The sequence below is a fragment of the Pongo pygmaeus genome, chromosome 23 (assembly GCF_028885625.2).
Source record: "Pongo pygmaeus isolate AG05252 chromosome 23, NHGRI_mPonPyg2-v2.0_pri, whole genome shotgun sequence".
Lineage (NCBI taxonomy): Eukaryota > Metazoa > Chordata > Mammalia > Primates > Hominidae > Pongo > Pongo pygmaeus.
This window is the reverse complement of record NC_085931.1, coordinates 59,216,828-59,288,916: the sequence shown is the minus strand read 5'-3', so window position 1 is coordinate 59,288,916 and position 72,089 is coordinate 59,216,828.

Here is a 72,089-nt window from a genome sequence, read left to right as displayed (position 1 = left end):
CTCCCTCCCAGGCTTCAGAAGAAGCCGACCTTGTGGACACCTTGATTTGGGGCTTCCACCTCCATAACTGTGAGGCAAGAAAGCCACCCAGGCTGTGGTGTTTCCTTACGGCAGCTCTAATGAACTCATACATACCCTTCCTAGAAGCAGAATCGACATGGCGAAGGGCCTGGAGTCCTCCACTCAGTGGGCCCTTGAGTGATTCTTCTGGAGCCCACTGGGCACGGTGCCAGGGATGGGACGCAAGCCTCTGAAGCTTCAGCGTGGATGACCCGGGGATGCTGCTCACATGTGGAGCCTGACTTGGCAGGGCCGGGCGGGCGCTGAGATGCCGCAAATGTAACGGCTCCCAGGGGACCCTGACACTTCGGGGCCCTGGGCCTTGCTTTGGATAGGAAGTGTCCAGAGTTAGATGGTGCCTGGCCCAACCAAGGTGGGGCCCCCAGTGTTAGAGTGGAGGGGTCCTCGGGGACTGCATGCCCACTCTCCTCACACTGCACATGATGGAAGAATGGAGGTGAGGAACGGAGGAGGAAGGGGCTTGTCATGATCACATGACTACGGACAGGCAGTGCTGGAATCAGAAAGGCTTTCTCCAGTTCTGGCTCAGTTATCTTTGTGCACACACTGCATGCCTGACCCCAAGCTAAATGGTGCATGGAATACAAGCAGGAAATGCATTTCTCTTTTAAAGAGTTCACAATCCAATTTGGAAGACTCATAAACTAGCTAAAGAGAAAAGGAGGAGAGAGGGCAATTAGGCACTCAGTGGAATTGAATTATCACGAGATGATTTGTGGGGGGTGGCCCGGGCCCCCTTGCTTCCCCCGTAGATGGATCCATCATGCAGCAGCTAGGCCTGCGCTGTTGAGGGGGTGCTGGAAAGGTCACATGGCGAGGAGATTGCACAGTTAGGCCAGTGGCACAGAATGGACGTCTGGGGTGACCTCGCCAAGGTGTGAGTGAAGCTCTGAGCTCCGGTGCAGTGTACTGAGAAGGAGCGAGGCCTGGTTTGCTCTGCGCCTGTGCCTCCCAGCACCCAGGCACCTTGCCGCTTCCTCTTCACGTCTCACCCCGACACCCCTAGGTGCTCTCAGTGGCAGTGCCCATTCCCATTCTTCCCTAGGTGGCCCTGCTGCACCATGCCCCACCTGCCAGTCCCAGAACATGCAGTGAGGTATCCAGTGCTGATGGGCATCTTAATTTGGCACATGGAGGTGCCGCAGGCTCCCCAGCATAACTGACAGGCTGAACGGGCCCCTCTGCAGGCTTCAGGGTCCCGCCTTCCTGACAGAGGTACCTGAGAGAGTACATTGGCTCACGGGCAGGCCCCAACTTGCCATCACCTGAAGCCAAGTGGTGAGTCCCTGGGCTTCAACACGGGGAGAAAGTTCTGCTGGAGGATGTAGTTTATCTGGGGTGGACAGAATGATGACCCCCAGATGCCCAAGTCCTAATCCCTAGCACTGTTTACTACTCTCAACAGCAAAAGAAAAAGGGAAGTGAGTATTCAGATGGGATGAACTTTGCTAATCAGCTGCCTTTAAGACACGGAAATTCACCTGATGTGCCCAATGGACTCACAAGCTTTTTAACAGTGGAAGAGGGAGGTAGAAGAAAGTTTCAGAGGCATGCTCGGTGAGAAGGACTTGATTGTCTTTGCCAGCTTTGAAGACGAAGGAAGAAGTCAGGAGCCAAGGACAGGGTGCTGCTATTAATAGAAGCTGGAGACAGATCTTCCCCTGGAGCCTCCAGAAAGAACGCAGCTCTGCAGGTGCCTGGATCGGATAACCCTGGCTGCACCTTTGGCTGCAGAACTGCAACTGTCAGGCGTCTGCCTTTGCACTCAGGTGGCCTCTGGCTCCTGAGGAGTGGGTGTTGGCCCCTTTCCTGTGACCTTCTCAGAATCAGCACAGGGCTGGCTAATTTCACGGCCGTGTCCTCCAAGCTGGCCCCTAGCCTCAGCTGGTGTCAGCACCAGCATGTTTTATTTTAGATGGACATGGGATACTGTAGTAGCCGCACCAAGGCTGGTTCTAGCTGGTGCCTCACTTTTCTGATCTGTGAAATGGGAATAGCAGCACTATCTCCCTCCTAGGGACCTTGTGAAGACAAGAAAAGCCCCAACACAGAGAAGGGGCACCAGAAATATTAGCTACAATTGGCTGGGCATGATGGCTCATGCCTGTAATCTCAGCACTTTGGGAAGACGAGGCAGGCAGATCATGAGGTAAGGAGTTTGAGACCAGCCTGGCCAACATAGTGAAACCCCGTCTCTATTAAAAATACAAAAATTAGCCGGGCATGGTGGCAGGTGCCTGTAGTCCCCACTACTTGGGAGGCTGAGGCAGAAAAATTGCTTGAACTCAGGAGGTGGAGACTGTGGTGAGCTGAGATCGTGCCACTGCAATCCAGCCTGGGCAACAGAGTGAGACTCCGTCTCAAAAAAAAAAAAAAAAAGAAAAAAAAGAAAAAGAAATATTAGCTACTATTAAGCATTTGTCTCATTTGTGATTAGTTTGTTTTTATTACATAGTTGTACATGAGTCCCATTAAAAAGCTACATTGATATATGTGCACAAGCAATGTATCTGGTGAAGGTATAATAAAACAGATATTAATGCACCTGCCATCAAGGTGAAGAGACCGAAGGTCACTGTGTCAACCCCACTCCCTCCATTCTGCCCCTCTGGAAGTCTATTTAGGGTAAACCCCACTGTGAATTTTGTGTTCATCAGGAACCCCTTTTTTATTGCATTTTAGTTATTTGGGTTTATCCCTAAAAGATACATTGTAACATTTTCAATGATGAGTTTTATTTACTTGGTATCATATGCCTATATGTTATTTTCCTTCTCACTCAATGTTGCTTTTGAGATCTACCTGGGTTTGTATTCCTCCTCACTGACATATGCAATGAAGCTTCAAACGTCTCGAGACACCTCTCCCAGCAGTCCCGGCCTGACATTCATATACAGACACTTCCTCAGGGATGTACCCAAGCATGGAATTACTAACCACATGGAACGGACATCTTCAGCACACCCTTTCAAAGGCTTACACGTTTCCAATGTGATTTTATCAATTCTCATGTCCCACCAGGAGTGGGTGAAAGTTCCCATTACTCACATTCTCACCAACACTTGGTATTGTCTGCCTGTTTAATTTGTATCAGTCTGGTGGGTGGAAATACTTTTAATGTGATTTTAATTTGCATTTCTTCGTAAACAAAGAATTTGGCCATTATTTTAAATTTTTGTTAGCTATTAATGTATCCTATTGTGTAGAATATGTTTTTATGTATTATCCCCATTTTTCATTGTTTGGCATGTCTCTTTCTTGTGGATTTATAGGAGGAAATTACTATTCTGGATACTAACTCTTCCTCGATTAGATTTATTCTAAAAATCTTTTTGTATTTTATGGTTTTTCTCTATTTTTAATGATGTAATTTCATAAACATAGGTTTTTATTTTTAAAATGCTTTATAGTTAGTGCTTTTGTGTATTTAAGCAATCCAAGTATTTCTGTTTAATTTTAAAATATTTATAGCTTTGTTTCTGTTAATTCTTATTTTTTTCTTTTTTTGGAGACAGGGTCTCACTTTTTTACCCAGGCTGGAGTACAGTGGCACAAACATGGCTCACTGCAGCCTCAACTTCCTGGGTTGAAGTGATCCTCCCATCTCAGCCTCCCAAGTAGTAGCTGGGACTACAGGCATGCGCCACCATACCCAGCTAATTTTTTGTATTTTTTGTAGAGATGGGGTTTCACCATGTTGCCCAGGCTGGTCTTGAACTCCTGGGCTCAAGCGATCCACTTGCCTCAGCCTCCCAAAGTGCTGGGATTGCAGGTGTGAGCCACTGTGCCTGGCCTCTTTTAATTATTCAAATAATCTATAACTGATGTTTTTAACATTGTAAAGTAGGGATGCAGAAATGCATCTTTTCTTTTTACTTTTCTTTTTGGTCCACATGGACAAGTAGAATTCCTGAAGCACACACTGAATGCTTCTTCCTCCCCTGCTGAGTCACAGTGCCGTCCTGTTCTGGTTCTTTCTCTGGGTTCTCTGTTTTGGTCCATCAGGCTCTTTCTCTGTCCTTGTGCCAGCACCATCCCTGGTTCCTGAACGTAGATCCGAGAGCCTAGAGGTCATCCTCTGGAGAGTTATGGCCTCTGTTGGTCCTTCTTCTTCCGTGTAACTGTTAGAATCATTTTGCCAATTTCTACAAAGACCTGTATGGAGATTTTCATTGAATCTATGACTCAATCTAGGGAGATTTGACATCATTCTGTATTGAATCTCTCTCACTTTAAATATGGAATGTATTTCAATATATTTCTGTTTTTCAAAATAAATGTATAATTTTCTAGTGAGGTTGTGCACATATTTTGTTAGATTTCTTCCTATGTATCTTACATTGTTATTATCTTAAATATTGCTGATTTAGAGAAAAGAGACCATTAGTTTTTATATGTATTGATCTTATGTCCAGTGCTATACTAAATGCATACTAACTTTAATATTTTTTGTAGAATGCATCTGGGGTTCTATTTAGATGATTATTATACCTCCAAATAGTTACAGTATTTCCCTTTACATTATATATATTATGTATTATATATAAAATGTAAAGGGAAATATTTCCTTTTATATATACAATGTAGAAGGAAGTATTGTATATCTATTTATATATCATATGTGCTTTTATATATATAAAAAACCCTATTTTATCATACTGTCTAAACCTCTCATATAAAAGGTGTGATATTAGACTTATTCCTTTTTATTTATGATATTTTTTAGGTTCCCTGCTTTGTTATTAGGTGGGGGCTATCCTGAAGGCTCCTGATGGAGACCTGGGTGTTTACCTGTTCATCTCAACTAAGAGCCTCCCACTCCATACCCTGCTCGGGGATGCCAGGGCTGAGCTCCTGTAAATTAAATTTCCCAGACTCCTTTGCTGGCTGGCTTCCAGTTGGGCCCTGCTACTGGGAGGATCTGCTGGGAGCACGGAAAGCAGGAGGAGGAGAAAAGAGGCTTTTTTCTGTTGGTCCTTGTTTTCCGTGTAACTGTTAGAATCATTTCGTCAATTTCTACAAAGACCTGTAAGGAGATTTTCATTGAATCTACGACTCAATTTAAGGAGACTTGACATCATTCTGTATTGAATCTCTCTCACTTTAAATATGGAATGTATTTCAACATATTTCAGTTTTTCAAAATAAATGTATAATTTTCTAGTGAGGTTGTGCACATGTCTCGTTAGATTTCTTCCTGTGTAACTTACATTGTTGTTACAAATATTTTCAATAGTTATGTCTTCAATATTGCTGATTTACAGAAAAGAGACCATTAGACGTTTTTCTGGCTGCAGCCACTGTCAGCACCTGTCCTGCAGCAGAGGAAGCTGGAGCCCAAAGCACCGCATCCGACTTCTGCGTGCTCCCAGCGCCAAGACCAGTGCAAGGCGCCATCAGCCATCTCTCGAAAATCGCCACATACCACATCACACACATACAGGGACCCCAGCCCGAGCTCTGAGCACCCATCATTTGCGGCGTGTGTGGGGTGGAGGGAGGCTCTCTGAGCCACCCCCATTGGTGAGTTAGCATCTATTCGCCATATGCATTAAATTTTGGTCCACGTTAAAATTTCAGTAACTTCAGCCCAGTGGTGACAACTGCTTCTGTAATTTATTACATATGAACTACCTCATTAAAAAATTTTTCTTTATGCCTTCCAATACATGAATAAATCATCTCTGTGTTAAATTCCCTTCATTTGAAATACCTAGGATAATTTCTATATTTTCTGAGGATCCTAACTGATATAATCACATTTACTTCGGTAAAAGATATTTTTGGTTTTACTTTTGATCAGGGTGATTTCGAATTATATTAACTCATTTATATGCATGCTTTTATTTAAATAATTACATGGGTTTTCTACTTTAACATGGTAATGTGGTAAATTAGACTGATGCAATTTAAAATATTAAACCAAGTAATTCTTGGAATAAACTGTATGTGGTCTTGGAGAAAGACAGAGGAGGACAAGAAGAGAAAATAAAAGAAAAAGAAAGGAAGCAAAGAGGAGAAAAAGGAGGGATAATGAATGGGAGGGGAGAGGAGAGAGGGAAGAACGAAGAAGAGAAAAGACCCTGGCCAACATGGTGAAACCTTGTCTCTCCTAAAAACACACACACACACAAAATTGTCGGGTGTGGTGGTGGGCGCCTGTAAATCCCAGCTACTTGGGAGAATAGCTTGAACCCAGGAGGCGGAGGTTGCAGTGAGCTGAGATCACACCATTGGACTCCAGCCTGGGCAACAAGAGTGAGACTCTGTCAAAAAAAAGAAAAGAAAAGAAAGGAGGGAAGGGAGAGGAGGCTGCATGTGAATGTCAGGATTGGGATTTTTTTTTTTCCCATGTAATTGCATGCAGGAGCCTCTCTATCATTTTCTTTGCTCATGCTAGCTTTGTCCGGTTTGAGTATCAAGATTAGAATAGGCTTGTAGGATGAGTTGGAGATATTGCCTCTTTTCCTCGTGTCTGACAAATGTGTATGGGTTTGTAAACATCTCGTCTTTGGAAGTTTGCCAGTGTTTCCCTCTTAAACAAGTCTTTTTCTTAGTGTATTTAAACTACTGATTCAACTTCATTTATGCATTAGAGACCTGGAAAGGAGAGCAAAATATGGAGTATATATGTATTATTTTTTAACTTTTATTAAGTTCAGGGGTACATGTGTTTGTTATATAGGTATACTTGTGCCACGGAGGTTTGTGGTACAGAGTATTTCATCACCCACATATTAAGCCTAGTGCCCATTAGTTATTTTTCCAGTATGGAATATATTTTAAGAGACCAGGGGCATGTGTGGTCTAGAGAACTGTAGTAGCAGGTAAGATCTGCATGAACTGAATGATCAAGGTAGCTGAGGGTTCTTCTCCAGACCCACTCTCCTCCGCATCACACTCAGAATAATACACTTACTGGAAATCTATAGTGACTGTTTTATGGACTTGCAAGTGGCCCATTTTTGTAAACTTTCCACGTGTGGGTAAAAAGGCTGTGCAGTGTCCAGCAGACTCATGTGGGGTCTGGGTCTCCCCCCACTGCGGTGAGCTTATCTGGTGCCTTCACTCTTCTGCATCTTGGCTTCTTTTCTGTCCACTGACTCACCACATTCCTGCAGGACTTGTGTTGCTGTCTCCAACAACGATGGTGGATTCGGCAATTCCTCCTTGCAGTTCTGTCAGTGTTCCTAAATATTGAGGCTACTTCATTAGGTGCCTGCAAGTTAGAACTACTGCACCTTCCTTACTGATGGAAGAAGTGCCATTGGGACCTTCTTTATTTCTGTACATATTCTCAGACGTATGTTTTTCTGCTATTAATAGTTGAGCTCCCCCAACTTACTTTCAGCAAGTGTTTGTTGAGCATATATAAATTTTCTGTCTTTTCATCTTCACCAGTCCTGCTACTTTTTGTTTTCATTGTGTATCTGGTTTTAAGCATGTAAATTGGATGCGATTGTTTATTTTGTCATGTATTTTAAGCATTTAATTTTCTCCATTTATATTTATTGTTATGCCATCTTATCATGGATTTCCCATTTGTCCAAACTTTCTGTCTCTTAGTTTCCCATTTTTTATTTCAGTTTCTTTTAGATTGGTTTGGGTTTTTCTCCTTTCATCATTTTCCCACTTACACTTTTTAAATTATAATTAAAATTTTGCCATGCTCACTTTTCATTGGCAATGCTAAATGTAATGAATAACTCAATCCTTTCTGAGTAACACAGACATCTGAGCACACTAACCTCAGCTTTTATTCCCCAATAAAGTCTAAAATCTATTGTTTTTCAGTATTTTAATTAGACTGTGTATTATTATTCTTAAATTTTATAAATTATGTATGATTACTAGCCAATATTTATTCACATTTGCCCACATTTTACCAATGTGGTCAGCATTTATTCTTTAGTCTCATATTTTTTATTTTTCATCAGTGTTTTAGCCAACATTTCTTTTTTTTCTTTTTCTTTCTTTTTTTTTTTTTTTTTGAGACAGAGTCTCACTCTATCACCCAGGCTGGAGTGCAATGGCCTGATCTTGGCTCACTGCAACCTCCGCCTCCTGGGTTCAAGCGATTCTCCTGCCTCAGCCTCCCGAGTAGCTGGGACTATAGGCATGCACCACCACACCCGACTAATTTTTGTATTTTTGGTAGAGGCAGGATTTTGCCATGTTGGCCAGGCTGGTCTGGAACTCCTGACCTCAAATGATCCAACCTCCTTGGCCTCCCAAAGTGCTGGGATTACAGGTGTCAGCTACCACGCCCAGCTCATTTCTTCTTACATTTCGTGGTTTTATCTGGGATCATTTTCCTTCTTTCTGACTTGTCTTTAGGAAGTTCTTTTGGTAAAAGTTGTTGATAATTTTCTTCTAAAACGTTTCAATTTTACCTTTGTACTTTTACTGGACACAGAATTATCAGCCAACCATGATTTTTCCTTATACTTTGAAAATGTTGTTACACAATTATTTTGGCTTCCGTTATTGCTATTTAGGAATCTGCTGTCAATCTAATTGTTAATCTTTTCTGAGCAATCTCTCTCTTCTCTATAAGGCTTTTCAAGATCTTTTATGTTTTGTAAAATTTTACTGCGATGGATCAAAATGTTATTTTGATGTATCCTTTTATGTATCCTTCTGATTGTATTTGCCAGTGTGTTCGTATCTGTAAATTCATGCCTTTCTTCTGAAAAAAGATTAATTAGTCCTGAAAAGAAACATCAGCCATTATCATTTCAATTTTTCTTTTTTCCTGTTCTCTAGGCTTTTTTATTGAAACTCCGATGTACGGATGTGAGACATTCTGGTTTTACTGTGTGTGTTGCACTCCTTTTCACATGCCTCATGTCATCTTTGTTTCTGCCACATTATGGTAATTTTATCTAATCTATCTTCCATTTCTTTGATTTTATTTTTAGCTGTATCCACTTTGCTATTTAACCTATTCATTAACCCATCATTTTGGTCACTGTATTTTTAATTTCCAGAAGTTTTATTAATTCCTTAAGAAATCTGGTCATTTATGTAGTTTATTCCTTCTTACTCATTTTGCTAACATCACATTTATTTTAAATTTTTTCTTACTGTGTTATTTTGTATTCTGCTACTAACAGTTTAATATCTAAAGTCTACTGAGGGGAGTGCTGCTAAATCTGTTCCCCTTTTTAAATTGATTCTCACTCCTGGCAGCTTTTTCCTTGTGCTTTTGATAACAGTTTTAATGCTTAGTTTTGATTATGTTTTGTTCCACCCACATGTTGGGCTGAATTTAATCTATGGGAATCCTGAGGGATTTGGATTGAATTTTTTTTCTAAAAAAATTAATATTGTTACTACCAGGGGCCAAGGGAAGTTAGCAACCTGAAGACACTGTGACAACAGAGACAGTTTGAAATGGAACATCAGACAATAATTATTGGCATTATTTTTTCTACCTGGGACAGTAGCAGATACAGTTTCATGTCGTCTCCCTTCGCAGTAGGTAGATATTTTTAATTCGCACCCTTTCTCTGAGGATATGGCTCCTCAAGAAAACTGGCTTTACACAGAGAACTTGGCTTGGCTCCTACATAAAAAAAGGAGCCAAATCCTAGTCTCCTGACACCTCTCCAATGTTGGCTTTTCCTTCAGAGCAGCACCAACTTTTATGGTTTCATTTATTTGTTCTCTGCAGGTAACTTCAGTATTTTCCTTTGAACCTATTCAAACATGTCAAATTATATATCTTGTAATTTACCCAGAATCTGGGGGATTTTGTGTCTGAGGGATTTTTCAGAACACCCACTGCTCAAAGCTACTATTGATATGTTTCATATTTTTTACCTATTTATTATTATTATTTTTTTTGAGATGGAGTCTCACTCTGTCATCCAGGCTGGAGTGCAGTGGCGTGATCTCCGCTCACTGCAACCTCTGCCTGCCAGGTTCACACCATTCTCCTGCCTCAGCCTCCCAAATAGCTGGGACTACAGGCATCCACCACCAGGCCTGGCTAATTTTTTTTGTATTTTTAGTAGAGATGGGATTTCACTGTGTTAGCCAGGATGGTCTTGATCTCCTGAACTCGTGATCCGCCCACCTCAGCCTCCCAAAGTGCTAGGATTACAGGCACAAGCCACCGTTCCTGACCAATATACTTCATATTTAAAATGTGAGCAGAGACAACGTGGGTTTGTGGAAAGAGTTTTGTCATCAGTGCTGGGTGAAAATATCATAGTGTTATTCGCTAATGATGGCAACTTGGGTCTGACACTGACATTTTCTCACCTGCATCTTCTTTAAGATGGGGCTGGTAACAGCTACTTTGGAAGACTGTTGTAAGGACTAATCGAGATAACATATGTGCAGTGCCAGGAACAGCATCTTGTGCTCAGGAATTGCCCCAGTGCCTGCCGGAAGAATAAATTATGAAATAAATGGCTTCAGTGCCACCTCCACGGAAAATTCATCAGACTTCTGTCCCCTGCACTTGACTGAATCAGGTCTCCACTGTTAACCTACACTGCTTTGACTTTTTTCTGTCCTCTGCCTCCACTTGAGATGAGGCCAATGCTCCTATCTCAAGCAAAAGCAGTTTCATGGATCCTACTCATCCTTTTAACCTCCCTCTGGCACCTGTTTCTTTATGTGTTACACAAATCCTTGAGGTTTTAAGGAAAATGTGGAAGCATGCGTTGACTCAGTTCTTCAGAAAGGAGGATTCACCTAATCTGGTAAGGGTGACCAGAAGGCAGAAGTGGAGGGGTTCGTATTGGGGCAGGTGACCCAGTGGAAAGAGCTTGGGGGTCAAGACCCCAGGGAGAGCTGTGCTTCTCTTTCCAATTTATTTATCAATTAATGGTGCAGGGAGAGTTGTCCAGGCCATCGAGGGGACACAGTGGGAACACCTGGTCAGAGGGACACAGTCAAACCACTCCTATGTCTCAGTGGCCTCAAGTTCTAAAATGACTTTATCTACCTCATTCCAAAGAAGGTTAGGAACAAAATCCCTTTTAAGGCAGGTCAGAACCTAGTCCAACACCTCAACCTTCAGAGTATGTATTTGTTGTTAATTTTACTAATATAGAGGATGTGTGTTACATAATTTGTAAATGATAATAGACTATATACCACACTGTTTATTGTAAATTCCACCTAGGCAATTAATTCTCACAGAATAGCCCAAAATCTCCTTAAGCTGATGAGCAACTTCAGCAAAGTCTCAGGATACAAAATCAACGTACGAAAATCACAAGCATTCTTATACACCAATAACAGACAAACAGAGAGCCAAATCGTGAGTGAACTCCCATTCACAATTGCTTCAAAGAGAATAAAATGCCTAGGAATCCAACTTACAAGGGATGTGAAGCACCTCTTCAAGGAGAACTACAAACCACTGCTCAAGGAAATAAAAGAGGATACAAACAAATGGAAGAACATTCCATGCTCATGGGTAGGAAGAATCAATATCGTGAAAATGGCCATACTGCCCAAGGTAATTTACAGATTCAATGCCATCCCCGTCAAGCTACCAATGACTTTCTTCACAGAATTGGAAAAAGTACTTTAAAGTTCATATGGAACCAAAAAGAGCCCGCATTGCCAAGTTAATCCTAAGCCAAAAGAACAAAGCTGGAGGCATCACACTACCTGACTTCAAACTATACTACAAGGCTACAGTAACCAAAACAGCATGGTACTGGTACCAAAACAGAGATAAAGATCAATGGAACAGAACAGAGCCGTCAGAAATAACGCCACATATCTACAACTATCTGATCTTTGACAAACCTGACAAAAACAAGCAATGGGGAAAGGATTCCCTATTTAATAAATGGTGCTGGGAAAACTGGCTAGCCATATGTAGAAAGCTGAAACTGGATCCCTTCCTTACACCTTATACAAAAATCAATTCAAGATGGATTAAAGACTTAAACGTTAGACCTAAAACCATAAAAACCCTAGAAGAAAACCTAGGCATTACCATTCAGGACATAGGCATGGGCAAGGACTTCATGTCTAAAACACCAAAAGCAATGGCAACAAAAGCCAAAATTGACAAATGGGATCTAATTAAACTCAAGAGCTTCTGCACAGCAAAAGAAACTACCATCACAGTGAACAGGCAACCTACAAAACGGGAGAAAATTTTTGCAACCTACTCATCTGACAAAGGGCTAATATCCAGAATCTACAATGAACTCCAACAAATTTACAAGAAAAAAACAAACAACCCCATCAAAAAGTGGGCGAAGGACATGAACAGACACTTCTCAAAAGAAGACATTTATGCAGCCAAAAAACACATGAAAAAATGCTCACCATCACTGGCCATCAGAGAAATGCAAATCAAAACCACAATGAGATACCATCTCACACCAGTTAGAATGGCAATCATTAAAAAGTCAGGAAACAACAGGTGCTGGAGAGGATGTGGAGAAATAGGAACACTTTTACACTGTTGGTGGGACTGTAAACTAGTTCAACCCTTGTGGAAGTCAGTGTGGCGATTCCTCAGGGATCTAGAACTAGAAATTCCATTTGACCCAGCCATCCCATTACTGGGTATATACCCAAAGGATTATAAATCATGCTGCTATAAAGACACACGCACACGTATGTTTATTGCGGCATTATTCACAATAGCAAAGACTTGGAACCAACCCAAATGTCCAACAATGATAGACTGGATTAAGAAAATGTGGCACATATACACCATGGAATACTATGCAGCCATAAAAAATGATGAGTTCATGTCCTTTGTAGGGACATGGATGAAACTGGAAATCATCATTCTCAGTAAACTATCGCAAGAACAAAAAACCAAACACCGCATATTCTCACTCACAGGTGGGAATTGAACAATGAGAACACATGGACACAGGAAGGGGAACATCACACTTCGGGGACTGTTGTGGGGTGGGGGGAGGGGGGAGGGATAGCATTGGGAGATATACCTAATGCTAGATGACGAGTTAGTGGGTGCAGCGCACCAGCATGACACATGTATACATATGTAACTAACCTGCACATTGCGCACATGTACCATAAAACCTAAAGTATAATAATAATAATAAATAAATAAATAAATAAATAAAGTGTTTGCTGAAGTCTTGTATGTGCTGACAAACTATAATTGCAATTGATGAATGAGCATAGCTTCTACGTGAATATTGGTTATTTTTATTTACAAAAAAAACCCCAAATGTATGTGTCATGCATACAATTTACATATTTACATACATTAAGCACAAAACTTATAGGGAATGCACACAATTAAAGTAAAACAATGAAGACACATGCTGGAAGTTCACTCATTGGCCAATGACCCGTACAACGGCTCTGGGTTGGGTATGAGTTCCCAAGGTCTAGATGAATATTTCTTCATTTTTCAGTGCTACACAAAATGTAACAACAATAGCAAGGGTGCACCTTGACATTAAATATACATCAGTGGCAGTTTCTCCCACTTTACCTCCAGATAATCAACAAAACCGTGAACCAAGCACTGCCTTGTTGTGTTTGCCAATTTCCATGGTGTAAATACCCCCACCGGGGCTGACTTGAAGCTTCACACCACACTGGAGGTGCAGCTGAGAAGAGGTGAGTGGCAGCATGTCATTACAGAGCAATTCCACCATATGGAAAAAATAGACACAAATAAGACTTCAGAAGCAAAACTCCTAGTGAGCCGTAATAAGACAATTAGGAAGGGCTGAGTTTTAAGTATGCATTGCCCTTACTTTATTGAATTGTAAATTTATATAGTATACTTTTTAATCATGCCTATTGTATTAGCTTTCTCAGGCTACCATCACAAATTACCACAAACTTGGGGGCTTAAACAACAGAAATTCATCTGCTCAGGGTTCTGGAGGCCAGAAGTCTGCAATCAAGGTGTAGGCAGGGCCACGCTCCCTCTGAAGGATTTGAGGGAGGATCCTTCCTGCCTCTTCCAGCCTCTGGTGGCTCCAACTGCATCTTAGCTTGCGGACACATTGCCCTAATCTCTGCCTTCATCACCCCAAGGCCTTCTGTCCTGTGTGTGTGACTCTCACAGCCCCCATCTTTCTCTAATAAGGACATCTGCCACTGAATTTAGAGCCCACCAGAAACCTCGGAGGCCTTCACTCAATTACATCTGCCAAGACTCCCTTTCCAGATAAGGACACTCGCCATGAACAGATCTGGTGGGACCTATCTTTTCTTGGGGGAAGGGAGCACTATTCAACCCACTTCACCTATGTTTGCACCTGCCTCACAATATTCCTGGGAAATTAACCGTCTTCTCTCTGAAGCCAGCATGAGCTGGTTCCAGCATGTGGCTGGAAAGAATCCCAATTTGATCCACATTTTCTGTGGAAACAAAACAAAGCCCACCTGTCTCTTTATCTGATTACACAGCTACTGAACACCCACCAAGTATAAGGGGCTGACCCAGGGTCACCTTAGAGGGCCTCACCTCTGCAGGCTCACCAGACCCACCTTGATGCGGATCCCCGGCTCCTGCTCTGGGAAGGCTGAATTGGATCTGCTGGAGCCAGGGCTGGCCCCTGAGGAGGTGGAGAGGTGCGTGTGCCCCCACACTGAGCCCAACTTATCAGAGCCCAGAAAATGGGCAGAGGCACAGGAAAGGAGTTTCCTCAAGCCAACAATCCCTAAACCTCTGGGCCATGGATACTTCTCCAGGGCAGCCCCTCCTGAAGCCCATGGGGCTGGTGATGCTGATGGGGATGGCTGGGTCACCTCCCCAGACCTCCCCACAGCCCAGCACTCAGGACGGATGCTGGATGCCTGCTGAATGGGCCCATCCAGAGGAGTGTGCGGCTCACACCCCCAGAGCCCAGTTTTGCTGTTGAGAATGAGGCATTCATTATTAGCGAGAAACCATGAAAACTCTGGAGAATTGGCCAACATGGTCACATTCATCTCCAATAGTGAAGTCAGTGACAATTGTGCTTCCGTCAGCTTCTAAAAAAGGAAAACAGAGAGTTTGAGGGACATACTGGCCCTTTGTGGTGTGGGGGGTTTCTGAGGACAGCAGCCCAGGACCCGCGGCCGGGGCTTGAGGCCTGATGTTGCACCTCAGTTTCCTCTTCTGTCAGGCAATGAAGTGCTAACTCCTTCCAAGAAGCTCATGAAGGTTGCAGGAGGTGAAGGATGAAAAGGGGCGCCACAGCTGTGGGGCACCCCAAAAGGTTACAGTGACTGAGAGAAGCAAGGGACACAAGAAATTAGCAGACCTGAGTGGACGGTGCCAAGCCCAGCCTCAGCCTACAGCCAAAGTCTCACTATGTGCAATTGTGTCCTTGGTCAAGGCAATGGGGTCCCAGGTGTTCAATGGGCCAGGCAGAGGGAAAGCTTTCTGGTCACCCGGGACAGATCCCAGAAGGGGTGGCTTTGGTGGAGAGGTGGGAGGAAGGGTGACTAGAGGACTAGCCTGGGGCAGGCTCCCCTAGGCAAACAAGCGGAGGAGAAAGGAGAGCAAGGTCAGGACTTTTCCCCGACCTGTGACCTGTGACTTCTCCTGTCATCCACAAATGGGGGTGGACCCCCTCCGGGCAGCATCCACTCCCAAGACTCTGCCCTGACATTTTTCCCTCTCTCAAGCCACCCCTACCCAGTGTCCTGGGCTTGGCCTGTGGAGGACCAGTACTGGGGCCCCTGTCCCTCCAAGCCCCACCCAAGTGCCTTCATATTTCACCTCTTACATCCCCCATTTTCACAGGATTGCAAGAGACTCCAGAGCTGCCCCTGACCCAGCCTTCCCATCTGACTTCCTAATAAAAGCACCCTTCTGGGCCGGTGGCACAGTGAGGGAGGCAGGGGTTTAACAGTTTTAAGAGCGCCCACCTTGTTTTTCCTCCATCCTTAAAGCTTTTGTTATTAAAGGTTATGCATTCAATGACTCATTATGGGGCCCACCACTGGGTCCTATTAAATCTGGCAGCCTTTTATATCAGCAGTAAGTGGATATGAACAGAACATCCAAATGTGAGCAGCTTGGTGACCTCCAAGGGAGGGGAACGGGGCATGAGATGACCTTCTCCCCAGTAAGGGTGACATACGTCAGTCCAACTTTTGACCAACATGAAACGGAGCGGAGTGAGATCCAGAGAGCCTCACAGGTCCTGGGAGAAAGAACGTGGCAGCAGCAACAACCCAATGCACATTCGAAAGGGGTTGACAGTCGGCTGAGGAGGACCCCAGGGGATGTGCCCACCTGCAGAAGGATCAGAGACTGGAGGCTGGGTGCACCTGGCACTGAGCTTACCACCTGCAATGCTGGGTGGGAATGGTGCATGCTGTGCTGGGCTTACAGCCTGCAATGCTGGGTAGGCTTGCCACCTTTCTCAATTCCAGGTTTACTGTTCCATGCAAATGTCGATCCTGCATTCTAAGGACATCGTAAACACCTCCTAACTGTTTGTATCCCTAGAAAAAGTCAAGTTGAGCATGGGAGGGCAGCTGTGGAGGGCAAGGGGCACTCCTGGAAGTTGGACAGGATGTCTAGGGTTGGGAATGTGATGTGGTGCCCAGGCTTGTCTCCATGGTGGGCCTCGGTGGCTGGGGAGCTCAGGTAGCTCTCACAGAGGCAGGGACAGCACCCCTCACCATGGCAAATGGCAATGGCAGCGTGGGACAGAAGGAAGCCTTCAGATGACAGGGCATCTCCCACATTCCTCCAGGAGAACACCCTGTTTCTGGGCTTTGTGCAGGAGTTAGCCCTTGCCACATTCACACAGACCGCATGACAATTTGTCTTTTAAGTCAGAGGATTAAAGCAGGTTCTCAACCTCAGTTTGCTTCCCAGAAGACTCGTGGAAATGTATGGAGACATTTTTATTGTCAGGATGTGGGGGAGGGGGCTACTGGCCCTGTACAGTAGAGGCCAGGAATGTTTTCAACTTCTTGGATCACTCCAGGCAGCCTCCCAGTGCAAAGCAGTGTCCAGTAGAAATGCCGAAGTTGAGAAACTCCATCATAAAAAAAGCCATGTAACATTTCTCATGATACATGTGTTGGCTACGCAGTTCTGCCATTCTGGGCCCATCTGGGCTGATGGTGCTCACATTGTTGGCCACCCCATGGTCCAAGATGGCCACATGTGTTTATCTAGTCTGTTGTCTTTTAAAAGTTTTCCTTGGGGTAGATGTGTGTGTATGCTATACATCTAAAGGAAGTGGCAGGTCAGGCACGGTGGCTTACGCTTATAATCCCAGCATTTTGGGAGGCCAAGGCAGGCAGATCACTTGAAGTCAGGAGTTCAAGACCAGCCCTGGCCAGCCTGGCAAAACCCCATCTCTACTAAAAATACAAAAATAAAATTTAAAAATATTAGCCAGGTGTGGGGCCGTGTGCCTGTAATCCCAGCTACTCATGAGGCTGAGGCAGGAGAATCACTTGAACCTGGGAGGTAGAGGTTGTAGTGAGCCGAGATCATGGCACTGCACTCCAACCTGGGCGACAGAGTGAGACTCCATCTCAGAAAATAAAAAAAAAACCTAAAAGAAGTGGCAGCTTTTCATTAGGTTGGGTTTTTCCTAAAAGCTTGCAATTAAATAGCACTTTTTAAGCATCTGCTATGCTAGTGTGTGAGATGTTCAACAAGGTGGATGTGGCATGGACCCTGTCCCCCTGGAACTCACAGCTCGTGTGGCCGTGTGGGAAGCTGTGCCTACAAATGCCACTGTGGCTTCACTTAGCTGCCCAATTAGCTCTGCTTGAATTTGGAATGAACTCCAGACATTTTCTTCTGAAGAGCTCTCTATCTCTCCATCACCTAGAGTTGTCTGGAGCCAAGAGCTAAAAGAAGTTGGCTGGGGGAGCCCGGTGGGCTGGTTTGCAGGAGGCTTTAGATGTGGGGTCTGTGACTGCGGATGTCATGTTATGGGAAATGGGAAGTTATCTTCTTTTAGAAGAAAGAAGTTGAGTTTTGTAAAGGAGCTGACCCTTGTTCTTGGGCGGCTTGGGTGGGAATCTTCTGAAGGCAGGAGAATCGCTCAGTGATCCATCAGGAGCTCCTCTGACCTGTGGGGTTGGGGGCATAAGGCAGGAACTCTGGGAGCTTCCCACTAGTACCATGAGCCAAGGTGGCTGCTTCCCTGGATTGACAGCACATCTGGGAGAATCTGCCTAGATCTCACCAGGGCCAGTCTGGTCCAGGTCATGTGTCTTCTCCAGGAGTCCACAGAAGCTGTCCCAGCCCCAAAGCCGAGGGCTGTCCTCACAGGATGTGGAAATTCCTGATCTGACTCAGTTTTCCACCTTTAGTCCTCTTTGAAGCAAGGCAAGGTGTAAACAAACAAAGGAATAAAAGCAAAGCAACACTTCCAGCCTGCGCTTAGAGACCTCACAATGTTTTAATCAAAGTCTGTCTTAAGAGCTGCTAACGGTTTTTCCAAGATATATCTTTTGATTTTCTCAAAGAATTCACCCACATCAGCGTTAGCGCTTCATAAAAGCCACAGATACAAAAATACAATCTTTATTATAACACATAACAATTTTATTTCCTACCAGATGAGAAAGATTCAAGGGAGAAATTGCTATTGTCCAGTTATTTTTACATTCGAATAAATTGCAAATCAGTCTCTCAGGACAACATGTCCTGTCTTAAAGCATTTAACTCACTCTCACAGGGAGAAATGAGCCAAATGTGCTTGGAAACACTTGGAAACGCTCGCTCTCACATGGCTGCAGGACAGCATCCTGGTAGTTTTCCACTCTGCCATCTTCCCAGCCCGAGGGTAGCATCAGGACCAGGAAGCTGGCAGCCACGGCTAAAGGCTGAAGTCTCTGCATCAGGTGTCAGGGTGCTGGGAAAAGACTAGAGGCCAGAGAGCTCTCCTCAGCCCCCTCTCCTCCATCCACTTCTAGCTTAAGCTCCTCATGAAACTGTGGAGAGCCAAAGTCAGGGTGCCTTGGGAGCTCCCAGGATAACCCCGGTGGGGAGCAGTCAGCCAGGACACCCTGGAGAGCCTGGAGCTGAGCTGCGCCTTGCAGAATGCCAAGGAATGACTCAGAAAAAGGAGGGGTGAGAGGAGGGTGGGGCACCCCAGGAAGGTGGGACCCCAGGGAGTAAAGTCGTGGAAGCCTGGCATGGAAGCCTGGCACTAGGGGTAGAGTACCACTGGGTGTGGACTGAGACTACCTTGTAATAGGATGACGTCTAACTGGCCACATCAGGCATAGTTCCACACGTGTCATTGAAGTCATTAAGCCTCCCAACACTGGCATGCAGTAGGAGCTACTGCTGTCCCCATTTTATGAGAGAGGACACTGAAGTGCAGAGAGATTATGCAACTTCCCAAGGCATGGTCCCCCAGCTACCAAGAGCAGCACAGGCATTGATGCCCACGAGGTCTGGTTCTGGAGCCTGAGCACCTTTCTGCCCTTCTCTACCTTGAGGGGGCAGTGGGGGAGTCGGCAGGGGCTGCACTGGGGAGTGTGGCAAACCCTCAGCTCAGCCTCGATTGCTCGGGGCAGCAGTCCACCCACCTGTGTTTCCCTGATGTGGCCCCAGCTCAATCTGTGGCCTCACCTGCAGCTCAGGCCTTCAACATTTAAGAAGTGTAGGTCTCGAGGGGACCTTCTTCTCCTTCACTGTCTAGTTAATCCCCAAGTCCTGCTCAATGTTTCCTGAGTCCACCTCACCGCCTCCATCTGCACACCGCTGATCTGGCTTCATCATCACCAGAGCTTGTGTTTCTGTGATGCAGATGGTTCCCATCGCTGTCTCAGAGGGCTTTTGTTCACAAGCAGAGCCCGGCATGGAGAAAGCTCTCACAATGCCCAGCACTTGGGTGCGTGCCATGTGTCCACCGGGCCCTTCCATGTCCTCCCAGCCCACGGTCAGCCTGCATTTCCCGGCCTCGCCTTCGATGAGGAGAGTGTGTGACTGAGTTCTGGCCAGTGGACTGGGGCAGAGTGACGTGTGCTGCTTTTAGGTCTGACCCTGAAGAAACCAATCTTGAGGTCCTATGCTACTTCTTTTTCCCCCCTTTTGCCAGCCAGATGAGGACACCAAGACCCTGGGATAGTAGAGTCACAAGAAGAGAGACACCTGGATCCTCGAGTGTCTTTGTGGAGCGAGCACTTTCCACCCCATCCCTGCCAACCCACAGCAATGGGACATGGATGGACAACATGCCTGTGTTATGATATATCATATAACTTCACAAATTCAGACGATGCTAATATCTTCATCATTCTCTTACAGTTTTAAATGTAAACATTTATTTCTTTAATGAGAAAAAATAATTCATTACAATTAAATACATACTTTTTTTGTGAAAATTTGGATTTTGCATTGAAATGCTCTGGGATATTTTATTTGTGCTTTGGGGCAAAATCTTATAATCTTGTCTCTCAATAAATACCAAAATTAATGCCAGCTATGTTAGAAGTAATGATGAAAATGAAAATTTAAAATAGCACCTTTGCCAGAAATCAATTCACAGGCCACATGTGTCTATTTCTGGTTTCCCTTCTGCTCAGTTCATCCACTTGTCTTGAATTGAGACTGTCCCACATAGTCCTGATCATTGTCATTGTATTAAATTTTGAAATAAGGTGGTATAATTATCCCAAATTTTTCTTTTTCAAAATTGCACCAGCTATACTAATATCTTTATGTTTCTGCACATATTTTGTTTTCAATTTATCAATATCAATTTTTAAAAATTGCTGGGATTTTGATTGCGATTTCTCTCCATTTATAGGTCAATAGGGAGAATTGTCATCTCAACATTTGCTACTTTTTATAGGTAGATCATCATTGCATATTTTTAACTTAATTCCGTTTGCTTCAGATAAATACTCTGTATGATTTGATTCTGTTTAAATGTATTGTGACTTATTTTATTGTCCTACATTGCGACTATCTTGGTGAATGTATCATCTGTACTGGAAAAGAAAGTGTGTTCTTCATTTGTTGGGCGTATGTTCTATGATTATCAACTAGAACCAGGTGGTTAATTGTGTTCTTCAGATCTTTCATATCTTCACTGGTTTTTGTCTTGTTCTTCTATCAACTGCAGAGAGAGAGGTATTGTAGTTTCCAACTATATTATTAGTTTCCAACTATATTATTATTTTTCTCCCGTTAGTTCTGTCAATTTTTGCTTCATGTATTTTGGAAGTTCCATCATTAGATATTATATACATTAAGTTTTAGTTTGTGTTTTTCAACTTCTTGATGGATTTTTCCAATTGTCACTATGAAATGGCCCTCTTCACCTGTATATCACTTTTCCTGGAACTTTACTATGTCTGATATAGCCACTCAAGTTTCTTTTGCTTCTTGCTTGCATGTCATATCTTTTTTAATCCTTTACTTTCACCTTATCTGTGTCTTTCCATTTAAAATGTCCCTCTCATAGACAGGATGTAGTTGAGTCTTTCATTTTTAATCTAGCCTGAGAAACTGTGATTTATAATTGGTGTGTTTGATCCATTTACATTTAATGTAATTGTAGATATGTTTGGGATTAAGTGTACCACTTTGCTACTTGTTTTCTCCATTCTCCCACACACTTTGGTTCTTTTTCCTTTCTTTCCTGCTTTATTTTGGCTGAGTCAAGTATTTTTTAGTATTCCCTTCTATAACCTCAGTTGGCTTTTCACCTACACCTCTTCCTATTTTTCCTTCAGTGCTTGCTCAAGAGATCCACAATACTCATCCCTAATTCATCATGATTCATCTTAAGTAAATAATATGCCTTTTGCATACAATGTCCGAGCCTTCTCTTTTCCCTGACTGCCTATTGTGCTCTTGCTATTACATATTTTTCTTTCATATATGATATAAATACCAAAATTGATTATTATTTTTGCTTTAAATCTACATTTCTTTAAAGAACTCAAGAAAATAAAAATATTAATTTTTTAACTTCATGCAGTTGAATGTGTTGATCACCCTGTAACACACTATGTTTTCTCCTTTTGGTTGGCAGCAGATACATCCAATTTCTGCTTGCTTTGGCTTGCATATCCCAGTGCCTTCAGGCAGTCATTGTTATAATAACCTAGATATTTGTCTTTACAATTGACCTGGAGTTTATAATTCCATTCATGGAAAGATTAGTTCAGTATAAGCTATTTTACCATTCCCAGAATTTAGAAGTAACATAACCCATTTCTATTCTAGTATGAATTGCCTTTAAGTATCTGTATTTATTTGTATGGGCATTTTAATTGCCATATATATGTATATTTCTGCTTCTGAATGACACATGAGCTAGCTTGAATAATTTAGCCATAAACCTTTTTATAACAGCTTTATAGAGACACAATTCACATAACAAAAAAATCATCTCTTTAAGGCATGTAATCCAGTGGATTTTAGTATATTCGCAGAGTTGTGTAACCACTCCACTATCTAACTTTAGAGCATTTTCATCACCTCAAAAAGAAACCTTGTACTCATTAACACTCACTCTGACATCACCCTCAAACAACCAGGGGCTGGGCAACCAATCTAGCTTCTGTCTATCCATGTTTGCATATTCTGGACATTTCATACAAATAGAATCCAGCATTTCATAACTGGCTTCTGTCACTGAATACAATGTGTTCAAGATTTATCCATGTGTATCACGTATCAGCATGTCGTTCATTCTTATGGTCAAATGATATTCTATTTTATGGATATACCACGATCAATCCCAGTAGCATTAGCAAACCCATTTATGTGGTCACCTATTACAGCACTGTCCTCTAGTCCAGCTTTTATGATAATAAAGCTGCCATTTTGGTTCTAGCTGTCTGGATCCCATCTTCTCTGACATGAGTCACAATGTGGGTGGGGATTGAGGGATGTGTTTAGTGGAATTCTCTTTTCCAACTTGAAGTAATTACGGCAAAATGATAGCATCATGGAAATCCGAGAATGAGTCCTTGGGATTGCATTTTATTATTTACTGTGATTTTTTAATGCATTGGAAAAAAATTTTTGCTGAAATTATTTTAGGGAACTTGATTGTGAAAAGAAAAGATTACAAGGACATTAAAAAATATCCCATTTAATTGTGTTAATATAATTTAAACATTCTGCTCTTGGCTCTATAGCTCCCTGCAGGATGAGAAAGGTAAAGGAATTTATGGGATTAGACACGGTAAATTTATTCCACAGAATGATGCTGAACTTCTTCCACTGGAAAAATCAAAGCTAAGGTCATATTGACGTGCTTGGGGCTTGGGGGGTAAGTGGCCTTTATCAAACGATGTGTCACTAAACTGAGATAATTTGGTGCTGGTCAACACAATCTAGAAAGGAAAAGATATTGATTTGTAGAACCGCCAATATTTTCTCTCTAAAAGGAAAGAGGAGTTGAGCTAATTATAAATAAAACCTCACACTTCTCAAAGAAGCCACTGAAAGATGCGTCCTCTGACTCTGGTGTGACAGTCCTGTGGGGGAGAAGGAGTGGTGAGGAGTGAGTCGTGTGTCTGCAGGCATCTGAGAAGACCGAGAGCTGGCTGCAGACGTCGCTGAGGCCGGGACCTCCTGACCTGCTAGTGCTCCCCTGCACTGATTTCTGAGCTTACATCTGGCCAAGAGCAAATGGAGAACAGGCATCCCACAAGGACAAGAGGGAGGGGTGGGTTGAGCATGCCCGGCTCCTCTTCTCTGGTGTTAACACGCAGCCCAAGTAGACAATGCCTCAAGACTCAACCCTGCTGGGAGGATGAGTCTTAGCCCATCCTGGGGGCTGTGATCTGAGAGACAGAGAGTTCTGAAACTCCTAACATTTTATCCTGGAGCAGGAATGGGAGAATTGGGAGATGGGGAAATCCATGTACTCCTATCTTTCTGCACCCTCCCAACACAATATAACACATCAATAGGCCTTTCTCTTTCTCTCTTTCTTTCTTTCTTTTTCTTTTTCTTTCTGTCTGTCTTCCTCTCTTTCTTTTCTTTCACCGACAGGAAAATTCATTTCATTGTTAGATATTTTTTGAAGGGAGACGCATTACATAAAATTAATTTATAAATGTATCCCTAACACAAAAGATGTATAACTGTAGTTTTCAAAATTTTATTCTAAAAATTTTCTCTTCTCATTGTAATTTATTTTTGAATATGGTGTGAAGTGGGAGTCCAGCTTTGTTTTTTTTTTAAATTAGGATGATAAACCATCATTTTCACACTGAATTAAAAGCATCCCTTGGTTTTATATTAAATCCCTCAAGATATTGTGTTGTATTTCTGAACCCTATTCTAGTCTGCTCATCTCTCTGTGTCTATTTTTATGCCGTTTGAGATTTTTTAATAATGACAGTGGCTTTGTGGCAGGTATCTGGTATATGGAGTGCTTCCTCACTATGATTTGTGATAAGTTTTCTTAGCTAATTTTGAACATCTATTGGGTTATGTGATCTTCATGATGCTTGTATTCTAGGCCAAAATAAAAGTGTGGGTTTAAAATTGTATCATTTCATTCATCTTATTATTCATTCAACAAACATGGAGCTCTCAGTAGCTTCGGGCTCCGTTGGCTGCAGTGGAGATTTGCTGGAGAGTGAGACAGGCAATCCCACTTTCCCATAGCTCACTCTGCAAGAGAGGAGACAGTGGGACACTTGACCGTGGAAATAAGTAAAACAGTTCCTTAGAAAGCGATGAGCAACGCAGAGACAGAACGCAGGGAGAGGCAAGTGTGAGGATGGATTTGGCCTCCCCAGTTTCCTACCTGGGACCTGGAGTGAGTGCAAACAGCAAGAAGGAGGACCCCTCCTGATGACAGCAGACCTAGCACTGCCTGTCCAGGCCTGGCAATGCAAAATGAAGTTATATCTTCAGCAGGTGCATTTGTCAGGGCTGCTGAAACCAAGTATGACCAACTCGGCGGCTTAGAGCAACACAAACTGACTGCCTCGCAGATCTGGAGGCCAGGAATCAAGAATCGAGGCGCCCACAGGGCCACTGTCCCTCTGAAGCCTGTAGGGAAGGGTCTTCATTGCCTCTTCCTAGTTTCCGATGATTTGCTGGCACCTCTGGTATTCCTTGGCGTAGAGAGACGTTGCTCCGATCCGTCATCCCTCTGTGCGTGTGTACGTTTCGTCTTCCTAAGGACAGCTGTCACGTTGGATGAGGTCCCATCTTAAGGATCTCATTTTAACTTCATTTCCTCTACAAAAGATCCTGTTTCCAAATAAGGTCACATTCTGCAGTACTTGGGGTTAGGACTTCAACATACCATTTTTTGGAGACAAAATTCAACACATCAAAGTAGGGTTTTGTAGGGCGAGCAGAACTCAGTCCCTCCACCAGTTTAGAGTCACGGCCTTTGTCAAACAATGGGAAGTTCCCCTTCATAAAACCTAAAAGGCTTTCCTATTCTGAGACACACTCTTCCCGATGAAGGGGCAGAGGTGATGGAATAAGCCCCTGGGTCTGAGGACGTCCGCCCCGGAAACTTTCACAGTTTGCTTCTGTGCCTGCCCTAACTCATGCCCAAGACCCGTGTTCTACTCATGTCTACTTATTTATTTAAATTATTTTTCCTTTCTACTTTCTTGAGCTTTGTCTTGTTCTTTTTCTAATTTTTTTGAGGAGGACGTTTCAGTCATTAATTTTTATCATCTCTCTCCCTTGTCAAATGTAGTCGTTTTGAAGGTATAAATTTTATTTTAAGCACTGCCTTCACGGCATCACGCGCGTTTTGATAAGTAGCATTTTCATTAATTTTTGGTTTCAAATCTGTTCTCTTTTCCGTTTGCTTGTCTCCTTTTAACCACAAATCATTTAGAAATGAATTTTTATCAAATTGCAGTCAGAGAACATGATCTGAGTGATATTGATCTTTTTTCAGTAGTTTTGAGACTTACTTTGTGATTTGGACTGTGGTCAAGTTTTGTAATGGTTCTGTGTGCTCTTGAGAGAAGGATATTTTATTTAACTGGGATGGGTATGCAGTCACGTGTCACCTAGACTTCTAGGTTGGCAACAGACTGGATTACAAGGGTGGTCCTGTAAGATTATAATGCTGTATTTTTGGTGCACCTTTTCTACATTTAGAGAGGCTTAGACACACAGATACCTACCATCATGTTTCCATTGCCTGCAGCATGCAGTACAGTCACACGCTACACAGTCGCATAGCTCAGGAGCAACAGGCCCTATCACATAGCCCCAGTGTGCAGTAGGGTGGACCACCTAGGTTAGTCCAGGTACACTCTCACGTCCACACAACAACAAAATTGGCTAACGACACATTACTCAGAGAGTGTCCCCTTTGCTAAGTGACGCATGACTGTAGTTCTATTTATGTTTGTTTGATCAAGAACACTCACTATGCTTTTGAAAGCTTCCATATCAGGGGCTGGCAAACTTTTTCTGTAAAGGGTCAGTAGTAAATTATTTTTGGCTTTTTGGGCCAGGTGGTCTCTGTGACGACTTCTCCACTCTTCCACTCTAGCTAAATAGCAGCCACAGGCAATAAAGAAATAAACAAGTGATTACAGCTGTGTTCCAATAAAACTTTATTTACAAAAACAGACAGGAGTTGAGGAGTTTCTGTTCCCTGTGCATATGGATGTTTATTCAGCTTGATGCATCAGTTACTTAGCAATGCATTAAAGTCCCCCATGAGGGGCTGTGTGTGTGTTTGTGTGTGTGTGTGCATATGTGTGTATTGCAGAATTTTCTTATGACTCCATACGGATCTGCTACATCTATTTCAAGGACATGTTATTAAGTGCATACTTACTCATTATTGGTGTTTTATTCTCATGAATTAGTCCTTTAATCGTTCTAAACTAGCCATCTTTATTCATAATAATGCTTTTTGCTTTAGGTTTTATTTCATATATCAGTATATTTGCACCAGCTCATTTGGAGTTTTATTTCTTGTTATTGGCCTCGTATGAATGATTTCTCTCCCCACTCTGCCAACCTTTTCATGTCACCAAGTCCTAGGTGGCTTCCAGGTGTTTGCAAAACAGCACACGTGCTTGTCTGTTTTGGGGTGTTTTATTTGTTTTTGTTTGTTTACTTTTTTGGTATGTGGGACTTTATATTTTAACTAGTGAGCTCAATCCTTTTCAATGAATCTTAGATTAGTGAAATATTGAAGTTCATTTCTACCTGTCCATTCTGTCATCTCTATTTGCCATGTTTCTTCATTTGTTTTATTTTCTTTCTTCTTTGTGTTGATTTTACTGAATTTTGTTTTGTTTTGTTTTTTTGTTTTTTTTTTTGAGACGGAGTCTCATTCTGTTGCCCAGGCTAGAGTGCAGTGGCAGGATCTCGGCTCACCGCAAGCTCCGCCTCCCAGGTTCATGCCATTCTCCTGCCTCAGCCTCCCGAGTAGCTGGGACTACAGGCCCCGGCCACCAGGCCCGGCTAATTTTTTTGTATTTTTTAGTGGAGACAGAGTTTCACCGTGTTAGCCAGGATGGTTACTGAATTGTTTTTATTTTCCTACTTTTTGTTTATGATTTGAAAATTATATGTTACATGTTTAACGTTTTAATAGTTATCCTTAATTTTTCACCATTTTTAGGCTTAGCAGAGTGTAACGTTAAGTAGCACTTCAGTCCTCCTCATCAAAGGCCATGAGTGTTAGACAACGGCAACTTTGACTCCCTCCTGTCTTCGACGTTGGTGCCACGTATTTTCATCACTCTTGATATGTTTGTTAATTTTCATTGTTTTACAATGTCCCAGAGACCTACTCAGCCATGTAGCTATGTCTTTACTAACCTAGGCCTCCTTTATTCCTCTTTTTCCTCCAGGCAATGAGGGGCTCTTGTTAGGAATCAGGCCTTGTGATGCACCCCTCACCTTGCTCCTGCCTTTGTAATCTGAGAGGCCAGCACCGCCACCCCTTCACAGACTGGTCAAGCAGAGCTTCCTGGAGTGAAAGGGCAGGCAGAATCTCAGAAGCCCCCAGAGGCCTCTGTGACTGGCCATTCCCATCTTGCTGTGTTCTTTTCTCAAGGCTGCTCCTCATAAAAGCATCATCTACAGTGTTCATCCTTTCTTTTAGTTAATTACTTTCAAAAGTAGAACCCTGGTCACTCTCTTTGAGGAAATATCCTTTTCCTTTGTTTTGTAGATACTGTATGTCTCTAGATGGAAATTTTAGGTTATTCCCACCTACAAATGTACTCTCTGAGTAAATGTTTTGCTTGTTATCAGGGCCAATTGGTGTATTTGACTCCTAGGATACCATCTGGTGGCTGACCTACACCACCTGGTGCACTGTGCTGGACCGATACATCCAAGACCAAACTTCCCCATCATACCACTTCCAGCCTGTTTCTGCACCATCTTCCCCAACCCAGCAAATGGGAACTCCATCCTTCTAGGTGCTCGAGATGGAGGTGGGAGCCCACCTGGCTCTTCTGCACCATCTTCCCCAACCCAGCAAACGGGAACTCCATCCTTCCAGGTGCTCAGGACAGAGGTGGGAACCCACCTGGTTCTTCTGAGCATTGCTTTCTTTCTCCCCTCACCCTGTCATCCAGTAGCTGATTGGACCCAAATCAGGTTGGTAATCCCTTCAAAGTTAGCACAGAATCCAGCCAATTCCTCTTCCTCTCCTGACCCCAGACTGGTCCAAGCACCATCATTCTCCTCCTATCACAGTTTTTTCTGTCTGGTCTCCTTCTTCTCCATAATTACCCCACTGTAGTCAGCTGAAAAAAAGGCAAGCTCTGAAAGAATTAAATTGAGTTTTTTTCAGAATTCTTACTGAGGACTGTAGCCTAAGGACCACAGCCTGGGAGGAGCCTTTCAGAAAGGTTCTGTCCAACTGCCCTGAAACAGTGTTTCAGCTCACAGTTTACACCCAGGTGGTAGAGGTGCCATACGTGCAGAATCACATCAGACTTGCTGGACATCACATGAAAGCAGGTTAGGGTGGAAGAAAGAGTTCCATCAAGAGTCACATCCAGGTTAGGGGTGGAAGAAAGAGTCCACGTGGCCATTGGCTACAGAGGCATGGTCACTAACCCTGTCAGGCATTATCTCCTGTGTAGGAAATGGCAAGGAGCAGGGTCGTTTGTGTTTTAAAGAATATTAGTGACTCAGGCAAGAGATGTGGGGGGCTGTGTGCTCCGTTCCATCCACTCCTCTGGAGAGCTTCCCATCATCACAGGGCCAGGGACTTTGTGAGATTTTGTTGGTAGCAGAAAAGACAAACATGGCTTCTTATCGTGATCACTCTGCCTCACAAGTCCCCATTCGGGGCCAAAGGAATCTTTGAAAATATACAGCAGATCATACCACCTGTCTGCTCGAAATCCCACACCCTCACCACTGTCTTCTTTGCCCTCTTTTGTTTCTTATCAGATATGCTTCAAGCCTGACTCTACTCTGGTCACACTGGGCTCCTCTGTCCCTTGCCTGGCACAGAATCAGATGTCTGTGCTTGCAGCCCAGCCTGGGCTGTCCTTCCCGCTGCTCACTCCCTCACCTCCGTCCCCTTTTGAGGAAGCTCTGTGCTGACTAAAAGCCCTATTAAAATCCCAGTGTCCTCACTGCAGACACGCTCTGCTCCCCACATTTGTTTTACTGCCTCGCAGGTTTTTAATCTAACATCCTTCATATTTACTTATTCATTTACTTATTTTATTTCTACACACTGTAATACAAATTCTATACATCAAGTAAAGAAATTTTGTTTGTTTATTCTCTGTTGCCACCCAACTGCTAAGAAGAGTGTCCATCACATGGGAGATCCATTGAGAGTATTTGCTGGGTGAATGAGTTGATGGACAGAGGGATGGAAGAACTGAAGAGTGGTGGATGAATGAATAGATGGATGAATGAATGACAGTTAGATGGGTGGATAGGTGGTGGATGGATAAATGAATGATGAACGAATGAATGCATGAATGATGGCTAGATGGGTGGATGGGGGTGGATGGATGAATGAATAATGGATGGATGGATGGATGGATGGGTGGATGAAGAATGCATGGATGCCTGGATGGATGAATGGATGGGTAGATTATGCATGCATGAATGGATTAATGGATGATGGATGAATGAATGATGGCTAGATGGATGGATGGATGGATGATGGATGAATGGATGGGTGGATGATGGATGTATGCATGGATGAATGAATGATGGATGAATGAATGATGGCTAGATGGATGGATGACAGATGAATGAATGAATGATGAATGGATGAATGGATGGGTGGATGATGGATGAATGCATGATGGCTGGATGGATGAATAATAGATGAATGAATGATGGATGGATGGATTGATGAATGAATGAATATTCAATGGAAGGATAGGCGGATGTTTGAATATCTAATTTTTCATTGCCTAATGCTTGGTTCTCTGACACATCAAACATTTGTGATACCTGAAAATCTGCAGCCAGCAGCCAGCCTGTGCTTTCTGTAGTCTTCCTATCTAGACTTCTGCTTGGAGAGCTTTGTGGTGGAGGCTTCTTACAGGGTGATTTGCTGGGAGTTGGAGTCCTTCCATGGATGTTTTTTAGTGGTAGCAGAGTGTGGGGACATAGGAACAAGATCTACCCTCCTGCCTGCCTCAGAAAGCACAACCGAGGAAAAGGAGGACTTTCAGGACTGTTTGTTGTGCAGACCTTGTGTTGGAGCACGAGACAGATCTATGAGAGGGAGGACACTTGTTCCTCTCTCCCCTATATGGATAAGGTCACATTATCTCCAGGGAAAGCAAGTGAAGGCCACCAGTTGTTGCCTACCTCCAGTCCCTGTTGGTTATTGGGAATTCTTCTCTGATTCTATCAGAAGTGTGAATGTCCACCTTAGTTTTCAGTGTTGCTGATTTCCCACCTTTGTTTTTCTATTGTGCATTCACAAGTGTTTTAGCTGGAAGCTGTGGACTGCCACATCACAAACTGATGATGAGGTAGCTTTTTGGCCCGGAGAAGGCAAATGAGCCATTTTCAAAATTTCACTCAGCAGTCTCCCGCCATGCGGCCACAGCACTGACAGCTTCCACAACTCCAGGAAAGCTCTCTTTTTCCCCACTCTTATGGGAGATGCCAGCACTCACGACCTGACCCTTTACCTTCCTCATTGCTCTTAGGTGACACCACAGAGGATACATGTCCAGGATTCGTTTGGAGGCAGAGACCAGAGGCTTTTCAGTCCTTTTAATGGTGGTGTAGTGGACAAAGTAAACACCAGGCTTCCCTAGATCATCCAGGGCACATCCTCGAGAGGCCCTCGAATCCTCCTTCAGGATGCACAGAGCGATGGACTGAATGTCTGTGTCCCCCCAAAATTCAGAGGCTGAAACCCTAACCCCCAGCATGATGGTGTCAGGAGATGGGACCTGAGAGGTCCCACACTGACACCCTGATCTCAGACTTACAGCCACCAGAGCTGAATTACCATGAGAAATACGTTTCTGTTGTTTCTAAGACACCCAGTTCATGGTACCTTGTTTAGCAGCCCAAATGGACTAAGACAGATGATGCTGGCTGCTCTCTGCCCACGGTGTGGCTGTGAGGCCATCACACTGTCCACCAGATGAGCTGGAGGCAGGCTCAGCACTCCTGGCCACAGTGACAGTGGGGGCTCGTGTACCCCTGCTCACCACAGGGAGAAGGCTGCCTGCTCATTAATGAATTTCTGCATTTGCCCAACTTGGCAGGGTCAGAAACTTTCTCCTATTGGCTCCTGTCTGTGGCTGTAGCTCACAGCCAGTGGATAAGGCCACACCAGAAATGCATCTGGGGCAGTCACTGCGATCACAGAGACCAAAGCCACTGTGGCTTGTCCTCACAGCAACTGCAGCCTGAGAGAAGTCAGACACGTGCTCTCTCTTCTTAGCTCTCCAAGGCAGTAGAATCACCTGTAGATGCTCAGCAAAAGTCTGCCCAGCACCTCCCACATGACCCCATTGGGTCACCGTGGAGAACTCTAATCCCCTCCCCTGTTCTGGGCACAGCCCTTCTCCTCTGGCTCCCACAGGGAGAAGTGGAAATGTAGTTGAGTGTCCTGTGGTAGCCGGATGCCACGGGCCAGCCAGGTCAGCTCATAGGACCCATGGGGGCCCCCTGGGTCTGAGATGGTGGAGAAAGCCCCATTGTAAGGACAGATCCACACCTGAGGTGCCAAGCCAGCTACACCACTGAGGGACTGCGTCTCCTCCTTCAAGTAACTCAAGATCTGAGGCCTCCGGTGATGCATCTATGTGACCGGATTGATCAAGCCAGACCTAAAAGGTGTTCACTTTTATATGAAGGCTCTGACTTCTGGCAGAGGCAGGTAGCTCAGCCAGTGCCATGTCCCCTTCCTTTTATCCCTTCCCCTTTTCCCCTGTGGGTGTGCAGCTGGGCTCTGCACCATGGGCTGCTCTGGCTCACTTGTCTCCAGGCTCCAGGACTAATGACACAGCACAACAAGCCACCTCTTCTTCCCTCTCAAAAAAGTGACCACCATCCCCCGGTTGCTTTCCTGCTGTCCTAGTGAGCTTTGCAGATCCTGATGCTCTGTCAACATTTTGCTGAAATCTTCGCTTGCCTTTGAATTCGCCCGAAGGCATCCAGCAGATGTGTGCCCCCTGGAGCAGGTGGGAGGAGAGGGGCCTCTTTGCTTTCAGGCCAGGCAACCCTGCATTCAGACCCCGTAATTAGATGTGAAAGAAGCTTACGATACGACATTTTCCATTTGAACCCCGCAGGAGAGATGATGAGCCAGGATCTTTGATGTCCGGGATGAAACACACAGCAGAAATGCAAATTGAGGAAGGTGTGTGATTTTTAATAGGGAACGTGTTTTCTTCAACATGCTCAGCCTCCCGGGTTACAGAGGGGACTTTTGCAGCCAGGCGAGGCCTGTGCCATGTCCTTCTCCCTATATGCCACCTCTTGGCCCCCTGCCTGCTCTCAAGCTCTCTTCCCAGTGAGTACCACGAATGGGGTCCTTCTCACTCAACCGGGTGCCCCCCTGCACCGTCAGCCTCACCCCATTATAATAATCTCTATTTCCCTAATTAGCACTCCTCAGTGAGAAATTTGCCTCCTTGCCACAGCTCAGTCAGGAAACAAGAGCAGATGTTCTCCTGATGCTCCCACATTTGAGGCTGTGTGGCACATTAAGAAATTGGCCCCAACCCTACCCCTGCCACCCTGTATTTATGCCACCTGTACTCACTTTGCTGCGCCCTTCCATGGTGGGCAGAGCTAACCCCCACCCAGAACCCATCCCTGGGAATGGCTTTGCCAGTTGGGATGTTCACTGCCGTGCCCCCAGATCTTGGGAAAGCTTTTGCTTGGACCCGCCTGCTCCAGCCCCTCTGCCTGCGCCATAAGACCGCGGTCCCCAGGCTGGGCGGGGGTCCCCCACGGAACACGCGGGAAGTGTAGAGCAGGCCACTCAGAAAAGCCACTCTAAGATCCGCTGATGTCGGGCTTGTGAGAAACCCCCTTTGTGTGTTGTTTGCGGATACTGGGTTTTGGCGACTCCATTACGGGACTTAAATGAGTTGTCTACCCAACGGGTGTTAGGATGGACGTGGCGCTTCTCCGGTCCCCAGTCCAGTCCGTTTTCCTTTCTTGCCTCCACTCGGGGAATGCCACCTCCTTTAAATGTCGGATTCAGGCACAGAGAGGAAAAGGGATTGACGGAGGAGTGCCGCGATGCGTATTATCTGCAGCGCCCTGGCTCGTTCAGTTAACCACACCCTGCTTCCTTCCCCTGCCGAGGGCTGTTCGGGTTCCTGAGACAGGAGAAAAAGCCGGGAGGGCCAGGCCCGGGATGAACTAGCCGCTGGGGAGTGAAAGCCGCACACTTCTTGGAACTCAGGAGCCCATGAAGGGCCGGAAAGGAGAGCATGCGAGACAATTGGGAGAAACACTCTGGGGAAGGCGCTGCAGCCTCCCCTGCAGCTGGGCACGCGCTCCCAGCGACCGCGTGGACACCCACGGGAAGGCTATGCAGCTTCCACACAAAACACGGAGCTGCCTCTTCTTAGCAGCGCTCCTCACAGTTGCAGACGTCTAGAACCCGCTCCAATTCTCACTGGCAAGGGAAAGAATGAATACACGGTGATGTGGTCATACAACGGAATACTACACACCAGAGAAAACTCTACCATCTACAGTCCCACAAAAAATGCAGCAGCATGGATCTTCACACAGAACACCGGGGGAAGTACGCCAACTGTGCGATATAACTCTCACCGAATGATCACACTTGTATGAAGTCCCAAAACAGGCAGTATACCAAATTACATGTCAGGAGCGTAGACAGATGCCTCTGCGTGGACAGTGCCCCGAAGGCCTCCTAAGCTGTGCTCCTCCAATGCTGGTAAAGTGTTGCTCTCTGATCTGAATATTGTTCACAGGAGTGGTCTCCATTTATGAGAATTCTTAGAGACGTGTTCCTAGGCTATGAACATTTTTCTTTGTGTATTATATGCCAATTTGAAGTTGAACAAAGAAAGGCCAAGTATGGACTCAGAGACCTGGGGTTCAAAATCCACCACTACCACCTTCTCCTCCTGTCTTTGCAAGCTGGAGCAAGTCGCTTCCTCCATCTGGAAGGCTGGGCTGATGCCACAGAGGGCCATTTGTAGGCTTAAATGAAGTGGCTCCTATAAAGCAGTCCATGGGAGGCACACAGTGCCTGCTAAGGGATGTGAGCTGTATTTATTGTTGGCATTACTACCTACCGTTATTTATAGGAATCACATCTAGAAGGCATACCCTCCCATCCAGGCTCGAGGTGTGGAAATAAGGTAGTAAGTAGAAAAACCTCCCAAAGGCTTTACAGAATTGAGATCATCCAGGAAGGAGCAATTGATTAATTTTGAGCTCAGCTGCTGCTCTGTGAAGGAGAAGGAGAAGGAGAAGGAGACCACAGCCCCTGGCCCTGGGAGGCTGGTGTGACACAGGCAGGCGCCTTTCCTGACCTCTTGGCTGAGCTAGGTCTCTGAGTCCAGACATGGGCTCATGATTGAAGGAGGCCCTGAAGAACCATAACAACAGGAGTTTCCAAATCATAAAATGCCTCTTTCTTGTAGTTGCTTAATCTAAGAAAAGTCCGAACTTGGCCCTGCGAGGAAGGCATCTTTACAGGCTGAGTTATATGGTGCAGATGTGCGCAGGGAGCTCTGTGATAACTCAAGGTGTTCATGGCAGGGGTATTGCCAGTGACTGAGTGGGGAGTCAGAGGTGGATGGGCACCTTTGGGAGCAGAGGCATTGATTGCAGCCCACATGGTAGCCAGGGCCAGGGAGGCTGGGCCCATCCATCAGCCCTAAAGACCAAAGCAAGTGCTCAACTTTTAATTTAATCTCATATTTATCTGCCTTTATGGCGGAACACGGTGCTTTCTCACGGACATGGTTATTTCAGCCATAACATTTCAACTGCAGGGATAAAATGTGGGTGCTTGGTGTCAGGATGCCTACTGGGGAGATGGAGAGCCCTAGCTGCATGCAGCAGCTCTCGGGAAGCCCTGTCCCTGCAGGATGACCACAGAGGCCCAGGGTATCGGGACAGAAATGCATTTCCTATGTAATTAGCCTGCAGACGCAAGATGGGAGTGAAGGGCTGACCACTGAGCATGTTCTGTGTGCAGGCACTCTATGTATGCTTTTGTGAGATTTATTTATTTATTTATTTATTTATTTATTTATTTATTTATTTGAGACAGAGTCTCGTTCTGTAGCCCAGACTCGAGTGCAGTGGCGCGATCTCGCCTCACTGCAAGCTCTGCCTCCCGGGTTCACGCCATTCTCCTGCCTCAGCCTCCCGAGTAGCTGGGATTACAGGCGCCCGCCACCATGCCCGGCTAATTTTTTGTATTTTTAGTAGAGACGGGGTTTCACCGTGTTAGCCAGGATGGTCTCAATCTCCTGACCTCGTGATCCGCCCACCTCAGCCTCCCAAAGTGCTGGATTACAGGCGTGAGCCACCGCCCCCGGCCTCATGAGATTTATTTTAACAGCAAATTCATGAAGTAAAGCTGTTGATTTCAGGTTTTGTCATTGTAGTTTGTTTTTAGTGAGGGAACAGTTAATTAAGAAAAAAAGCAACAGAGTCCAAAATCTAGGAGAATATCTCTTAAACATGATTTTGCAAAAATTGACACCCACGGTTCTTGTTGTGGGAGATGTGCTCAAGCCTCCCACTCGATTTTCAACACATGTTACATTTTCTAAAGCCTTTAAGACTCAACAGAGTCTCTTCACCCCCAGGAGCCTCCCTGACCCTTTAACTGACATTGATGTCTCCCTCCTTTGCACTCCTAGCAATGCAGTTAGCATCTGGCTCATTGATGTTTGGCCCTGTGTTGACACTTACGGAAGTCATTCCCAATATTTCTGTCTCCATCCCAGCCCAGACTGCCCAAACCTTGCTCTGCTTCCTGGTTGCCATTTCAGTTTGTGGAATCACCATGCATATGACCTCACAAATGGTTCTTCATTTTTTTCTTTTCAGATGGAGTCTCGCTCTGTTGCCCAGGCTGGAGTACAGTGGCATAGTCTCGGCTCACTGCAAACTCCACCTCCTGGGTTCAAGTGATTCTCCTGCCTCAGCCTCCCAAGTAGCTTGGATTACAGGTGTACACCACCATGCCAGGCTGATTTTTGTGTTTTTAGAAGACAGGGTTTCACCATGTTGGCCAGGCTGGTCTTGAACTCTTGACCTCAAGTGATGCACCTGCCTGGGCCTCCCAAAGTGCTGGGATTACAGGCGTGAACCACCACTCCCAGTCACAAATATTCTTCTAAAAGCTCTGTCAGATCCCTGTCATGCATCTGACCTCACAAATTGTCCTTCTGGAAGCTCTGCTGGACACTTGTTTCTCACTGAGCTGCTGTGTCCAATGAGAAAAACTGTAGCGTCCACCTCCTAGTTTCTTGGCTGTGTCCGCCCCTCTTTCCAATCCAGAGACAACTGTTCTGGCCCACTTTGCCATCAGAGGCACCATTTGCACTGATCTCCTTGTCCCCAGTGTGTCCCCTCTGAAGGCCGGGGGGTCTGATCTCATGAGTACTCTGGGCAAGGTGCCGCTCCAGGAAGCCATTGCCTTCGGCATATCACAGCTCCTCAGTGCAAAAGTGCAGCCCTGTTCCCTGCCCCTCGCTCCTCCGTGCAAAAGTGCAGCCCTGTTGCCTGCCCCTGGCTCCTAAGTGCAGAAACGCAGCCCTGGAGCTTGACCCTGTTGCCCTCCCCAGCTGTCAGGCCTGCCCTCCCCTCACCTGCCAAACCCACATTTTGTTGAACTATTTCTAATTCCCAGGTTGCCCCAAAATTCCAGACCTCCACTCTATTACCCGTGCCACTCCTGCACCATGAAATACCTTCCCCTGATTACTCACTGAACTCCCCAGGATCTGTCCAAGCCTAACTCAGACCCTCCTGACCCCGCTGGGTGGAGGTCTCCCTCCTTCCCCTTCTATTTATGTAAGACTGTCTTCACGTCAGTCCCAAGGTGGCCTCTGAGCTCCCGCAGAGCCGTGAACATGCTTACCTGACACCTAGCCCAGCTTATTCAGCAGTGGGTGAGTGAATGAATGCAGGGAGTTTCGTTTTCCTTCCATGGTTTGTTAATTTTATCTCCACTGTGAGATTCTTAGGAAAGCCTTGTGTGCTCTGTGGGACGCTGTACTCACTGAATGAATGAGAGTGTCACCCATGGACCCACGGCTTACGTGGCTGCTGCTCAGTACCTCTTCCCACTTCTCAGGCAGTTTGCGCTCCTGCAGACAACCAAGAACTGAACTATCGTGGATACTTCATGTCTCCGGCCTTTAAAATCATGACTGGCCCATGATGTACCTGGAATTAGCCGAGAATGGATAAATGAATGGATGAGTAAGTAAATGAAAGAATTCGTGGTAAGCTGGTGTTCTTGGAGGAAGGGGTGTAGATTTATAAAGTAAAGCAAACAGAACTGAATTTGCACAACTACAAGAGGTAATACTTCATTCGATGGCTATAGAAATGATGGGGGGCTGGATGGAAGAACATGGACTCATTGCTGAAGCAATGTAGGTGAAGGGCTTGAGGCAGTTTGGAGATAAAGTATTAATTAAGGAGTCATTAAAAACAATGCACAAGAGGAGAACACAGATTAACAACCCAGAATGTGCTGTCACATACAGTTGCAATTGTCACACCAGTCCCTGAAGAAAGAAAGGCTCCTATAGACTGACAAGGGACCTAATTCTTAGCACATATAATGATTGGGAAACTGAAGCCCCCTGAGGTGAAGTGTCTTATCTTAGACAGGACTAGGTGGAGGATTGAAAACTAACACCCAGGTCTCCAGGCACCTAGTTTCCAGCAGGATCCCACACATCAGAGGTTTCCAAATAGCAATCAGCAGACTCACTGCATTAGAATCACTCAGGAAAGCCTGCACACACCCAGCTCGCAGCCCAGATTCTTGGTCAGCAGATCTGTGACTCAGCCAGAATCCATCATCTGCATCTAACTGTAGCTTCCTTTCTGCCTTTCTCTCTCTCTCTCTCCATCTACCTATATCTATCTATCTATCTATCTATCCATCCATCCATCCATCCATCTATCTATCTATCTATCTATCTATCTATCTATCTATCTATCTATCTATCATCTGTCTGTTCATCCATCCATGCCTATCTATCCATCCATATTCATCTATCTCTATTAATCTGTCTATCCATCCATGTATCTCTGTCTCTCAAACTATCCATCCATCCATCCATCTGTGTACTATCTATCTATCATTTGTCTATTCATCCATCCATGTCTATCTATCTATCCATCCATATTCATCTATCTCTATTTATCTGTCTATCCATCCGTGTATCTCTCTCTCTCTCTCAAACTACCCATCCGTCCATCTGTGTATCTTCTATTTATCTATCTATCTATCTGTTCATCTATCTGTCTATCTATCTAAATCTAAATGATAGAGATCTACCTCTCTATTATCTATCTATCTAAAATATTCATGCATCCATTTGTCTATTTATATGTCTATCCATCTTGCCATTGGTAACTCCATTTTAAAAGAACAATGATTTTTATTGTTTATAAAAATGGCACAGGCTTATTATAAGAGAGCCAAGTGACTCAGTGCTGACAAAAGAAAAAGTAAAGATTTTGCAATTCTCAGAACCCAGAAATAACCATAGCTAATATTTAGAGAAGGTTATTTCAGACTTACCTTTATGGATATATAAAGATTGAAGGATATCTTGACAGACTGGCAGATAAATGAGGAAGCCAGATAAAATGGGCTTGTAAAATGAAAATGCGCTCCAACCTATCTAGTTTTTAATAAAAGAACTAAATGCGATTTTACTTGAAGAAGCAATGTAGAGTATGGGCTGAGAGACTTGGAGAAAATACTACTCACACTCAGATCCTGATGCTACTGCAGATTAGCTGTGTAGCCTTATACGAGCAAATTAACCTAAGCGAGTCTCAGTTTCCTTCTCTGTAAAATGGGGATAATAATAATAGTAGATTCCTCATAGTTGTGGGAAGTAAAGGAATTAATAAACATAGAATGCTTCAAATAGTGTCAAGCGTAAAGAATATAAACATTAGATACAAATTAAATGAAGAGAAGTTAATGAAATTAAGGAGTTTCAAATAAACATTTGTTCATAAGAGTTACTAGCTTCAAAAATGTGTGCACATTATAAAATGCATTAAGATGTTGGAATTATTGTATATTTTATGACAACTCTATTGAGATATAATTGGCTTCCCTTAAAATCACTCATTTAAAGCATACAATTCAGTGATTTTAGTATATCCATGAAATAATGCAGTCATCACCACTATCTCATTCTAGAATATTCTATCACCTCAAAAAAAAACTCCTGCACCCCTAAACTCTCCATTTCCTCCAGGCCCCAGCCCCTGGCAAGCACAAATCTATTTTCTGTCTCTATAGATTTGCTTATTCTGGACATTTCATCTTAATGGAATCATACACATATACAGCCTTTGTGAAGGGCTTCCTTCCCTTTGCATAATATTTTGGAGGCTCATCCACGTAGCCTCTATTGGTTTCATTCCTTTTCATGGCTGAGCAATATTCCATTGTCTGAATACACCACATTTTATTTATCCACTCATCTGTTGATAGACATTTGCATCATTTCCACTTTTTTTTTTTTTTTTTTTGAGATGCGCTGGAGTGCAGTGGCGCCATCTCGGCTCACTGCAAGCTCCGCCTCCTGGGTTCACGCCATTCTCCTGCCTCAGCCTCCCGAGTAGCTGGGACTACAAGGGCCCGCCACCACGCGGGCTAATTTTTTGTATTTTTAGTAGAGACGGGGTTTCACCATGGTCTCCATCTCCTGACCTCGCGATCCACCCGCCTCAGCCTCCCAAAGTGCTGGGATTACAGGCGTGAGCCACCGCGCCCAGCCCACTTTTTGTTTTTTGTTGAGGGTGCTGCTGGAAACATCTGTGCACAAGCTCTTGTGTACAGATGTTTCCATTCCTCTTGTAGGGGAATCATTAGATCATGTGATAATTCTATGTTTGACATTTTGAGGAACAGTCAAACTTGCTTTAGCAGCGGCTTCACCATTTTGCATTCCCATGTACAGTGTACGAGGATTCCAACTTCTCCACATTCTCACCAACACTTGTTGTTTCTGTCCTTTTGGTAATAGTCATCCTGGTGGGTGGTGGTGCCATCTCATTGTGGTTTTGACTTTCATTTTCCTAAAGTCTAATTTTGTTTAGACTCTTTCTCCGTATTTATTGGTTATTTGCATATCTTCTTTGGAAAATGACTTTTCAAATCCTTTGCCCATTTTCAAATATAGTTTTTAAAAATATTTTTTATTATTCAGTTGTAGGAGCTCTTTGCATACTTTGGTTACGTGTCTCTTTTCAGTATATTATTTGCAAATATATCTTTTCAGTATATTATTTGCAAATCCACATTCTGCGGATTCTTTTACTTTCTTGATAGTATTATACAAAGTACAAAATTTTAATTTTGATAAAGTTCAATCTTTTTAATTTTGTTGCATGTGCTTTTGATGTCATATCCAAGAATATACTGCTTAAACGAAGATCACAAGGACTCATTCCTATGTTTTCTTCTAAAATTTCTATAGTTTTAAGTCTTTCATTAGATCTATGGTTCATTTTCAGTTAATTTTTATATATGTTGTGCATTTGCAGTTTAACTTCATTCTTTGGCATATCTAGTTGTTCCAGCATGAACTGATGAAAGGCTATTCTTTTCCCATTGAAAGGTTTTGGCATCTCGGTTGGAAATATAATCATTGCATATTTTTATGTATGTGTTTAAAATTTGTGTAGTAGTAATTGACCCTCTCCCATCAAAGTGAATAATTAGCACAATTACACTTTGCTCCATTTCTATTATGCTATAACTTTTATTTTGTTTGTATTAATAGCTATGCCTCCTGCTTGGAATCCACCCAGCCCACAGCTTTCACAGTTAAATTCAGTTTAATATTTAATGGCTTCAGTGTTCATTCTTAGTTATTGGATGCTGCTTCTCCATTTGTGTTCATTTAGGCTCACCCCTCTGTGAGATGGATTTTTCTTCCCAAGAAGGACTTTTGGGTATTATTATCTCTGTATTTTTGCATATGGGAATGTCTGTCCCTTATCTTTATAGTGAAAGGATAATTTGCCTTCTTTCCTTTGTATAAACATTGCCCTACTGTGTTTGGGTGTCTTTTCTTGACAGTTGCTGACAGGAAATCTAAGGCCAACCTCAGTTCCACCTCCCAACCTCCCTTAAAGATCCTCATACGCTTTTCCTGGATATCCATGTCTTCTTCTGAATCTGCGCAGTGTTGATTCTTTTCTGTTATTTCTCTCTTAGGCTATGACATATTGTTTTGATCTGCAGATTCAAGTATTTTATTACTTCAGGAAAGCTTTCTTTTGTTATATGCCTACATATTTTTTTTCTGTTTAGTTCTTCAAAAATACCAATTACATCTTGTATTTCCTTTGTCTTTGTCCAGATGACATAACTACCATCTTTCTGACTGGAGTCAGTTCCCCATCCCACCCACGAAATTGTACTACCTCTAACATAGCCTTTAGTTCCGGAAGGTTTTTATTTGTTTCCACTGTTTTCTCTTGTTGGCTCATAATCTCTCTTTAAACAGTTTTGTTCTATTTTCTGAATTGTTTTAAAGATAGATCAGGTTACTCTTGATGTCTTTGTGACATGAAAAACTTTTCATTGAATTATAGAATCACCATAATTCCCCAAGGGGTGAATTACCTTGAGAGGCACACCCTTTATCTGTCTTTTGCTTGTGTTAGTTTCGTGGTGACCCCTGCCGCAGAACTCATAGTCCAATGATAGGAAAATATCTTTTAGGCCAGGTGCCGTGGTTCACACCTGTAATCCTAACACTTTGGGAAGCCGAGGCAGGCGGATCACCTGAGGTCAGGAGTTCGAGACCAGCCTGGTCAACATGGTAAAACCCCGCCTCTACTAAAAATACAAAAATTAGCTGGGCATAGCGGCACATGCACATGTAATCCCAGCTACCTGGGAGGCTGAGGCAGGAAAATCACTGGAACCCAGGAGGCAGAGGTTTCAGTGAGCCGAGATTGTGCTACTGCACTCCAGCCTGGGCAACAGAGCCAGGCTGTCTCAAAAAACAAAAATATGTTTTAAAAAGTCCTCAGTGTCTGCCCGGGTGAGGGCTGTGATTCTCTGAGGCCCTGAGCTCCAGGTGGCCCAGGAGAGGTCAGGAGCCAGCCTGGGCAGGAGGCAGGGATCCAGGCCTAACTGGAGGGACACCGTGGACTCCACAGGAAGGAAAGTGGCACCCTCCACCTGCAGGTGTCTGCGCCCATCTATGTCTCACTGGTAATTAGAGGGCCAGTTTCATAAATCCTATTTTTGTTTTTCAAAATCATATTTTTAAAAGCCCACTGTTTGTCCTGTTTCCACTCTGAAGTCCCTCTTCACTGACAACATCCGGCATTTTTAAGGGAACTGGGGTCATAGAAGGACAAATCTGCATGCAAGCACAACCCCATTAGCAGGGCAGGGTGGGGTCCCTCAGGGAACTGGATTAGATCAAAGCAGAGAGGTGCAAGTTAGATAGTACTGACCATTTTCCTCCCGCGCCAGCCCACTTGTGTTATCTGAATTTCAGTTACTGGGGCCCGAGGTAATGAGTGAAGGGGTGACCTGCCCCTCCACACCTGTGGGTATTTCTAGTCGGGTGGGATGAGAGATGGAGAAAAGAAACAAGACACAGAGACAAAGTATAAAGAAACAACAGTGGGTCCAGGGGACCGGCACTCAGCACACCAAGGACCTGCACCGGCACTGGCCTCTGAGTTCCCTCAGTTTTTATGGATTATTATTTTCATTAGTTCAGCAAAAAGGAATGTAGTAAGAGAGCAGGGTGATAATAAGGAGAAGGTCAACAAAATACATGTGAGCAGAAGAATCTATATCATGATTAAGTTGAAGGGAAAGTACTATGCCTGGACGTGCACGTAGGCCAGACTTACGTTTCTCTCCACCCAAACATCTCAGTGGAGTAAAGAATAACAAGGCAGTATTACTGCAAACATGTCTCGCCTCCCAGCACAGGGCAGCTTTTCTCCTATCTCAGAGTTGAACAAATGTACAATCGGGTTTTACACCGAGACATTCAGTTCCCAGGGGCAAGCAGGAGACAGTGGCCTTCCTCCATCTCAACTGCAAGAGGCTTTCCTCTTTTACTAATCCACCTCAGCACAGACCCTTTACGGGTGTCGGGCTGGGGGGACAGTCAGGTCTTTCTCATCCCACGAAGCCATATTTCAGACTATCACATGGGGAGAAACCTCGGACAATACCCTGCTTTCAAGGGCAGAGGTCCCTGCAGCTTTCCACAGTGCATTGTGCCCCTGGTTTATTGAGACTAGAGAATGGCAATGACCTTTACCAAGTATACTGCTTGTAAATATTTTGTTAATAAGGCACGTCCTGCACAGCCCTAGGTCCCTTAAGCCTTGATTTTATACAACACATGTTTTTGTGAGCTCCAAGTTGGGTCAAAGTTGCTGGGTCAAAGTGGCTGGGGCAAAGCTACAAATTAACAACATCTCAGCAAGCAATTGTTTAAAGTACAGGTCTTTTTCAAAATGGAGTCTCTTATGTCTTTCCTTTCTACATAGACACAGTGACAGTCTGATCTCTCTTCCTTTTCCCTACATTTCCCTTCCTTTTCCCTACATTTCCCTACATTCCCAACATTTCTTGATTCCCTGACCGGGAAGCGAGGTAATTGATGGACAGTTGAGGCAGCCCCTTAGGCGGCTTAGGCCTGTCCTGTGGAGCATCCCTGCAGGGGACTCCAGCCAACTTGAGCGACGCAGATCCTTAGAGCGCTCCTGGGTAGGCAATTGCCCCAGTGGAACACCTCATCAGAGCAGTGCGTGGCAGGCCCCCGTGGAGGATCAACGCAGTGGCTGAACACCGAGAAGGAACAGGCACTGGGAGTCCTCTTCAACACTGCGCAGGCCCCTCCTCCACTGTCTTCCCCAGGCCCCTCCCATCCCCCCACCCCCTTCCCTAGGCCCCTCCCCCACCGTCTTCCAGGCCCTTCCCCTCACCCATTCTCTTCCCTAGGCCCCTCCGCCACTCTTTATTCTCCTCTATCCACCTACCTGTGTCCCAGCCATCCCAACTTATTTGTAGCTTTGTCAACTGTCATGGTTTTGCAAGCTCAGCCTCTACCTGCACCACTCCCTGTGCCCAGAATCCTGTCCTCACACCCTGTCCACACAACCTCACACTCCTCTCTCCTGCAGAAATACAGATGCACTTCCCTTCCAAAGTTTCCAAGAAGTGCCGAGTGCCTCTGGCCCTGGTGCCGGTGCGCTGCCATGACAGTGTGCATGTGCCTTCAGACAGTGCAGCTTTAGAAATCTTTTCCTAGCAGCAGCCTTTCTGTAGCACAAACTCAACTGTTCAGGAAAAAGCATTTCTGCTCTTACCTGGCCACTCCCCCTGACTGCATTCTGCAGCTCCCTTGTGGTCAGGTGTGGCCATGTGACTGCATCCCATCCAGTGGATTACTAGTGGAAGTGGCACACGCCCAGCCCTGCCTGACCCATGGAACAGCCGCTATGCCTCTTCATGATCTTGTCTTCCCCTAGCAAATGCAGGGCATCTGGAAAGTCACACATGGAGAAAGCAGAACTGCTGTCTGCTTGGATCCCTGGAGGACTGCGTGGAAGAGAGTTGACTTGCTACCCTGGACACAAGTCAAGAAGTGTTCATTGAAAAGGAAATCATTTTCTTATTTTTTAAGACATTAACATTTCAGGATCTATTTGTAATATCTTCCTAGCATACTACAATGATGACAGAACGTGGTATACTGAAGTGCAATGCTGCAGCATCGGAAATCTAAAGTAGATGGCATCGGCTTAGTGTTCGGTGATAAGCACAGGACACTGCCACACGCCACATTCGGGAAAGATGAATCTGGGTGAAGCAGCGGAGGCAGCCACAGTGGAGACTTGCACTGTGCAGGGAAAAGCCAAACTACGAAGGTGTGAACGGCTTGCTCCTTGTCACAGCCCACATTTACAAGCAAGAGGCAAGCTTGGGGAAGAATGAAATAGTCTGCAAACCAAAATTAAAGGGGATACAGATCATCCAAAAATTTAGGTTGGAAAAGTGCTTCTGGATCCCAAACAGCAGGAAACAAGATGGAAAAGGCATTGAGCTTCAAAATCCCATTAAGACTTCTCAATTAAACAAAAAAAAAATTAACCAGGCAGCAAAGAACAGATTAAGGATACTGTCTATTTACCAAATCCTCTTTTTCTTCCTCTGATAGTCTCAGGGAAGTTTCCATTAAATTGACACAGAGAGAGAAGGGTATGGGAACAGAGAAACTAAAAACTAATGGATATTTACTAACTACGTCTAGGGGGAAAAAAAAAGCAAAAATCTTTTGATGTGATGATTGCTTTTCCCCAATTCCACTAAGCCCCCTCAGTTTTGTTGTTGAAGAAACAATACACATGTATTACAGAAGGCTTTTATGGTATGAGCATTAAAATCATTCTGGATTCCCTGAGCTTGCACAATAGGAAGTGGGCTGGACAAGCTGTGCAGTCCCCATGGGAGACATACTGACTGTGCCCAGGGTAGATGTGGCTGTAGATGGTGGTGGACAATGGAGCACCTTCCAGAAGACGAGGTCAGGGCGTGAGGAATGACAGGCAGAGGACTTCCTAATGGAACAGCTTCCCACGTTGGGCAGGGGAGCTGGGCCCAGCCTTCCATGCTTATCTATCATTGCATAGACCAGGGCCTGCTGTGCACAGATATCCTTTCCTGGCTCTAGTGTTTCATGTTGGGTGTATGTGGGACAGGGTGAGGGGGAGAAACATCGCTTCTCTTTTTATGTCCTAGGTCCCTGGACCAAGGGGATCCATATTTGGACCTGAAAAAGAACTGAGCATCTTCTGGAAATCCTGAACATTGAGCTGGATGGGACCTCGGTTGTCTCCCTGGTAAGGTGGTTATTTTAGTTCGTTTTCACCCTGCTGATAAAGACATACCCGAGACTGAGTAATTTATAAAGAAAAAGAGGTTTAATGAACTCACAGTTCCACATGGCTGGGGAGACCTCACAGCCATGGCAGGAGGTAAAAGGCAAATCTCCCATGGCAGTAGACAAGACAGAATGAGAACCGAGTGAACGGGGAAACTGGGAAACTCCTTATCAAGCCGTCAGATCTCATAAGACTTACTCACTGCTGTGAGAACAGTGTGGGGGAAACAATCCCCATGATTCAATTATCTCCCACTGGGTCCCTCTCAAACACATAGGGATTGTGGGAGATACAATTCAAGATGAGATTTGAGTGGGTACACAGCCAAACCATATCAGTGGAGGAGTGTGTTCTGTATGTGATGAACTTGACAAATGGATATTTGGTGACCAGAAAGTCAAACCGTGACAGCAATGTTCACCAAAATCCATTTACTCCTCTTCTTGGACACACAGTGGCCCTGCATTTCCAGATCGCTTTGCAGTTAGGAGAGACTGCGGGACAGAGTCATAGCTCATGGAATAGTTCTGACCCAGAACACACCCCATGTGTGCACGCCATCCCTTTCCCTTCTCTGGCTAATGGTGTGGTCTTGTGCAAAATACATGGAACAACCGTCAGCCAGGACCCCAGAGGAGAGCTTTCCCACTGGATTATGCAAAAACCCAGGACTTTTACTGATTTTCAAAAACCCACTTTATCTCTAAGCCACTGGCATTCAGACGGGTCTGTTGTTACTATGGTTCAGCCTCCCCTAATTAACGTGCTTGTCCAGTGGACTGATATTCTTGAGGGATTTGTCTCCTTCTTATCTGGAAATATTTGTCAAGGGAACGTTCCTTGACAATGGATTTATTCCAATGGCCCTTACATAACTACAGCTATTGTTTCAGAGATTGCTTGTAGGCAGAAACAGAGTCAATATTTGACTTTTTTCTCCCCATAGTAAGGTCTTGAAATACACAACAGATATGTAAGTCTTTGTATTAGTCCATTTTCATGCTGCTGATAAAGACATACCTGAGACTGGGCAATTTACAAAAGAAAGAGGTTTAATTGGACTTACAGTTCCAAATGGCTGGAGAGGCCTCACAATCATGGTGGAAGGCAAGGAGGAGCAAGTCACATCTTACGTGGATGGCGGCAGGCAAAAAGAGAGAGAGCTTGTGCAGGGAGACTCCCCCGCCCCTTTTCTTTTTGTTGAGATGGAGTCTCGCTCTCTCGTCAGGCTGGAGTGCAGTGGCGCGATCTCGGGTCACTGCAACCTCTGACTCCTGGATTCAAGCAATTCTCCTGCCTCAGCCTCCCGAATAGCTGGGACTACAGGCAGGTGCCACCATGTCCAGCTAATTTTTGTATTTTTAGTAGAGACGAGGTTTCACCATGTTGGCCAGGATGGTCTTGATCTCTTGACATTGTGATCCACCCGCCTCAGCCTTTTAAAGTGCTGGGATTACAGGCGTGAGCCACCATGCCCCGCTGAGACTCCCATTTTTAAAACCATCAGATCTCGTGAGACTTATTCACTATCTTGAGAACAGCATGGGAAAAACCCATGACCATGATTCAGTTATCTCCTACCAAGTCCCTCCCATAACATGTGGAATTATGGGAGCCACCAGATGAAACTTGGCAGGCAGAGGGGGCAGGAAACAGAGCCAAACCATATCAGTTTTGAATGCCAGTGCCACAAATAAGAAATGGATAAGTGTTAAAATTAATAAAAGGTAAGTGGGGTCCCAAAAGCCTAAGAGCTGGAAAGATCTGAGCACAATTGTGTGTTATAAACTGTCACTGGCAAGAGTGTTTGAAGACAGGCCACCCTGGAGGTAGGGCTGCCAAGCAACAGAGTTAGTCACTGGTGTGGGCCTCTGAGAAAGAATGATAGAAATCGTGTTGGGGAAATCTGAGACAGAAAGGACTTTTCCTAGTGTTCCAGGTGAAGCCTGCACAGAAACCAAGACTTAAAAAAGGAGAGGCCCTGTGGAAGAGGCTGAGCAGCTGCCATGGGTACTTTACCACCAGACATGTTCAGGCAGAAAGGGACTCAACTCCTGCAAATCCAGGCTGGAATAGAGCAGTGTTTAAGTATTTTCCTTGTGAGAAAATGTGGGAAGAATGAAAGGTCCCTTCTGGTCATGGAGAAGGATGCTGTTGATATAAACAAGGACCGTGCAAGCTGCAGGTCATGGAGGATGTTTGCCACCGTCAGCCCAGGCAGAGGCAAGAGAAGCTGTTTACCCAGCACCAGTGATTTGACTTACTATTCACTGATGCCAGCAGGCAAAAGAAGGGAACTGGAGATTTGATATCTTTCTCTACCCCTCAAATTACAGGATCACTAAGTCCCTTCCCATTTTCAATGGGGGATCACCAAGGAGAAGGAAGAGTGAGCCACAATCCATGAGAGGATTTGTTTCCAGTTGAAATTAATGAGAAATACTAATTTGATTGTGTATACCTTAAATCGGCAAGGTTAAAATTTCTATTTCAGTGTGGTAGAGTGAGAGCTCCACATAGAAACTAGGCTAGTTTGAAGAAAGATGACAAAAGCTGTGTTTCAATCCATCTAAGTTTCAGCTGATAAAAATCACTCTGTAACACACAGACTCCAGTGCTAGGAGAGGCCTTGGGCCACATAGACGTTCAGCAGGTACTTGATAGACAAATGGTTGAAACAAATATGCATTATTTATTTTTTCTCCCATTTAGCCTATCCTGACAAATTAGAACATCAGATTATTCCCTTTGTAAACATCACCCACTCATCCAAAGAGGTGTTATCATTACAACCGTATTGCTATTGTGTGTGTGAAAACACATCTGTGAGAAGTGTCTACGGTGCACCTAATGCGGTAGGAGTCAAGAAAATTTAATTATAAAACTTGTCATGTCAACTGAACATGATGTAAACTGATTGGAAACAAATCCAGATTTCTTTTGACAGGCTCTTTTAACTTGCTGCGTTAGACCAAGGTAGAAGCAATGTCCTGGAAATGAAAAGCAGGTGCCTGGGACGCAAAGGAGGCTTTGATTGGAGGTGGCTTCAAAGAGTGCTCTGCACAAATGATGCCCTGTTCTCTGCCCTGTTTTCTGTCCTCACATTTAAACACTGAATGCTTGGGTGGCACCTCTCGACCCAGATATGCCTTGACACATGGGAAGGTGGCTCTTCAAAGTTACCTGGTCAAAAACATCCAATTCAAGGAGTGTCTGACACTGCTCTTTTATTCAATATCGTTTTGGTGAATTGAATTGGTAAAGAAAGAAAATAATACTCATGGACTTGAATCCAATCAGCTCTGTATTGCAGCAAAAGAACTTTTCAGTTACTCCATTACCATTTTGTGTGTTTGCCTCTGCCTGGATTTGGCCATAGACTTTACAATCAGGGATTTGGGGGGTTATATTTTAATTATGGCCATGAAATGATTTAGTTTTTGGTTTTAGGAAATAAAAATAGCTTCAAGGTGAGTTTTGGATGTCTCTACCCTTCATGTGAGCTGTCCAAGGGAAATAGACATCTTTCTGGATTCACCTTAATATCATCCCTACTAGATGTTAACATCTTTAGCAGACTTGACTGAAACTTTGAAGTCAGTGTGTGTTTGTGCACACACACATGTGTCTGTGTGTACAGACTGCGTCACATTACTGTGGAGCAACAATGCAATTTAAAACAAAAAATTGTGGCAGTTCTGGTTGTGGGTAAAATGGAGTAAGCACACTCCACCCTGTCTCTCCCACTGAAGAAAGAAAAAAAAAAAAAAACCCAGGCAGGATGTGTGGAACAACCATTTGATGATTCAGAAAAGTAAACAGTAGCAGGCAGATTGGAAAATAAATGTCAGTATTCAAAGTACTGAATACTGAATTCAATATCACCTGCAGGCATTGAATTCCCCACTCTGGACTCCTGCACCCTGAACTCAGTACATCCTGGAACCCCAAAGTGTCCACCTGAGTACAGACAGAGAGAACCCCAGGAGCATCGTCTAGTTAGGCAAGGTGCTTACGGAAACTCAGAGGGGTGATGAAATTGTTCACTTCCCCTTTTCTCTTTACACTGTTCTCCCATGCTCCCAAGCAATCCCGTGGTGGCAAGACAGCAGCTGCCACAGGAGTCCCTAGGAGCCAAAACTACCTAGGAGGGATGCCTTCCTCTCCTGTGAAAGAAGCTGTGCTCTCAGGAGGATGGGGAAAGCCCTCTTTGCTTTTCTTCTCTTTGTCTGCTCCTCCTGCTTGGCTTAATCTGTGAGAGCAGTTGCAGGAATGGGTGGTGGAGTGGGATAACTGGCTGAGGAATAAAGAGAAAGCTGAAATGTACCAAGAAGCTTGTGGAGAGGCAGGAGCTTGGGAAAGTGACCTCAGGGCTGTTTGTCAATGCCTGGGCTCCTCCTCAAGACGTGCCTATGGATATCTGATCTTAAATGGTATGTGTAGATATTGAGAACTGAACTGTAAAATAGTCTATTCTTCAAATATCAGACTTGCTACTGGGTGCTGAACACATGGAATATATTAAATATCTTTGCAAAATTTTTGAAAATGAAACTGATCCTTGAGCCACAACCAACCAAAAGCTGTTGGAACTACAGGCCTGAATTCAGCTGAGGCAATTGCTTACGAAAACAAAAACATCAACATTTTTGATGTTTCAATAGGATTTAAACACAGCTCAGGTTGTCATAATGAAATATGCAAAACATCCAGGATATAGCCCAAAATTACTCAGTATACAAAGAACCAAGAAAATCACAATTTACAAGGAAATAAACAACAGATGGCAATACTATCATGAAGCAGATGTTGGACATATCTAACAAAAGCTGTAAAACAGCTATTATAAATATGCCCCAACAAGTAAGCATAAACATTCTTGAAACAAATGGAAAAGAGGCAACCACAACAAAGAACCAGAAGATATAAAGAAGAACCAGATAACAATTTTACAACTTAAAACGATGATAACTCAAGTTATCCACTAAGTAGGCTCAATAGGAGGCTGGAGATGACTAAGAATAGATTAATAGAAATTAACCAATGTGAAAAAGAGAGGAAAAAAAGATCAAAAAGAAAAGACATCTACAACCAAACACATCATGATAAAAATGCCAACGTTTAAGAATAATAGAAAAATATTGATAGCATCCAGAGAAGATGCATGCATTACTTTTGGAATAACAACAATTTTATTAACTGTCGATTTATATTCATAAATTATGAAGGGCAGAGGGAGGTGAAACAACATTTTTAAAGTGCTAAAGAAGAGAACTATCTATGCAAAAATATAAATACAGTGAAAATATCATTCGAGAATAAGGTGAAATAAAGCTATCCTAAGGTGAAGGAAAACTGAGACTTTATTTCTTGCAAACTTGCTTTAAAAGAATTTATAAAGAAAGTTCTTCAGAAAAAAAAAATAATGCCAGAAGAAAACTTGGAAACTCAGGAATGAAAAATTGGCAATGAAAATGTTAACTAATTGGCAAGATACAATAGACTATTTTTTCTACTGAGTTATTTAAACTACATTTGACAATCAAAAGCAAAGTGGTACCATTTTCTGATAAGGGTTTCAATGTATGCAGATGTAATAGTAAGATGATTACAACATAAAGGGGTGAGAGGAAAGAGACCTGTATATTAACAAGATTTCCCCTTTCCACTTTAAGTGGCAATTTTAATATCTGATAAATTATACTTCACAACAAAGAAAACTCACAGAGATAAAGACGAACAAAACATAATAAAATATCAACCCACCAAGAATATATAACATCATAAACTTGAATGCACCTAATAATAGTTCTTAAAAATGCATAAAGCAAAAACTGACAGAAATGAAATAAGAAATATACGATTTGGCCGGGCACTGTGACTCACACCTTTAATCCCAGCACTTTGGGAAGACAAGGCAGGCAGATCACCTGAGGTTGGGAGTTCAAGACCAGCCTGACCAACATGGAGAAACCCTGTCTCTACTAAAAATACAAAATTAGCCAGGCATGGTGGTGCATGCCTGTAATCCCAGCTACTCTGGAGACTGAGGCAGGAGAATCACTTGAACCCGGAAGGCAGAGGTTGCGGTGAGTGGAGATCACGCCATTGCACTCCAGCCTGGGCAACAAGAGTAAAACTCCATTTCCAAAAAAAAAAAAAAGAAAGAAATTGATTCACACCTTTGGAGACTTCAATACTCTTCTGTCAGTGGCAAATAGTGCTAGTAAACAAAAGCTAAGTGAGCTCTAGAAGAATGTAAAAACCCATCAACCAACTGAATCTAATTGTTATGTAGAGAATACTTCACTACTGGTGGCAGAATAAACATACTTTCAAGGGCACAAGGTGCAAAATAAGCCAAATCCTGGGTCACAAAAAGTAAATGTATTTTTTATTTATCACAAAGTAGATTTTATTTATCACAAAGTATCTTCTGTATCCATAACAGAATTAGGCTAGAAATGAATAACATAAGGTAATATGAAACTCATCAAACACATAAAAATTAAAGCACATATTATTAAAGAAACCATGAGTCACAGAGGAAAACTTACGAGAAATTTAAAAAATTGTGAAATGAATGAAAATTAAAATGCAACACATAAAACTGTGTGGGAAGCAGCCAAAGCAGTGGCTTAGAGTAAAATGTATAGCACTGAAAGCTGACATTACATAAGAATGAGCAAAAATCAATAATTTAAGTTTTCACCTCATTTTAGAAAAGTAAAATTAGCAATGTTATTATCATTAAAATCAGCATGCAAACATAATTTTAAATTATTACTACTAATTTTTTGTTCAAAATTGTTTTTCATATAACATCCTGTGAACACAAATCTATGAACTCTGTGTAGACATGCTTCCTTGGATTTTATGGTTTGGCTTCTCAGATTTCACTGCATTCATATGAACTTCTGAGAAATAGGATAGGCCAGTATTAACTTAACAGTTTTCTCAACTAGAAAAAAGGATTTTGAACAATTTTTAGAGTCACTTATTGATAAAATAATATATAGGTATGTCTTCTGACTTTCAACAACTTGAAACCACAAATTATCTTTGTGGTTTATTAACTAACTATAATAACTAAAAATAAAAAATAAACTTAACAAACTAAAATTTAAAAGTATTAACTAAAAATAAGAAATAGATTCAAAATGAGTAGAAGAAAAGAAATAATGAAGATAAGTAGAAATTGATAGAATTAAAACCAAACAAAAAAAACCAGATAAAATCAATGAAGCCAATTTGTTTATTTAAAAAGAATAATAGGATTGGCCAGATGCAGTGGCTCACGCCTGTAATCCCAGCACTTTGGGAGGCTGAGGCAGATGGATCACAAGGTCAGGAGATCAAGACCATCCAGGCTGACACGGTGAAACCCCATCTCTACTAAAAATGCAAAAAAAATTAGCCAGGCATGGTGGCACATGCCTGTATTCCCAGCTACTCCGGAGGCTGAGGCAGGAGAATTGCTTGAATCTGGGAGGCGGAGGTTGCAGTAAGCCGAGATTGTGCCACTGCACTCCAGCCTGGGCAACAGAGTGACACTCCGTCTCAAAAAAAAAAAAAAATAATAATAATAATAGGATTGAAAAATCTATAGCAAGGCAGAAAAAGAAAATAAGAAAGAAGATACAAAGTACCAACCTCACAGACATTAAAAGGCTAATAAGAGAAATCACTACAGACCTCACAGACATTAAAGGGCTAACAAGAGAATACTGCAAATACTTTACACACACACTTGACAAGCAGATGAAATGTCTAATTCCCTTGAAAACCACAAAGTACCAAGTTACATTGAATATGAAATAGGTAACCAAACATATGCTATACCTAATGCAGTATAGATTCCCAATTAAATCCTCTTAGCAAATAAATCTCCAGGTGAAAGAGTTTTCATGATAAAATCTCTGAAACATTTAAAGGAGACACCACACAATCTCTTCTAGAAAACAGAAAAGGAAACATTTCCCAACGTATTTTATGAGGTCAGCATTTCCACGACACTGAAACTAGACAAAGACAGTGGGTAAAAACAGACAAACATTAATACAGAACATCCCTTAGGAACAAAATGCATGAACACAGACATATTCCACAAAATAGGAACTAAGTAAACCCAGCAATATATATAAAATGCAAATATATGAATGTTGTCTATAAAAATATATACATATAAATATACGTTTATGTTATATATTTGTATTATATATATATATGCTATATTTACATAGAGATAAATAAACACGTATAATGTACCACGACCAAGTTAAGTGTGTCCTGAGAATGAAAGGTATTTGATATTAACAAAATCAATGTACTGCACCATATGACCAGGCTAATAAACAAATCACTTGTTTATATTACTTGAAGAGAACAGTTGACAAAATTTAACATAAACACTCTTTGGAAGGGAAACCACACATGCTCACCACACACACACACACACACACACACACACACACACACCCCACTTGCAGTTTCTGTAGGGCCCCAGAGAATTTATCTTCCATTCTACTGCACCCCAACCATGCTGAACAGAACCGGCTGGTGGTCTGACTCCCTGCAGAAATGGTGTCAGAAGGACTTAGCCCCACCCGACATCAATGAGAATGCATAAGTGCTACAGGCTGGAACTAGGAAACACCCCACTTCCCCCACATAACTCCTTTGAAAGAGCTTACTCCCTCTCTGATGGCAGAGGTGTCCCTTCAGATGCAATGAGTTAGGGGAGCTGAGAGGTCATCAGTGGGGCCCAGGGGGACCCAAACTTCCACCCCCCCACTCGCAGTGAGTCAGTGTGAGTCATCTCTGCCTCTGCTGGGATGCTGGGGGTGGGGGGAGGCAGAAACTGGATGTACACACCCACCTGGCTCGTGGGTTGGACGTCAACAGGGCACCTCCGTCTAAAATACATTTAGGATGCCAGTCCTTTGTTGTATATGTGATATGCAAATATTTCATCCAATGCTTCAGCTTGTTTTATCATCATTAACAGTTTTGTTCATAAAGCAAACATTTTTAATTTTGATGAGGTTCAGTGGATCATTTTTCCTTTGAGGGCTTGTGCTTTCGGGGTCACATCTAAGAACTCTTTGCCCAGCCCCAGATCCCCCAAATTTTCTCTCATACATTTTTCAAAAAGCTTTATAATTTTCGGTTCTACATTGAAACCAGCCAAGTAAGGTGGATGTGTTACGACCTCTTCCACTCGGGGCATAGTGTCCTAGTTCTTAGAGGATGTTTCTCACTTATTCTTGCTGTGGGTCAAGTATGGAGGTTAACGCCAATGGCCTGTTTGAAACAGAGTGCTGAGGCCAGAGCCCTGCAACATCCTTAAACCCGGGTCACCTCTCCAAGATGCTGAACAGGGCAGAAGTCAATGAACAGAGATTTCAAGCACAGGAGGAGCGGGCAGGGGGTGGCGCAGGCGGCCAACCTGAAGGCAGAGCCCTTAGAGTGAGCAGGCAGAATGGCCTCCTGGAGAGGTTTCCGTGGGGTCAGGCTGAGCACTCTGATGGCCTTTGTTCCCTGGTGCCTGTGTTTACAAGGACTAAAATAGCACTGCCAAGGAGACAGGCCTCTGCAGACGGTGCAGAGAAAATGAGGCTGAAGCCATATAGCTCAAGCCCAGGCCTTTCTGACTCAAACATTTATCTCGCCTCCTGCCACCTATCTTGAAAGCCCAGGTGACCATCGGTAATGCCCACAGCACAGTGGCTGTGCCCAGAAGCCTGGAGAGCCCATCGTCTCAGCAAAGATAAGGCAGAAACACAGCAAGGGATATTTAAGCCTCACTTTCCTGGAGGGGATGTAGTCTGGGGTTGGGAGGACACATCAGATTCACCTGTGCTGCTTCCCTAGGCCCCACCCCATGGTTCCAGTGAGTGCCCACAGCATAAAGGTTTTGTCCGGTGCTCCTAGGTGGTTCTTAAGCACTGCAAAGCTGTGAGCTGCCACTTTCATCAAATTCCAAATAGAGGGAGGGTGCTGCTGGGTAGAGGAAGGCTGTCCAAGCACATGCATGTAAGCCATTGAGGTTAAGGATGGAGACGATATTAGATTCAAAAACAAGGCAAGGCCTGGGATAATTCCAGCATGATGACTGTTGTTGATTAAGTGAAAACTTAGAAGTTTGGCTTCTGAGGCTTCCTGGATGGTTCTCCTCTTGAGAAGAGACTTTGATGTCCAAATGCATATTGTCTTTTTGGCTCCCTTTGAAATGGCAACCCCGATCACTGGGTTTTAAATCAATCCTATAATTACTGATGCTACACAACATCTCCCAAATAATTAGGGAGCAGTCCGGGAATCACCGGTTATGAGATGTAACCAGAGTTCCACGAGGCTTTTAATTTGCGGAGTTATAAATAATGTTAAATGCCCAGGAGTTTCAATTAAAAGATGTTTACTTGTGTAAAATGAGAAACGTGACAGGGGGAGCAGGCTCCTTGTTAGTGAGGACTTGAAAGAGGACTGGAGTTAGTGGGCCCAGCTGCCAAACACCGTGCGGAGGAGGTGTGGGTCTTCCCCTCTCTGGAAATCTTCAAAGTCAGGGAGGAGGTTTCAAACATTTTCTGAGTCAAAAACTGGGACAAACACTCCAGTAGCTAAATCAATCTCCAACTGCCTCCTCACCTTCCGCTGGAAACTTTAAAGTTCCCGGAGCCTGTTCCCCCGGCCCCCAACCCAGGCGTTACCTGTTGCCAGAGATGGGTCGGGTGGTCTCAAACTTGGCCTGATTGTTCTCTGTGTCTTGAAGCCTCTTTGGTTCTCTCTTTTCCTGACGTGAGCCATGTACCTCTCCCCTCCTGCCTGGGCTCGTGGGACCATGCTCTGCGTTGTAAGCCCAGGGGTGGCCCTGTCCTTCTCCATGGCCTGAGCAGGCCCAATGCCAGGAACTGCATTCTCTAAAGGTGCAGGAAGCTGCCACGTGGGTGAAGTCTCTAGGGATTCAGTGGTCTGCGATATGCCAAAATATTCCCTCCAAGGAGATGGGCTAACTATTGCATCTGGTCACTCTAACCATGAGAAGGAGCCCAATCCATCGTGGGTATGGAATCTCAGGGTTTGGAGGCAAGCCATGCACCGTGGGCTGACTGCTCTGGCCTATTTGCCAAGCAACCAAAGGCTGCTAGTTTTGAGTGGTGCCCAGAACAAGAGAAGGCTCTGCAACGGCTTGTGCTCCATGCAAGCTGCCCTACCGCTGAATCTCTGAGAGGCTGCAGATTGGTGGCACTTGGGGTTTCTGTGGTTGAGAGGGCGTCTGTAAAGGCCTAGGTGAACTTCAAGATTTTAGAGCAACACACGCCCTCTCCTGTTTTTTGAGAAATAGCTTCTGGCTTGCTGCTGGGCTCTAGTGGGGATTAAAAAAAATCTAACTGTGAAACACCAAGCATGTTAGTTTCCTGTTGCTTCTGTGAAACAACACACATTGATTCTCTTTACAGTTCTGAGGTCAAATGTCCACAGTGGGTCTCAGTGGGATACAAGCAGGGCGTGGGTGGGGCTGGGGGTCCTTCTGGAGGCTCCAGGGAGAAACCATTTTCTTGCCTTTTCCACCTTTTGGAGTCACCCACACTCCACAGTTCATAGCCCATCATCATCCCTGAATTCTGCTTACAGCCTCACATCTCCATCTCCGGCTCTGACTCTCCCGTCTGCCTCTTCCCCATGGGGACACCGACATGGCATTTTTCCTTGGGGACCCAGGCACTCCTCTGGTGGGAAGGAATTGGGCTGGACCACTGCCATCCCAGAGGGAGCAGCGGTTTATCCTCGGTGGTGGTGGGGTCATTTTCTCTGGACACAGCTCTGCATTTCTTGCCTCTGTCCAGACCTCCGTCTGCAGCCATGCTGGGGCCTCGCCCTCTGCTGTGCCTTTCCCATGACATCACCTCTGCAGCAGCAGCAACAACGGACCACAACAGAATGGCTGGAACAGCCGAGATGTCTTCCCTCAAGTTCTGGAGGCTAAACGTCCAACATGGCAGTGTCGGCAGGGCAGGACCATGCTCCCTCTGAAACCTCCAGGGCCAGGAGCCTTCCTTCCCTCCTCCAGCTTCTGGTGGCCCCAGACATACCTTGGCTTGTGGTAGCTTCACTCCAATCCCCACATGGCCTTCTCCCTGTGTCTCTTCACATTGTCTTCCCTCCGTGCATGTCTTTGTGTCTAAATTTCCCCTTTTTATAATGACTCTGGTCCTATGGACCAGGGCCCAGACTAACGACCTCATCCAAACTTGACTATGTCTGCAAATAAGGTTGCATTCACAGGTACTGAAGTTTAGGACGTCAACATATTGTTTTTAAGGGACACATTTCAACCCATACCACCTAATGCCCAATAAATGATGCTATTTCTCCTGTAGCTAAGACATCCATGGGTTTGAGGATGAGGAAAGTGACTGGGAGAGGTTTCTTTTCCTATGACCTCAGATGATACATGAGCAAAACATGTGCATTTTGTCCCCCTGATTCTGTGCTCTGTATGCTTAATGACTTCAGCTCCCAAGGAAGACGTGTGTACCAGGGAGCCAGCAAAGGCCCATTGACCTGGAAGCTGAGCCTGGCCATCCAGTGCCTTTGGTTCCTCCATGCCTCTGACCCCATAGGCAGTGGGGAGCTCTTGTGCTGGCTGGGATGACTGCTCCTGACCAAGAGGAGGTCCAGAGGCTGCCATGGGGGCAGGAAGGAGTGTGCCCAAAGCCCAGGGTCCTGCAGCGCACTGTGGGGCCCTGGGTTCACTGGAAGTGTTAGTGGACAACTATATCCAACCAATAGGGGCAAGGCCACTAATGACCCAGGCCCTTTGGAGATAAAGGTTTAGGTCCCCTCACCTTGCACAGATCTACAGCTAGTTGAGGACCCAGGTGAAGGCAGAGAGGACATGGGTTAATGGAAGAAAGAAGACATGAAAACCAATGGTGTTAAATAACCAGGTGCAGAAACAAGGCTCACAGGAGCGAACCCTACCATGGAAGAGAAGACGCCCACTCCCCTGTGATTCAAACATTGCTTTGCTTCCCCTCCTTCCCGCCTTTCTTGGCACCCAATGTAAGGTACTGTCATGGTGTTGACCCTACACATCAGGATTTAATTACAGAATGTCAGAGAAGGGCTGTGTCAGAACCCAAGAAATAACCTCCCCTAAAGATAGACGCTGTGAGTTTTGTTGTCTCCCTCTTCAGAGACTGAGAGTGAATTTGGAGTCATAGGTGCAGCTGCGTCTTGTGGGACCTACATTTGAAATGCTCTCCCCTCTACCTAGATGTTCAGGGCAGGCAAAGGGGTGGCCCAGGCACTCAGGTGACCAATTAGTGGTCACTGCCAGGGGCCCGATGGTCACTCCATCACCACCGTCTTTCCTCTCAAGGGACAACAGACTGCAGGAGCTATGCCTCCCAGAATCACCTCCCCTGTGGGTGAGGATTTGGTGATGACCTGGATGCCTGTGAGGCTGGAGGAAGAGGAGCAGGACTGTGACTCTCAGAGGAGCCACAGCCCTGCATACAGGCAGGTGTGGGACCCGCAGTTTCTCTGTGGGCACGTGGACACTTTCCTTGCTTTTTTCACTTCCGGGGAGCCTTGAGGCAACACCCACCATACCCTTGGGTTGCAGGGCTCAGCTCTCCTGAACTCTGCGGTGACATTCCTGAGCCATGTTCCTTCGGCTCCCCAATGTCCATGTGAGCCCCCAGTCACATCTCAGTTTCCCATAGAGGGACCTGGTTTCCTGACCAGCCCTGCGTTGATACCACCCCTTTCACCGTGCACCCCCCACTACAGAGAGGACCCTCTCTGGTTTGTCTTTGCTGTGTGTTTCTGCTTTCTCTGAGCTTCTGGAAGTCAGAGCCTACACTCCACACATCTCTGGGTGACTGGTGTCTCCGGTGAGACCACCCTGGCCCAATGGGTGGATGCTGGGCGGGGCTCGCATTGTGCGATCTGATCTGCCCCTCCCAGGGTCTTGAGGCCACACTGCTCAGATTCCCCCTGCCACAGAGGGGGCTTCTGGGCTGACTGGAAGCCATCCTGATGGGGAGAGAAGACACAGAGGATCCTGGGACCCTGTCTTGGGACGGGCAGCCTGCAGCAGCTTCCCGTAGCTGCTGTCATGAAGTGCCACCACTGAGTGGTTGAAGCACCAGAAAGTGATTGTCTCACAGTTTTGAGGCTGGAAGTTCAACACAAAGGTGTGGTTCCCAGGGAAAATGCTTCCCCGCTCCTGGGGGGTGCCTGCATTCTCTGGAACCCTTGGCTCATAGCCACATCACTCAGGTCTCCGCCACTGGCTTCACCTGGCCGTCGTTCCTGTGTCTTCTCTGTTTAAATTTCTCTCTTCTAAGGATGTCAGTCACTGGATTAGGGCTCACCCTCCTCCACTAGGAGCTTTTCTTGACTCCACTTCATCTATGAAGACCCTATTTTTAAATAAGGTCACATCGGCAGGTACTAGGGGTTTGAACTTGAGCATATCTTTTTGGGAGACGCAGCTCAACCCGTAACACCTTCCACAGCTGTGACTGTTGATCTAAGTCTTGACAATGGAGCAGGGTCTATCCAGGTGGGCAGTACAGAAACGGGGCCTCGAGTTACAGCATGGGCACACACACATGCTGGAGCAGCTGCCAGGACACGCACACGGGGCTGGGGCAGACTGCAGGAGATGGGCTCCTGGCTCTGTGCTGGGCACACAGCAATGGGCAAGCTGCCGTCCTGGCTCAGACATGCTCTGAAACAGCTCCATGAGCCACGGCAGGTGCTACTCTGGAGCTGGCTCAGAGGAAAGAAGAGATTTACAGAAGTGGGCCTTGGCTCTGCAGGGAGAGAGGCCTGCCAGTGGGAGGCTTCACAGGGTCAATGAGGCTTGACCTAAGACTTGGGGGAATGGCAGGGCCTCCTCAGGCAAAGACACGGGGGGAGGACTTAGAACAACTCTCCACTACTAAAATCCAGACCCAGTGTGCGCCCCTCACATTGAGGCCCGGAGGTCTCACATGGAACTGGCCTTGCAGAGGCCTGGCCTGGGTGGGAGCTGGGAGGGTAGGGAAGTTCTGGGAGTTATATATCCCTGGAACTCCCAGGGCCTGGGGGAGGCCCCAGGTGGGGAACTGGAGATTCTCCCTGAGCCATGGATTAGGGGTTCAGATTTTAGGGGTGTTGATGAAAGTCTTGGGGAATCCACTGAAGATTTTAGACAAACGAAGACCATGATTAGATTCAAATGCCAGAAAGGTCTTGCTGGCCTTCAGAGAAGGCGTCAACGGGAAGGGACTGGAGGCCGGCAGATCACGGAGGAGGCAGCTGCAGGGGCCAGGCAGGGCTCTGGAGGCCTGGTCTTAGGCTGGCTGGGGCAGGGCAGGACAGGTGGGAATGGCTTCTCCCTCCTCTGCCCGCCTCCCTGTGCTTTGGTTTGGCTTTGATCTCTCTGTAAACTCATCACAAGAAAGAGCCCTTCTAACTCCCCGTGCAGCTTTTCTGTGCTCTAAAGGCAGCGCAGGCTCACTCAGGATAGAAATGATGATGGATAATAGACTCCGAGAGCTGCTTTGGACACGAAGGAGTGAAGAAGTGGATGTCACAATCAGTAGCTCACTGACAATTCAGACAGAAAAAGCACCAGATGAGATTACTGTGGGAGATACTTCAGACAGACTTAATACATCAAAGCATCTCCACACGCGCGTGCTACCGCGCTTCCCACCAAGACGGGCGGCCACTGTGCTGCCTGGCAGCCGGGCTCATCGCCGCCAGACCCGCATGGCCTGGCCAGCCAGAAAGCTGAATTCTTGCTGCTGACTTTCCTGTCTTGTTATTTTCTTCGCCAGCCAACAAAATAATTATCTGAGCAACGATTGCCAGAAATTGTGAGTTATAAGGGGAATCATACATGAGGACAGTGTCATTTTAAATCATAGAGAAACTAAGCTAGAAATAAACTTGTAAATGATTTAGTCTGAGATCCTTATTTCCCAGAAAGGGAAACCGAGGCTCAAAGGAAGGAATAACTTGCCCCAAACCACATACTGGGTTTGTGGGTCACCTGATCCAGTGATTGACACACTTTGATGTTTATTGGAATCACTCAGGGACCTTAAAAAATCCTGGTTCCCAGGGCACACCCCAGAGCAATCAATTCCCCAGCTCTAGGGGTGGATTCAGGCATCTGTATTATGAAGATCTTCCCAGATGATGTCACGGGTGAGTCAGGGCATTGGCTCATTTGAGCTCAGCACCGTGCCCTGCACCTGAGGCTCAGGAAGGCCTGGGTTGTCCTAGCTCCAGGGTGAGGGCATCAGCTGGCTTCCTGTCCATGGAGAGGCCACAGCCCCCGCAGCCCACATGGACTGTCTTCCTGCCGCTCCCCAAGGATGCATCCACCGCATCGCAGCTGCCCAAACCTCTCACCAAATGGCTTTGTTTTGTTTCCCCTGCTTCTGGGTGACAAGAAGCACAAAGTTATAAATAGTCACGATGCTGGGATGTGTGTCGCTCTCTGAGGCTGTCAGAACCAGTCAAGTCAAAAGCCCTCATGTTGACAGCCTGAATTCTGCTCCCCATGCCAGCCGTGTTCATGGCAGCCCGAGGGAGGAGGGTCTGGGAGGGAGGCCCCCTTCTTCTTCAGCTGGGGGCTTCCCTGGTTCCAGGGGTGCTAGGATGGTCTTCCCTGGTTTCTCACTTACACCCACGCCCTGAATGCTGCCTCGGTTCCCTAGCTCCCGGGCCTGGGGGCGGCATGGTTACAAGCTTCTCCTGTGTGGGTGCCAGGGCTGTGTTCAGTGCTCACTGTCCACGTGGAAAGTGCTGATGAGAAACAGGGTCTGGGCCTCGGAGGACTATGGCCAGCAGCTCAGGAGAAGTGAGTGGAGGAGTGGGAAGGGGTGTCTTCCTGCATGGTCCTGTGGCACACATGCACCTGTTTGCCGGGCCCCTCCCACCACCACCACCCTGGGCACTGGCATTACAGCCCGCATCTCTTAGGAGACTGGAAAGTCTGGCTCAGATGCCCTTTGCCACCAATGACCCTGAACAATGAACTGAAACCGGCAATTTGCCTCAGTTTCCTCATCTGCAAAGTGGGGATAAGAAGAGTGCCTCCTTTGTGCCACTTTGAGGCTTGTGTGCGAATTTTGTAAAGCATTTATTACAGTGTTTGGAGGACAGTGAGTGCTGTATGTGTGCTGAGTAAAAAATAAATAAATCCAGTCTACCCATGAGCTTTGACAAGCCCTTTCCCAGCACTATGCTAATTTCTCTCCTGACTGTGCTGTAGGTGACATGGCCTTCCCCAGCCAGGAGCCCCGTGGTGCCTTGCTACCTTTTCTTGAAGGATGGGAGCTCCTTTCCTGTCTGTATCCTGGTGCTGAGGAGTCGCTCAGGCCAGTGTGTTTGTTGATGGACTCATCAGGTGACCTCTATTTTCAATGCATGGTTGCTTATGGTGTATGGAGACTGATTTGAGCTGGAAACTGGAGATGCTAGGTTAGAATTCTCTGTCCATTGCTGTCTGATATTGGGAAATTGCATCTTGACATCTCTGGAGCTGTTTTGTCTTGTCTGCAACAGAGAAGGACGATGGCACTGGTTCTGGATATTGACTTTGGCAATGTCATCGGACTGTGCTCTAGTCTGTTAGATTTGGTGTGTCCTCGTCTGCTAGAAATCAAGCCAGCAGATTTGTATTTAAATCTTGCCACAAACTCAATGTGTGACCTTAGGCAAGTCTGCCAACACCGCAAGTCTCAGAATCCTCCTCCAAAAAGAGGAGAATAATGAGCTGTGTGTCGCATGTATCGTATAGGACAGCCACACCTTCCTAGCAATGGGCCAGGCTTTCTCTCTAACACAGTGCACTGTTCCCAAAATCTGACTCACCTTTTGCAATCCATCTGTTTGTGGAGATTCTCATCACTAATGTTGGGCCTCAGTATGTTGAGCCCACGGGCCAATTCTGAGTCCATGTGTTATCCCATGGTAGAGTATAGAATCTGAGAAGCTACCCAGATCTTTTGGGAAATAATGAGCTGTGTATCACATGGCCACGGTGCAGATTCCCCACATAGGGAAAGCCCCCAGATGCATATGGAACCTTCCTCAGGTGAGACACCGTGGGTAATAAGGTTTGGAAGAAGCGTGACGCTACTTAAATGCAGAGTAGAGAAAACTACCTGTGTTCAGGGACATCTACCGGAGTCCCACCTGGAGATGACCTCAGCCTCAGGAAGGTCCTGCCCTGTGAAAGCTGCACACAGAGTCTTGGAGGGAGAAGGGGCAGCAGCTCTCACACCTGGAAGCCAAGGCGGAGGAATGAGGAGTAGCTGCTAGACGCAGCAGAGATGAGACATGGAGTCAGGGGTGGAACCCCACGTCCTGTGACCAAGGGGAAGGCTGGAGGAGTGCACCCAGCAGCAGGACCTTCCTATGGAGGGAGAAGCCCTGGGGGCGTGCAGACCCCAGGGCTCATTGTGTGGCCGTTGGAACCGTTAGGTGATGCAGAGGCTCCTCCACAGGGGAAGGAGTCACCAGTAGGGGGGCTCAACCATCACAGAGCAGTTGCCATAAGAAGACCAAAGTCTGTAAACCCTTCAGGAGACCTTGCGCTTTCTTAGGCCATGTCCAGAGAACACTAGCTGGCCCCCATCCTTGCTTAGCTCCTTTGGTAGCGTGTCTGGCAAAGGACATTTTCCTCAGTGCTGGTTCTGGGGGAAACTCTCACAATGTCTCCCTCCCACAATCAAAACACAATGCTCCATGGAATGGGTCAATTTCTGAATTCTTGCATAAAACCAACTTTATTCCCAGGAAGAAAATTTTAGAAATTTTGCATCTCATTAGAAAATCTGATGCTCAAACAAAATAGGAAAAAAAATATCTTGTAGGGATGCAAAGAGAGCTCTCAGGATAACTATTCCAGGGAGGATGGAGGCAGAGGGCTGATCCAAATCTGTCATAGCAGTGGTAACAGCAAAGGGCCCCAGCCTTAAGAGCAGTCACAAAACAACACCAGGCGCTCGACGCAGCATTCAACGGGAGTGAAGCTGACCTGGGAATTGGGTCAGGTGCAAGACGGGAAGACAAGGTTTGGAAGGAGACGATTCCTGTCTTACAATGCCTCTGACAGGCTGACATGTGCAAAGGGAACAGGTCTATTCTGTATGGCCATAGGGATTGGAACAAGACAGATGGAAGGAAATTACAGGGTAACAGATGTGGATTCAGAAAGGGGAAAAATTGTCAGAGCTGCCCAACTGTGGTGAGGAATCACATCGAACACTTGTTAAGCAAGTAGGCTGTGCCAGGCACTGGGCTAAGTACTTTGCATTTGTGAATTAGCTTGATTGATCTTCAGAACACTTTCTAAGGTAGATGTTGTTGTTGAGGCATGAAGGCACAGAAAACTTGTGCAACGTGAGTTCACTTGGTAAGTCACAATTCCAGGATCCTGACCCTGACCAATTTTCTGTAGTGGATGTTCCTGGTAACCATTGCAGTCCATCATCCCTCTGGGAAATGTCTCATGCTTACAGGACTTCTGGCAGAGGCAGGATGGAGTCCTGTTTGTCCTCTTCCTTGCATGTACCACAGATCTGGGTAGCTTCTCAGATTCTATATTCTACCATGGGATAACACATGGGCTCAGAATTGGCCCATGGGCTCAACATACTAAGGCCCAAAATTAGTGATGAGAATCTCCACCAACAGATTGATTGCAAAAGGTGAGTCAGATTTTGGGAACAGTGCATTGTGTTAGGGAGAAGGCCTGGCCCATTACTAGGAATGTGTGGCTGTCCTTCCTGCAGGATGACAAAACATCTCCAAATTGGCTCAGCCATGGAAAGCATGAGGCAAAGCAGGGTAGAAGGACTCAGAAACTCCCCATGTTATTCTCTTTGTTCTTGTGTATTCAGTATCCCACAAGGAGTTTTTGGGCTTCGACCATGTGCAGAGTACTAAGAAATATGAAGTTGAGGAGAAGTAGCCACGTTCCTACTCCCTGAAAGCTTACAGCCTAAAAGGGAGTCTGATATCAAAGAAATAATTATGTTGATTAATTATGAATGAAACACAAAGATAGGAGTTTTTAAGGTAAAAGCATGGTTCAGTGAGAGTGCAATGAAGAAATGTAATGTGGGGAGGTCAAGGAAGGGTTCTGTGTGGAGAGAATGCTTGAGCTGGCATCTGGAGGTTTCACGGGTGCACAGAACAGACTGGTGGGGAGCAGGGCTAGATACTGCTTGTGGGGGATGAACCTGGTGCATGAGGGCTGTAGTGGGGATGCTGAGAAGTTGTATTAGTCTGTTTCCATGCTGCTGATAAAGACACACCCAAGACTGGGGAATTTACAAAAGAAAGAGGTTCCACTTGGCTGGTGAGGCCTCACAATCACGGCAGAACGCAAGGAGGAGTAAGTCACATCTTACACGGATGGTGGCAGGCAAAAAAATGAGAGTTGTGCAGGGAAACTCCCGTTTTTAAAACCATCAGATCTCGTAAGACTCATTCACCCTCATGAGAACAGCATGAGAAAGACCGGCTCCCATAATCCAATCATCTCACACCAGGTGCCTCCCACAACACATAGGAATTACAGGAGCTGCAAGATTAGATTTGGGTGGGGACACAGAGCCAAGCCATATCATAGGCTGAGTGCTAGGACATCAGAGTGGGCGAGGGCAAGTGAGCTGAGGGGCTTGTAGGGTGATTCCCTTGTAGGATATGGACGGGATGATGCCATTTTCTAAGGAGAATGGGAAGCCACCATAGAGAGTGTGTGTGTGTGTGTGTGTGTGTGTGTCTATGTACACATGCATGTGTGCACATGAGCATAGACCAGATCTGCATTTAGAAAAGTTTACTCTGAGCCTATTATTAAAGATGAATTGGAGAGAGTTTCTAGTGGCTGTGGAGACACCAGTGAGGAAGACACAATTGTAATTCCAGGCAAGTAAGGCAGGATAGATGGGTCACTTCAGCAGCAAACTCCGAAAGACTAGGCTTATTTCTTGCCCACTCTAGGCCTATGCATGCCAGGTGGTCTTCCTCCACCTTGCAGCTGAGCTGGGTGCCCCCACTGTCCTCCAGGGAGGTAGAAACAAAGGAATGCACTGGCTTTCGTCTGCCTCTGTCCAGAGTAACCCTCATCCTTTATGCTCTCCCGTCATTGGCCAAAATGAGTCACATGACCTCATCCTAACTGCAGTGGAGCCTGGGAAGAGCAGGCAAGTAGCTGGATGTGGGGTAAGTGCTGTCATTCCTCCCCAAGTAGGAGGCTGTTCACAGTGACAGTGATGAGAAGGGCCCCTATCCAAGACCTTTTTAGAGGGGAGCTCTGAGGGGTGCGAGAAGAGGTCAGAAGTGACTGAAGTTTTGGGCTTGGGACATGGAATGGATGGTGATGGTGCCAGGCTGGGTGAGGACTGGGGCCATGGGCATTGCCGAATAGTTCTTGGGTCAGGTCGACACACCCTTGAGTCATCCTAGGGAAAATGTCCAGCTGGGTCTATGGACTTCAGGGTCAGAGGAGTGGGTCTTTAAGGAAAATTCTTGAACTACTCATTGGATGTATTTTCTGGCTGTCCATCTCTGCCATTATTTTCTTGTTTGCTCTTCAGCCAGCTTTGTTACACAGTGGTATTCTCTGTGAAAGTGTCCACTTTTTTGAGGTCATCCCTAATGCTGCTTTTGGTGGCTTCTGCCTTTTTCTGATTTCTCTTGTCTAATATTGTTACCTTTGCAAAGCTCCAACTTTAGCTTTACTCAACCTCTTGTATCGTCTTGTCTTCAGTTTTTTAGAATGTGCATGCATGCTTGCCTTGGTTTCCCGCACTTTCTTCCTCACCCTCCATTGTTTTTTTTTCTGTAGTTAGGTGGGATGCAGCAGAACCCAGGATGCCTCTGGGACTCAGTGTTCAGTAGGTCCTCGGTGTTGGTGTCAAGGTGATTTGCTCAGACATGGAAGGATCCCCGGGTCTGCAGAGGTTTGATTTATAGAGAAGACAAGGGAAAGGAATTAGAGTAGATTGTCCTGGACACTATTCACATGGCCGCTCCAGGTGGTCACACATCTGACCACTGCACTCCCAGCCTGAAGATGTTGGGGTGTCAGGGCACCCAGGAGGCAGGGGCAGCCTCAGCAGCTCAGATCCCCGTGGATCATCCCTGGCCCTGCTTTTGGGAGCTGACTCCATAAGGAGGCGGCCTGTTGTTCAAGAAGTAGCCATGCTCCTGTGGTTTAATATTCTTTTAATGTGTCTTTTATGGCTGCTGCTTTCCATCTTTTGGGTTTAGGAGCTGCCACACTACAGTTAGAGAAATCAGACAATAATTGTCTCAGACTCCCATTGTTGTGGAATAATTCATCTCTTGCTGCCTTCTAGAAATGCCAACGCAGAGTAATGCTAGTGGAAGGTGTGCTCCTGTGCAGAACCCAGATCCCACACCCAGCTGGGGCTTCCCAGCGAGGCTGTCAGTGGTGCAGGAGGCAGCCTGGGCTCAGTGGTGCAGGAGGCAGCCTGGGCTCAGCTTTGGAGACACCATCCACCCCTTGTACCATCTGAGGACAACCCGTGGAATCTCTCCCCAGGAAAATACACCTGTGCAGGTGCCTACAGTTTTGTATGATATTTGGGGCTCTCATGGCTTCTGCTCCTGAAGCTTATGTAGGGTCCTAGGTTAAGAACTCCTTCTCTGGAGCAAAAAGTAGCATAAAAATTCAGAATGGTTCTCAGAGGTCTTTGCTACTGCTCAGGGGTCAGGAGCATTCCTGGCTCTGCCTAGGGATTAATATATGTGGGAAGAATGCTGATGATATATCTAGAACATAGAGCCCTGCTCTATGAAACAGCTTCATATACTTAGGAGGAAGTGGCTCTGTGTGTGTGTGTGTGTGTGTGTGTGTGTGTGTGTGTTATTTTTAATTTCTATGATTATAAATTTGAAAATCATACATGACTCTAGCCACCAGTAAGAGCGGATTTGGAACCACTGCTTCCTATCTGTATTATGACATGGGGTCTTCTCACCTGTTTCTCTAATGTCTTCCCCAGCAGCCCCTTGCCCCTTTAGTCCTCCACTACCTAGAATTATGGGCCCACAGTGCTTGTCCCTAATAGATGCTGCCTCATATGACTCCATGACTGCACCTTGCCTTTTCAAACAAATTAGGAGAAGCCCAAGGGGTTTGCCTCTTTGTTTGATAGACAAGGCAGCAAAAGCCCAATTAAGTCATTCTGTCCTCTGGGCACCTGCTCTCAAGACAGCAAGAAGGCTTGCTCTTTCTCTCAAGACAGCAAGAAGGCTTGCTTTTTCTTCTGTCCCACCAAATCATGTCAGTCCAGTATCCTTTGATTGAATGGTGATCACCTCGACTCCCTGCAGCCCCCAAATCTAAACTAGTCGAGGGTTGCAGACCCTGTGCACACAGGCAGTGGGGAAGAGAGCTGGTTCATGCACTAAATGGAAACATGCAGAGAGAAGTGCTGAAGTGAAGGGGCCCCTCCCATCCTTGGATTGGCAGATCTGGGAGTCCATCCAGGGCAGGGCGGGACCTGGACTTGGAGTCATCACACCCCTCTCCCTCCAGCCGGCACATGCTCCTGGAAAAGATGCCACCAGCACCACCTCACAAGCTGCAGACATGGGAACCCTGACGTGGCCTATTTATTATTTATTCAACTTTGACACCACATTAAGCAACCTCCTGAGGAAAGTGCAATTGGATTCACATGAATTAAAGCACACACAGGGACGAGACCACAATAGGAACGATTTAATTTAAAATGACAGAGTGACGTCGCAGTGTAAGCAGAGGCTGGCTTCCAGATGAAACAAAAAAGAAGCTCTTCTATAAAAAGCGAGAACTCGGCGAAACCTCAGACTGTCAGATGGAGAGGCCTCTGCAGACAGGGAGCACACGTGTGTTATCAAGCCAGGCTGAGGAGTCTTCAGCTGAACCATGCACCTGAAGATGTCCATGACTCCAGGATCAGATAGAAACTACTGAGCTTGGCACCTAGGGCTCTGGAAATCCAGACACTAAGTTGTGCTCCAAGCACCACTTCCCTGGAAACCTGTATCTGGACATGCCCCCATCCTTCCAGCTTTGTGTCTCTTGTCTGGATTTCTTGGGACAGACGCAGCAAAGCCTCACATGTTCTGAGAGGTGACCTGGCCTTCCACTGACATTGTTGAGTCCACCCTGGGTGTGTAAGCATTACTCAACTTATCCTATGGCATTTTTGGCTTTTGTCTATTTGATCTCTTTTTAATATGAATTTGAGATCCATGTACACAGAAAATGATTTACAACATAGGTCACTGCAGGCATTTTTGGTCCGTGATACAAACATTGAAGGTTGATGGTCGAGCCCTCACAGCCCCCTTTGACATCTGCAGGTGTCACCCACAAACACTGAGAACCACCCCCACTCTCCTAAGGCTGTTCCTGTCCCACCCAGCATGCACACCCTCACAGGCCTCCCTGCCCTGCTGCCTGATCCTAACTTCCCCCAACGCACTGAATGTCTGTGATTTACAACCTGGTGACACATTCTGAAAGGTTATACCTGTTATTCTTTTCATTTAATGCAGGAACTGTGTCTGTGGTCAGAGTAAAATCTGAAGGATATAAAGGGATGAAAGATATTTAATCAAAAGGGCCTGTTGCTAGGTGGGCTGGCAGGCAGAGGCTTTTGAAGGCTTGGGGAGAGAAAATTTAAAGCTGAGGTCTGGTGCCCTAGGCTTGCCATGTTGAAGCATGATAAGAACCTGCTTGGGTTTTGATGGAATCTGGTATCATGATCAGATAAAGCAGCTCAGGGTGCAAGGCCATAGCCTACAGGAGCATGAGGCTCCAGCCTCCAAGAAGAAGTATATTTGGGGCTGGGGCGGAGAACTAAAATTGGGTGCTGAGAGCTCAAACTAATTAAACCAACTATTTAAGCCTCTACTGTTTGCCTAAAGCTGTGCTAAGGTTTGTGGAAGATAAATAAAAGAAAAAGATATCACTCATAGCCTAATGGAGTTTGATATTTGGATAAGGCATCTCTATATAAAGTAATCAAAGAAAGTTATTACAGAAGTTTAGGGAGGAGAGAGAGTGTTATCTTTTCATTGTAAAGGCAGGGGATCAACTCTAAATGGTTCCTAAAGCCCAGAAAGATTAAATAATTGACTCGATAATTAAGCATTGATTTAGTGTTAAAGTGATCAGAATGAGTGAAATTAACCAAAGGTGTCATGATCAGGGAAGAAGCTTTGCAGAAATGGAAAGAAACAGCCCTCAATGAAGGAGATATGGAGTAGAAAATTCTAGAATCCCTAACAAGCACACAGGAGAAAAGGCAAGGCCAAGGTCTTACTGCCTCAGCCGGTGAAAACACAAGCTGCTTTTAGATCCAGAGAGTTTATTCCTGACATAGATGCTGAAAGAAAGAGGAGCCTAAGGTGCCATCCTTGCCTCACAGGAAGCAAAAGGGCCACACAGAAGCAAAAGGGCCGTGAGTGCAAC